General features: G+C 40.8%; 1 protein-coding gene across 1 annotated transcript; it reads right to left on the bottom strand.

Annotated features, from left to right (window-relative positions):
• Positions 1 to 554: 554 nt before the first annotated feature.
• Positions 555 to 33802, bottom strand: hs3st2 (heparan sulfate (glucosamine) 3-O-sulfotransferase 2; the record flags this gene model as incomplete). The annotated part of the gene is made up of 2 exons (XM_080904377.1): positions 555 to 1173; positions 33294 to 33802. 2 exons carry the CDS (start codon positions 33800 to 33802, stop codon positions 555 to 557), a joined length of 1128 nt encoding a protein of 375 aa, XP_080760503.1.
• Positions 33803 to 60377: the final 26575 nt, after the last annotated feature.

Genomic DNA, 60377 nt, shown 5'->3' with positions numbered 1-60377 from the left:
TGTCAACAGTAAGGCAATAAAATGCATTGCAGAATAACTGACAGGCTGGTTTTATTATCGGTTTGGCGGTTTGCTGCGACATCATGTTGAGTGCTTTTTGACAGTAAAGACAGTGGTTCAGTTCCAGCAGAAATACTGAATAAATAAGCAATCTTGTTAATGAATATTCAAGCAATGCAATCTTTTTATGTCTGGTGTGACTAAATGACTAAGCCTTCTAATTCATTAAGAAGGTGTTGGCTACTTCTTAATGAATTAGTTAATGGAGAACTATTTGCATGTTAATGAATTCCTAATGCCATGTATGACAAGAAAACCGTGTTTGTATATATTAAGTGTTTTCTTAAAGAAATTTTTGTCCCCAGAATGATCGGGAATGTTGTGAAATCATTTCTATATTTAAGCTTTGAAGTCAGAGTTCTATATCATTTCTTTTAGATCTTTTCTTTAATCTACATATCTCAATAAACTTTTCTTTCAAATATTTTGTTAAAGATACATTTCTCCAGTGGTACAGACATTTTAATAAACAACACTCTCTCAATAAGGTACATTCAATCCCACTTGAAGTCTTGTCCTACAGTTTCATAGAATTTGATGTTAAATGGTCTATAAAACTCCTGCAGCTGTTCTATGATCTCCTCCTCAATCTGTACATGAGTCCTACCCTTGGATTTACCGAGGCATCGTGGCTGGCTGCTGCTCTCTGGTTTCTTCAGGCAGGGGAAACCTTTGGTTCGATTAAAGTAGAAGTGTTTGTCCGTAATAATTCGTTTCAGTCCCAAAAAGTCCTGGACACGTCCCATTTCCCCTGCTGGATCTGTTATCAGTCGCTCACCGCTCACAAAGTGCATTTGCGACAAGCGAAAGTATTGCAGCCAGTTCTCCAGGTGCACAATATACATCCCAATCCGAATGGCATTCCAGGAAGTATCAACAAGACCTAAGCTTCTGTTCTTAAAGGCCAGCTCTTCAAACGTGGGAATGTCAGGCTTCTTGGAAAGCGTCTGTGTGTAGTCAGAAATGGCTCTTGTGACTGGGTTACGCACCACAACGATCAGCTTGGTCTCATGGGACATGCTGGAAATGCGTCTGGGAGCCTCTCTGGTAACAAAGTAGCTGGGAGTCTTCTCTAATGTGATCTGGCTGTCTAGTGTATGTGGCATTAGTCCCCTGGGAAGAAAGACAAAAAATAAAATTCACATGAATGAGTCACCAGGAGTTGTTATTTTCATGTCCAGGAATATTTCCACATGCTTTTATGTTTTATGACTGAACCCCCCCCTCCCCACACACACACACACACACACACACACACACACACACACACACACACACACACACACACACACACACACACACATCTATCTTAGGTGGAAGTTTAAAGGCTGTCAGTTGGATCACAGAGCTAAAAAAAAAGTGGGTGTTCAAATATTTTTAGGCAAGCAGCAATTCCACAATGAGGAAGATCCAAAATCTTTAGTTAAGCATATTGTCATTAATAACAACCAAAATCAAAAGCACAAATTATGCATAATGGCAAATTGAAATTTAAACTTAGTGTGTCTCTAATTCTTTTTATTATAGTTATAAAGTTATTACTCACAAATATGTCTATTTTGGTCTTGCATTGAAAATATTAATTAATAATATAAGGAAAGAAGAAACAAAAAAAGCATTAATTAAATGTCAATGTCAAATCTTACTGACTTTTGTATAACAGCAAGAGAAAAATACAAAATATTTAAGAGCTAACAAAGAAAGTTGTCCGTCTTTTGCACTGCATTGTTAAAACAAACACCCAAATAAACACGGTGTGGATGTATTTGTTAGGCATTCGGTGCTGACAGGACAGCTTGTACAACCAAAACATGCATCATAATTATCATCATCATGCTGCCAAGATAATGGCTTTGCACATCCACAGGCAAATGATTTTATTCGTCCTATTTGTCACAAGAGTTTCCCTTCGCAGTGTAATATGTCATTCTGCTTTGGCACTTTGGTTCAATAAAAGTTGATTAATAACCATCTGATGTTGGCTGTTGAGACAATGGATCCCCTGTTCACGATTCAGAGATCATCCATACTTCTCTATAGTTATGTCTTTGCTCTACATATTCAAGTGACTGCTGTAGCTTTGGCAAAATAACTCACCAATTTGATAGGAACAGCTCCGAGACAGTTCTTTTAAAATAGCCTTTTATGTTTATTATTACAGATTACAGAGTACCTGAAAACATAACATTAATATTTTGTGTCTGCAATATGTTTGATATTTGGTGGTTAGGACAAATGCTGGGTTGATGGCATGTTAAAAAGAATGCTTAAATGTCTGTACTGTAAATGTCTGTGAAGGGTCTCAGTCATCCAGGTCATCGTAGTCTAAGGAGCTTGGGGAAAAAAAGCGTTTGGGCTTATCTAAGTTTCTTGAAGACATTTCACCTCTCATCTGAGAAGCTTCTTCAGTTCTAAGAGCAATTGGTGGAGAGTCCCAGATGAAAGAAGCCATCTACGTCCACTGTGAACGACCCTGCTTGAACAGAGGGGGTGGCTCACGACACCAACTGTCTGCCATCTATGTGGAGATAAAGTATCGAATTTCAGGGGTGGGACCACGCCTCCAAACATGTTTCTTCCGGTTCTTATCTATATATGTTCCCCCAGTTCTACAAGCTGTTCATTCTCGTTTATGTGCCAATTCTTTAACTTCTTCGCTTCTATTTAGTACATGGGGATCTGCTAGGCCCGGGAGCCACCAGCAGTCCCCTTCGAGGCCTTCCCCAAACCGCTGCTCAATTCACGTCCAAGCCATTCACCTTCATCTACTAAAATGCTGTCTAACCTAAACGGAGGACGTGGGCCCAGCTAGTGAAAATCCAGCTTTGAGATCCCTTCCCAGACACCTTAACAGTCACTCACACATTGGGTCATTTGTTCTCAGTAATTCACATGATAGGGTGGGGCAAGGTCTCACAATCACCTGAAACCTTGGCTGATTGTGACCAACACCCGTTTTTACACCTTGGCTGTGATTAGGCAGAGGGACAACAGGGAGTCCAAGACCCTCTTAGTGACACTCCCAATAGGGCTTAAAATCTGGGACTCGGCACCAATTGCTCTTAGAACTGAAGAAGCTTCTCAGGTGAGAGGTGAAACTTCTTCAAGAAGCTTAAAGAAGTCCAGACACTTTTCTTTCCAGCTCCTTAGACTCTGTACTGTACATGAAATCTCAAAACAACATACACCCAGATATAGTGTATGCTGTAGTAGACTGCACCGGGACACCTAAACCTCCAGGAGCTGCTCGTCTATAGAAACCCATGCTGTGAAGTTCCTGGCATGCATTTTTTTTTTAATCACAGATGTTAATGCAAGAGGAGGTTTCAAACTCTGCAGTTGCTGGGCCAACAGAGTACTATGTAACTTTATGCTGTCTCTTACTTTGTTGCTGAGTTACTGTGCTTCCTTACACCTCCCAGTTTGCAATAATACCACTTACAGCTGATTGTGGAACAGCTAGGATGGAGAACATTTGATGGACTCACTGATCACAATGATGGCATCCTATTCCAGTATCACGGTCAAATTCAGTGAGCTCTTTAGAATGATCTATTCCTCCACAGGGCAGACTGCATGGTTACTGGCTTGATTTTTGTACACTTGCTGCAATAGGACTGAAAACACCTGAATTCAAAGATTAGGGATTCTGGCCCAGTACTCTTTTATCCACATAGTTTATCTAAAGTTGGGGTTGACACAAAGTTCACACTGAAACAATGCTGAAACATCAGTAAAAAGTTTAAAGATTGTAAAGTGTCAAACCCCAACTCCCTTGTGTAGCGCTAATTAAAACAAACGACAGGTAGTGAGAGATGTTCAAAAAACACTGACATTAACTTCGGATGTTGGCGTGTCAGATGAGCCTTGAAGCCTTGGAGAATGCTTTCTGTTTGCTAGTCTTCAACATTCATTTGCATGAGTACTTAGAACACACACATAACATACTGATATGCTTCATGACTGGATCATATGCATCTGTGGAAAAAATACTATCTATGGTATTGTGGTTAGTAATTAGCCACATTTAGTGTCCATATAACCTCAGTAATTAGGTTCTGGACATGGCAAAAATAAACATTATACTTTTGATCTGCAAGTCCAGCACAGTGCTGGGTGACTTTAAACCATGTTACATAGCTACATTCTCAGCATGTGAATTGGTTTCTGGATATCAGATACATTACTACACAGTTCTGATGAAATATCAAACTTTCTTTATTATTACCGGAGGAAGGCTTCGATTAAAACCTAACCTTTCTGAAAGCCTTTTCTTTCAAGGTAGGGGTAGCCATAGGTTACCTCTACAGTCTTGGAATTATTGATCCATTTAGTTTTATTTATGAATCCTTAGTTGTTGGCTCGGGTGCCTCGGGGCCACCAGGGAACTATTAATCTTTTATAAGAACAGCACCTTCCAAGCAAACAGCTTTGCTACACACTGGAAAAATAAATAAATAAAAATAAAAAAAAGGCGGTGCAGAACCTAAAGAGATCTTCAGTTGTCTTCTCGAATAAGTGTTTTTGTTATCTGATTTGTCAATTCCTTACGTTTTTACCACCCTCAGAGATGAAGATTGTGTAGTTGCAAAGTAAATTCAATATGCACTGGTTAAAAACTGCAATTTAATATTACACAAAGCTTAACATTAACACATACAGAGAAAGGGCACATAGTGTTTACTGTGCAAGCATATACAACTCTTTTTCTGTGGAGAACATGTTAACACCTTTGCAGTGCAGGGAGAAGAGGCTGGGACTGTGACATTTATGAAAACGATAAGGATGTCAAATTTAGAAGATATTTGACAGGGATTCCTAACTCCCACTGGTAGTGAGCCTGTCTTTTAAGCTTGTTTATTCCCAGTGAGGCGCAGGACTAGACATGGATATTGTATTGACAAGATCTCCTTAAAGAAAAAGAACAAAAAAACCCACGAATCTCAAATACATTTCTATTTTTAAGTTAAGGGAGGAAAGGATGTTATAAGCTACTGTGTTAATAAAGCCCAGTTGTGAAGCCATCATCATCATCAAAAACATCTTGGTGTTCTGAAGCCCGATGAGGCACGGCTGAGAAACTGAGGCGCACTGTGCTTTAATACCATAGCAACATGTCAATCACAGTCTAAAGCATACCTCCCGTATCTGCTGTTGAATCGTATGTGAGGCTGGACCAGGAAGTTGTTTTTTGTGAAACTGATCAAGTGTGGCTTGGCGTAATTGTCCTGTTTCCATCCTGATGGTATTCTACAAAGCACAATTAAATCATGTTATGTTGAACTTAAAGTTTTCAGTGTCACAAAGTTGGCTCCCTTTGTCCCTGATGCCAAACACATGAAGTCATCTGAAAATGTCACATTGTCTTTTATTTACAGTTTGCTTTGAGTTTCTTCTGAAGGAATACATTTATACACACAATTTTTAAACTGTCTTAAAAACACTACTTGTAATATTACCAAATGAAAACTAAGTTGCAGTATTTTATTTTAATAATTAGTCCTTATGTGCTGCACTAGTGTCTTTTACACAAGTGGAATGGCAGCTCAAAGCACAGAAAATTGATCAGTTATTTTAGTAGGCTATTTATCACTCAGAATACTCAATCAATAACAGTAATTTCACATTGATCTGCCATTTTCTTTATTAGTCAGGAGGGTGTCAGAACTCAATGGTCTAAAAATCTTGCTGTTTTAAAATTATCAGAAAAAAACAAAAAAACAAAAACTCTGATATGTTCTAAATGTTTTAGAGACAGGTGGGGGTTATATATGTGTGTGTGAGTGTGTGTGCTACAGCCTTGCCTTTTTTACGTGTCTGCTTACATCTTCAACACATTCATTGTTATGTGTTCATGGTGGAAAAAGAAACTGTGGCAACAGAACCAAAGCATAGCTATCTGCTGCCAAGGAGAGAGTGTAAATTAAGATTTTTTTAAAAGTGCTATATCATTTAAAGTTTTAAACTTAACACTGATCTATGACTCACTGTCACTAATATGTACGGAGGAGGTCAGGAGAGCAGTGCGTGTCTCCAGCCATGTGTAAAACATCAGAGGCTCTGTCATGGTTTGGGGCTGGATTTCATCCAGTGGAGCTGCGACTCTTGTAGAAATTGAGAGAATTATAAACACAAAAAAACCCTGTCAGATTTTGATCCACCATGCAGTACTTCCTGGATATCATCTGACTGCCAAATGCTTAATTTTTCAGAAGGGTGATGATCCCAAATACACTGTCAGTGGAAATAAAGCACACCTGGATACACACAATGAAACAATAAAAGGCAGCCAACATCCAAAAAAGAGCTTTGAATGTGCTTGAAGAAGCCTGGAGAACTATTCCTGGAGACTACGTAAAAAATTACAAGAAAGCTCGCCTAAGAGAGCTCAGGCTGTGTTGAAGAATAAAATTGGACAGAGCAAATATTGACTGTTAAGCTTGTTAGAATTATACAAACTCTGTTTTCACCTTATATGCCTTATGTCATTCTATTTTTGCAGATGTTTAAGTGTTTTCTGATATTTTTTCATATTTCTCAGACTTTAACAGTGTTGGAAATCAGCCATAGAGCTATACTTATCTACTTATAGCTTGTAGACCAGGTTGACTAAATCCACAAAGAGCGCAGAGTACTGGAGTACAGCATAGGCCAGCTGATCACAGTGTGCTCACAAAGAAAAATCTACTGGAGCTCACAAAACAAATTATCATGTGTCTTATAAGTCATTTTTTTCATATATGCACTGTTACACCCAATCTTAGATGCTCGATTCCACTTTAACCTCTCGTGATGCTCAAAAGAGTGAAATGGTATGTCACATTTTATGCGAACCTGAAGCAGGAAGACCAGGTAACGAGAGAAACATGCTAAATACTTTTTATACTGTCATTACCTCTAAATGGAGTTTGAGGTTTTTGCCAAGAACGCCCAACTACATTAAACCTGCTTTGTAGTACACCGCTATGCTTTTTGTTTCTAATAGGAGTAATCCACCAACCAGATTAAACCACATGGTCTACTGGCTTTTTTCATTTGTGACCTGCTTCTCCTGTTCTGGTCTTTTGTTCAAGACAAAAGGTTTTTACTTGAAAATGCACGTAGTTTTTTAAATAAACATGTCCACAGAGAAAACACTGCAGTCAGCCGCATGTTAAAATCACATTAACATTTGAAAGGTGCTAATGCATGCAGCATACATTTGAAATCAAATGCATCTAAAACACATCTGAAGGTGGTCTGATTCACAGTGATAGGAAGGTGTAAGTGTAATCAGTGTAGGTTTAATAGATTCTTCAGATATCACATCCAACATTATGAAAGAATTAAAGTAATGGATTATTTCCTTCCAGTATTAGAAAGTAATGACCAGTGAGCACAAAATAGCAATGTATGATTTCTTTACGTTACATACACTTGAACAAAATGCATTTTCTGCAAATGCAATCATTGGAAAACTTTGAAATAATGAATACATGTTTAGAATTTTAGGTTTTAATCTATTTAGTCCAGAAAGATTTATAAAATCTAGATTGAGTGGTAATAGTTCTATAAATTTTTCCCATCAATGTGTGCTGGGAGGTGTTCAGTTGGTTTAGTTAATCTCAGACATGGATGCTTTCTACCTCAGCTTTTGTGTACATGTTCTATGAGCCCAAAACCAGGAAAATGAGACGAGGCCATTTAAAATATATCTTCAGGGAACATCTAGAAATCTATTTCAGAATTGAATAGGGCTGATTTCCCAGCCTGTACAGGATATCTCCACCAACTTTTCTCAGGCCTGAGTGGAAAGCATTACACCAGCAGTGAGTGTGATTCCTACTAAAACTATTCAGGTGTTTACAGTAATTGTCATTAATGGATGAATAAATCTTATATGAGTTAATTATTGTTTTCTGAGGGAATTTCTTGAATGAAGCACAATTTGTTACCAATTATGAAACAAATTGTGTTTTTTCTTCATTATCTGTTTACACATAAATTATTTTTACATTTATCTTCGGCTTTGCATCCTCCGACTCTCACGTTCTTTTTATGATTCTTTAAATAATTACCTGATGTTTCATCATATTGTTTAACTAGCTATAACTTCAGCCAGGGAGCAAAAAGTAAAATCCAATAATCAAACAATGATGGTCCTCTTTTATATATTAAAATCATAACCATTTAACAGGGACACTTTTATATTAGTGAGATATTTAGAGAGATGTTAATCGTGAACACTGGAGCAAAGGTTTATGTCCAAGTTTATTTGTCTGGTTATCACACAATTCGGTCGGGTATGGCTGATTTTTAGCTGAAACAGACTGAATATTTTATTTTAATAAAGCATACACCTTTGCTCACTTAAACACACAGTAGTAGCAGCCTCATTTGTGTGTCTCTTCATTACCGAGATAGCAGGAATCAAGCCCGAAGGAGAATATGCAATACCTGAGGCAGGTGTCTGAACCCATCATCAAAAATTGTGCTTTTCAGCTTTTTTGATTTTCCCCCCCCCCTCACCATACCAAGAAACTATCAGCACTGCAGACGGCATCTGAAATAAAAAGATAAAACTGAGGGTTCCTGCAGCAGCAGGTACGCAAAAGCTGCTCACGAACTCTGTGGATAATAATTATTTGTTACAACAAAATATATAGATTTTAATTCCCCTAGACTTGTTTGGGGGGCAGTCACTGTTTCTGAAAGTTTGAATCAAAATGCTTCGAATTAAAATACACTCCCATTTGAACACTTTGCTTTTTGGACCTGCGAACACAAACACATGCACAAAAACCCAGACACACACCTTGATTAACTGACATTTGAGTGAAGTGCCTTGATTGATTACCACCTTCTCACTCAGAATAAGTAGTAAATTCTTTGGGGGTAATTTGCAATCTACTTCACAATTCTTGGTCAAACTTTAAGTCAGGATGCATTACAGTCTTGGCTCTGACATTTTAATCACTTCAAGAAAATGAACTCATGGGTGGAAGATCTGCTCAATACAGTAAATGAGGCCGGCTCCTGGAGAACATGGATGAAAGCTAATTTGTTCTGGATGCTTCAGCACTGCATTTGAATCTGCAATTGCACTTTTTTTTTTAATTAATTAAAACATTCAACAGCTGATTTAATGTAATAATGTCACAGTGACACGTTTTCACTTCTTACCAACACACTTATAATTTTAAAAACACTGACTTAAATGATTGAAGTGGTGACATTTAGAATTTGTGCTGGAGTTAGTCTTAGAATAACTACTCTGACCATTCTGGTAATAATTACAATGTCGGTATGAGCGTCATATAAAAATGAATTTTGAAAACATTACACTGTGGTAGAATATTAATGAGAAAAGGAAGAAAACACAGAAATGAACATCCTTTTGCATCTCTTATCTACAGCTTTGTTGGGGTCAACTGCAGAAAGCACGTCAGTCCTTGCCTCTCATTAATGAAGTGTAGTATGCTGAAAGATAGTCTAAATATTAAAGTGAACCTGAAAAAGCTTGCTGGCCAGTTTGCTCAATGATTTTCTCTGTTGGCAATGTGGAAGCAGGGGGTTTGGACTCCATGCTGAGTTCCCCCCAGATGCTGCTATATCATTACAAAATTAATAACCTACAAATATGAACATCTTCATTTGAAGTACCAAGGATTCCCTATTAAACCCGGGTACAGCATTTTGCTTGTTATTATCTGTTATATATATATATATATATATATATATATATTTTTTTTTTATTGGTCAACTGCAGTAGGCCGGTGGTGCAGTATAGGTAAGCACTGCCCTGTGCAATATGCAGCTTTGTTGTTAAAGTTTATTATGTTACAGTTATTAACGTATCTATTAAAAATGTTATTACCCTCAACCTTATGACTATACTATGCACTGATAACATAAAGATTTAAATTAGGTGATGGCGCCGGTGAGGTCGGCTGCCGTCACGACTGCTCCGACCACTTTTTCTTTGTCTTTGTTTTTTAAGTTAGTTTTCAGCGTTTCTAAATAGGCAAAATCACCACCATTGGGTACATTAGGTATGACAGTGACACTCTTGTTTCTATTGGTTTACAATGTACTCACAATTCGAAGTTTTTAACTCCGGATCCGAGCTGGCCGAGTGAGATCTTGAGGGAGAACAAAGGGAAGCGGCGGCGGCCTAGAGGGAAGCGAGCCGGCGTCAGGAACAGGCTGAGAGCTCGTGTACACCGCACACCTCTGCCTAGCATCCTGCTCGCCAACGTCCAGTCACTGGAGAACAAGCTTGACGATCTCAGGGCCAGGGTAAAGTTCCAGAGAGACATTCGGGACTGCAATCTCCTCTGCTTCACCGAGACATGGCTGAACCCAGCGGTGCCGGACCACGCCATCCAGCCGGCCGAGTTCTTCTCGGTTCACCGCATGGACAGGACACGGGACTCGGGGAAGTCAAGGGGAGGCGGCGTGTGTTTAATGGTGAACAACAACTGGTGCAACAGTGCGAACGTTGTTCCTCTCACACGCTCCTGCACACCAAATCTGGAACTACTGTCCATCATGTGTCGTCCTTTTTATCTACCTCGGGAATTTACATCGGTCATTATAAGTGCCGTTTATATTCCACCACAAGCGGACACGGTCACCGCCTTATGCGAGCTGCATGAGGCACTCACACAGCACCAGACACAACACCGGGACGCTGCGCTTATTGTGACGGGGGACTTTAATAGCACCAACCTCAAACGCGCAGCGCCGAACTTTTATCAACACATCTCCTGCCCCACCAGAGGTGAAAGGACACTGGACCACTGCTACACTACGGTCAAGGACGGCTACAAGGCACAATCCCGCCCTCCTTTTGGCAAATCTGATCACGCCGCCATCTTCCTCATCCCAAAATACAAACAAAGGCTGAAACAGGAAGTTCCGGTTCAGAGGAAGGTCGCGCGCTGGACGGATCAATCGGTGGCCGCGTTACAGGACGCACTCGATGACGCAGACTGGGGCATGTTCAGAAACAGCTCCGATGATGATGTCAACGTGTTTACGGAAGCGGTTGTGGGATTCATCGGGAAACTAGCGGATGATACCGTGGAGACAAAGACTATCACAACGTTTCCCAACCAGAAGCCGTGGGTGGATAAAACCATCCGCGACGCTCTGAGATCCCGCACCCCTGCCTACAACACGGGACTCATGACGGGGGACATGGACCCGTACAAAGCTGCGTCATATAACGTGCGGAGGGCGGTGAAAGAGGCGAATCAGCGCTACGGGAGGAAACTAGAGTCACAACTCCAACAGAGTGACTCTAGGAGCCTGTGGCGGGGACTAAGGACAATAACGGACTATAAAGCACCAAACACCGGTATGACGAACGCGGCCGTGACTCTGGCAGACGAGCTGAACACTTTCTATGCTCGCTTCGAGGCTGCAGCTAAGGACTCCAACAATGCTAGTGTTAGCGGCGCTAACGGCTGCAGACAGGAAGATACTGCCAGCACCGGAAACGTGCTCGTCATCTCCGAGCATGAAGTAAGGAGAGCCTTCAAGAGAGTGAACACCAGGAAAGCAGCAGGACCAGACGGCATCCCAGGTCGTATCCTAAGAGACTGCGCATACCAGCTAGCTCCTGTGTTCACTGAGATATTCAACATCTCTCTATCTCAGTCGGTGATCCCCACATGCTTCAAAGAGTCCATCATTGTTCCTGTCCCGAAGAAACCCCACCCTGCTTCTCTCAATGACTATCGCCCTGTAGCCCTCACCTCAGTAGTGATGAAGTGCTTTGAACGCCTGGTCAGAGACTTCATCATTTCCTCACTACCAGACACACTGGACCCACTACAGTTTGCTTACCGTCCAAATCGTTCCACAGACGATGCCATCTCTCATCTCCTCCACACATCACTCACTCACTTGGACACTAGAAGGGGGAATTATGTTAAAATGCTCTTCATAGACTACAGCTCTGCATTTAACACCATAATTCCCTCCACACTCACCACCAAGCTGGAGCATCTGGGACTCAGCTCATCTATGTGTCTGTGGATCTCCAACTTCCTAACTGGCAGACCACAGGCAGTAAGGATGGGCGGACATGTCTCAGCCTCCACCACTCTCGGCACTGGAGCCCCCCAGGGGTGTGTTCTGAGCCCCCTGCTGTACTCTTTGTACACATATGACTGTGTGGCCACTACCAGCTCCACCACCATCATCAAGTTTGCTGACGACACCGTTGTGGTGGGCCTGATCTCTGATAACAACGAGACGGCCTACCTGAAGGAGATTAGGAATCTGGAGAACTGGTGCCAGAGGAACAACCTCCTTCTAAACGTCAGTAAGACAAAGGAGCTGATAGTGGACTTCAGCACTAAGCAGGAGAGGAACTACCAGACCCCTGTCATCAACAAGTGCCCAGTGGAGAGAGTGGACAGCTTCAAATACCTCGGAGTTCACATCACACAGGACCTGTCATGGTCCTGTCACATCAACACCGTGGTGAAAAAGGCCCGTCAGTGTCTCTACCACCTCAGACGCTTGAGAGACTTCCAACTGCCCTCCAAGGTGCTCAGGAACTTTTACTCCTGCACCATAGAGAGCATCCTGACGGGAAACATCTTAACCTGGTTCGGGAACAGCACCATGCAGGACAGACGAGCTCTACAGAGGGTTGTGCGGTCAGCTGAGCGCACCATCCGCTCCGAGCTCCCTGACCTGCACTCAATCTACAGCAGGCGGTGCCGGACCAAGGCCAGGAAGATCGTGAAGGACCTCAGCCATCCCAACAACAGACTGTTCTCTCTGTTGAGGTCAGGAAAGCGATTCCGCTCCCTGAAGACCAACACAGAGAGACTGAGGAGGAGCTTCTTCCCGCAGGCGATACGGTCTCTCAATCACACCACCATACAGTACTGACCCACACATACAGTTCTTACACACACTGGACATTCTGGACATTGTTTTCACTTCATTACTTAAATCACGCTGCTGTTATTGTGTATATGCTGCTGTTATTGTGTATATATTTATTTGTATTTCTTCATACATTTTTATATAGTTCTATATTGTGTATTTTGTTGTACAGTTATTTTATTTTCAACTTTAATTTATATATTTTATCTTATTCTCCCAGTTAAATTTACCCTTCATTCTAATTTGTGTTGTACAGTTATTTCATTTTTAACCTTAATTTATATTTTATTCCTTCCTAGTTAAATTTACCCTTTTTAATTTTTCATATTTATTTCCTATCTTATTCATAGCCTTTTCCTTTTTTGTTTTCTTTAGGTCACGAGCAGTTGTCCAAGCATTTCACTACATATCGTACTGTGTATGACTGTGTACGTGACAAATAAAATTTGAATTTGAATTTGAATTTGAATTAGGTTATCCCAGACTGCTTTCTATCAATACTGCATAATTCGGCACCAAACGATTACAAACATAACCTCTCTGAAGTCTTTAATTGGAAGTTCAATTTTTCAACACTACCGTACTTGGATTTTGTCCCAGTATTGTAAGTTCTGAATTTTCTTAGTGTTTTTGGTTTCATTATTATTCATAATTTCTGATTAATATAAACATATATAAATATAAACATTTCGATTTCCTGTTGGTCCTCTTTCTCATCTAGTATTTTCAATTTCATTCTTGTTATTTTAGAAATATGTTAAATTGTTATTAAAATATTATATTTCTTTGCTCAGTTTCACTGTGATTCTATGTGCTTTTTTCCCAATTGTGAGCCTTTAGTTCTTGTTGTAGTTGAGTCCCAGTTACTGTTACATGGAGTTTGTTATTTGTGTTTAGTTTCCTCAGTATTCCTTCCTTCCTTCCATTAGTTTTTTCCTGTGTCATTGTCTTGATTGTCTACACCTGTGTTTAGTTTGCCACAGCTGTCACCACTTCCCTGATTGCCCTTGCGTGTAAACAGGCCTGCCTTTCCTGAGGCTTTGTCACAATATCTGTTGTTATTTCTGTGTGCCACCTGAGGGGTATATATTAAAGATGATTTCATTCTGTTAGCTGCTTTGAGAAAACCGAAGATCCCAGTGAGAGATAATGGGTATAACAACAGTGGTTATCAGCTTTCTCACTTAAACTGCGTTTTCTGTTTCAGGCCCTGAGCATGCTCACACAGAATAGGGGGTTTTCCACATTATTATATGACTCTGACGTTATATGACTCTGGTTTCTATGAGTGCCACCTACTTCAATCAGAGATATTATCACATGATGATAAAATGGTAATAAAATTCTTTAGAGGACACATAAAAAATAACAGTAAAATGCAAAAGTGTTGACAGGAAATTAATGCCGGAGGAAGTCTTTAATCTTGGGCTTTAAAACACAGTGCAATTTAAAAGAAAGGAAAAACAAAAACATGTTAATACTAGATAACCATTTTAATCCTGACTGTTTTCTCTGTGCTGCTGTTTCTTTCTAAAGTTATGCTTGCACATTCAAGCTCTGAAACTATAAACTAGATACTCTTAAACATTAAAGGTGATTGAGTGTGCTCAGCTCTGACTTTGTCCAATAGCATAATAAAGATATGGAAACTGCTTCACTTTTTTTTGACAGATCAAAGTACAATGAATGCTACTGACGGAATAGGAGTTCTTGGTGTGTTTTGTGTTCTAGCAGCTGCAATGTGAGACTTATCACAAGATTAGAATCAAGTATACAAACCTTTACACATTCCCTGCATCGTTGGCTAAATATGTACAAATCTCACTAATAATGTGACACAGTTTTTGCAGGTGTAACTTTACAGGTAGGCTTCATCCCTGATGTTGATGGTTCAGCTTAGCAAATTAACTATATATTAAATCTATATTTCGCTTTAAACACACTGTAAATTAAAAAATTAATGAGAACATGGCGCATCTAGCCACATGTAGTTTTAAACTGAAACCCTGAACACACAATCTCCTCTCGACCATATTATGTGTATAGTATAGGATACCCTAGTCATTTAGCTAGGAAATAAAGAACACATATGAGACAGAAAAGTCACACTAGCAAGCTATATCAAGCTTTAAGCCATTCAGTCTTCCATCTTAGTACCTCCCTCTGCCAAGTCATGTTTCTTTTTTGTATTGTTGTATGTTTTGTACTTTCACCAATACTATCACCAATAATACCTATTCAGATAGTAAAAATTAATTCCAATATTGTCTCCATTTTATCATCATCATCATCATGTAACCTCTCTGATTGGAGCAGGTGACATTAGGGATCATTTTGTGAAGAGTATGAGTCATGTAAAGAAAAACATCCCTTGTGAAGCAGAAAGCCTAGGTTAACAAATGGTTAGATAGCGCTGATAAAATTCAGCAGAATTTAATTTAAAACTGTTAATGAGGAAGCAGGCCTTTATGTGTGATCCTGCATGTGTGCTATACTGTTAATAGGCTACAAAGTGTATAGCTGCAAATTGCTGTGTCACTTCCAGCACAGAAAGACTGAGGCGAAGAAAGAACTGATCTTCTCCAGATGCGCTTTGCTGAACAACTTAAACTTCCAAAGAGCAATGCAGGTTCATCAGGGATGCAGACCATCAGAACAAGTAAAGGTCAGCTTTGAATCATCTCCTTGTGAACAATCAATTAACTCAGAATGTATTACTGTCATTTTACCGTGGCTTGGACTTAAAAAACACTACTGCATTTTGCCAGTTCAACATAAGTTCTCTGTTCATTCTCTCAGTGAAAATAAAAGTGCATCTGTAACTTGTGCATTTCTCATATATACCGTAGTCAGCATACCAGATGGGAAATTCAGAAAAATGAAGCCAATGCAGAAGTTTCTTTAGTTTATCTCCGACTTAATTAAGATAGCAATAGTTGTGCTGTACCTACTCAGTCCATATTTCTCTTCTGCTAATGGAGTTGACTTGGATTGTACTTAACAAGCCAACCTTCTTTTCTGGCTAAAAGCACACCCCTTTGAAGTGGGTGGAAGGAGCACTACAGCCACAAAAATCGCAACAATCAGTTGGGCATGACAACCTGGGAAATTGCTGCAATTGCTGCTGTCTTGGATGCAGTTTTCAGTAAAATACAGTTACTTTTGAACCGGTTTGGTTTGGTTGAACTATTCTGTATTCTAGAGTTGACCTTAAAGATTTTTTTTCTTCTTTAAAACTCATACCAAACTGTTGTTCCTGGCTGGCAGCTTCATTTTCAATCCTTTCAATCCCACTGAGTGTGGAGATCTTTGTCCAACATATCCACTATCCCTCCTCTGCACATTTCAAAACCATCTCACTCTTGCCTCTCTAACTCTGTCTCCAAAACACTCAACCCAAGCTATTCCTCTGAAACTCATTTATATTCAAATCTCGTCGCTCCCAGTGCTCCCAGTGAAAACTTTAACATCTTCAACTCTCTCAGCTCCAACTCTGCCTCTTGTCCTTTTGTCACTGACACCATCTCCAAACCACACATCACTTGTAAACCTTCCCTTTCACTCTTGCTGCTATTCTTCTGTAACAAATCACCCTGACACTTGTCTTCATCCAGTCCACCTTGCTTATATTCTCCTCTTCACCTCTCTTGTACACTGTCCATTGCTTTGGATGGTTGACTCAAGGTATTTAAACTCATCTGCCTTCACTGCCTCTACTCATTACAAATTCACTGTTACAGCTCTCTCCCTCACGTATTGCATTCACACATATATTCTGTCATGCTTCTACAGACTTTCATTCCTCTTCCCTCCAGAGCATGCCTCCACCTCTCCGGGTTCTCTTCTACCTGGTATCTTATTACTCTCACTACAGATCACAATATCATCTGTGAACATTATAGTTTGAGAACTTCTGTCTGACCTCAACTGTCAACCTGTTCATCAATATTCCAAATTAAAGGCTCAGAGCTTATCACTGTTGTAATCCAATCCTCACCTTGAGCCCACCTGTCACTCCTACCACACACTTCACCACAGTTTGGTTATTCTTATACAGTACTTGACATACTTCTGTCATTCTTGACTTCCTCATACAGTACCTGTTACGGCCCTGGGCCTTGGAGAAAGTGAGACCGCCTTTTCCCTTCAAGCAAAGCCAAGAGTGCCAGGACTCTCTGACGATTGGCTAGCTGGAGACTCATGCCAGCCCCTGTGCATGCAGATTGCACTATGGCAACCTACATAGACGATTGGCTGCCTGGGGATCCTGTGGCACTCCGTGAAGCAATCAGTGGCTGATCGTGCTCACCTGCCGCTACAAAACACTGGAAAACCTTCACTCGGGGCATCTGTTTTGGAGAGTGTGCAATTTGCCCTTCCTGCCTCCCTCTGTGAACTGTGCTCGCTCAACTCTATTCAAAGTGGTGAACTTTGTGGGTTAACCCCGGTGTATGGTTGAGCTTAGCCTGTTTAGACTTGTCATTTGTTATTCTCACCTGTGTTTGCCTTATGTGTTAATTGGTTGCCCAGTGGCGTGTTGAACACAGCCCTGTCAGTTTTCTGTTTAAAGTTTGCAATAAACCTTTTTTTTTTAAACTGATTCCCCTCAGGGTGGCCTTGTTTGTGTTCGTCTCCTTAGTTATGTTGCGGCTTTTTATGTTGTGGCAGTTCTTACTTGGCACCCTATCTTACACTTTGTCTAGATCCGCAAAGAAATGATGCTCCATCTGACCATCTGTAGTACTCTTTCTTGACAGGAACTGATCATCAGTTCTCTTCTTAACCTAACTTCAACTCTTTCTCATAGCTTGACATGGCTCATCAACTTTATCCCTCTGCAGTTACCACTGTTCTGCACATCACTCGTCTTCTTGAAAATTTGTACCAGTACACTTCTTCTCCATTTCTCGGGTATCCTCCCCTAGACCCCATCCCTAGACATCTCCATATATGCACAGGTATGTCATCTAGACCACTTCTCTTCCTCTTCGTAGCTACCAACACTGCCTCCTTAAAATCGAAGACTCAATGTGAGATCTTTGCTACATTTCTGTGCTTTGTAGTGTTGCCCTATTAATGTGAGATATGTGCCATGTTTGTGGGGTATTAATGGCTGCTCATTAATGATTTTTGTATCACAGTTGAGCTTATGGAGCGTGAACATTTTGCTTCACTATTTAGATGTACCCATTAAAACAATGATTCCAGTGGGGCTTTTTCTCCTTTTTAAAAAAAATTTAATCTAAATGATCATTATTATATTCCATTAACAACTATTGTTTTCGACCTTATTTTTTATAATTAGCAAGAAAACACATTTGACTGTGAGAGCTAAGGAACTAACCAGTGTTTTCTGCACACCATTCTTCCTATATCTTTTAATCAATCAAGTTGTTGCAACAGAGTATGACTAATAAATCAGTTTAATGAGTTGGCAAATCTGTTTGGGATTTAGCTTAGAAACCATTAATCACATTGTGAAGTGTTTCTGCAGGGGCAAAGAAATTTAGTGAATGTCTTTACCTCCCATCGGACAACCAGTGTTTGCCATTAGAAGGAGTAATAATGAACCCTGCCCATTAAACAATATGCAAGCTCACAGACTGACCGCAGAGACGCCCAAACTAAAGTATCCATTACATGCCGTGTTTATCCAGTCTCAGGAGTAATTTAACAATGAAACAGTTACCCAATAAATTACAAGAAAAAGTCACTTGGGCTCTCATTGCCAGTGTGTTATCAGAATAAGCAGCATGCAGAGTAATGATAGTCATACGCCTTAGCAATGAACAAAAAGTTGGGTGTAAAAGCAAAAACATGGCATTTTCTAGAATGAACTTAAACTTGTATGGCAGTAGTGCATGGAGAAAAATGTTTATTACTGAGTCGAATCATTTACCTAATGTTAAAATCTGTTTAGTGTAAACTCTTATATAATTATGGCTGAACAATGTACTGTTTCAGTGCCCTGTTATATAAGGATTGGTGTAATTTTTTTTAATGTCTTTGGATACAATGTTTTTAAACAGTCTTCATCTACATTACTGTTTAATTTAAGATCCAGCAAGTTAGATATGATGAATTTACTTGCATCATTTAATCACTTTTTAGATTGTGAAGTCCGAGCTAGTTCAGATAAGCAGCTCAAGATGCTGTGTGCCATACATACTTTAAATTCTTCACTTTCCTCATAATGGATTGTATTTATATAGCGCTTTTCGGGGCCCTCAAAGCACTTTACAATTCCACTATTCATTCACTCTCGCATTCACACACTGGTGGAGGCCCTGGGGCAGACTGACAGAAGCAAGGCTGCCATATCGTGCCATCAGCCCCTCTGGCCATCACCAGTAGGCGGTAGGTGAAGTGTCTTGCCCAAGGATACAGCGACCGAGACTGTCCGAGCCGGGGCTCGAACCGTCAACCTTCCGGTTACAAGACGAACTGCCAAGTCTTGAGCCACGATCGCCCTCATGTCATATATTGAATGCAAGTATCCAGTTTCGCAGATTGTTTAAGTTTCTTCTTCATACAACCCCTCCACCACCACGTCATCTACCCATAGGCTACTCTCTTCAGTTTTCTATGCAACATATTTATGGAACATGAACACCAAACTAACAATGTTCTGCTACTGATGTAAATTAATCAGTTCAAACTTGAGTTGTCCAATTGGAAATAATAAAAAAAACAGGTTCCAGTGTTTTCAGATGTTTTTGTTTGCATGATTTCTTTGAACTGTACAAACCATTTGTCCTGAAATGTCCTGAAAAGCCAATACCACAGATGCACAGACCTGCTCCATGGCGTCTAAATCCATTAGCACTTTGTATTATGCAGGTAGACTGTGCAGAGAAAATGTTCTTATGCTGCGTGATTCTCATAATGTCTGTGACAATGCGCTTCCTAAAAATGGCATCTTCCTTTTTCCTGATATGACAGCACAGATCCAGTCTCCACTGGTGAGGCGGCTCTATTATTAAACTATCACTCACTTCGATTACAGCTGTGATGACATCTGATCATTAATCACCAGCAACAGAAGCCTGCCACCTCAAAAGTCTATTAAGAGTTAACAAAGGGCAGTCAAGGCGATTACAGCAAACCTGCGGCCAGCTCCGGCTACGTGAGGCAAAGAGGTGAATAACAATTCAGTGTCCTGAGAATCAAGCATCTACTTCTCTAATTTAATTGGCTGAAAACAGCAGACTAACTGAGTCAGATGTGTTGCAGCAGGGGTTCATTGTGACACCAGGCATGTCGTCAGCTACATTATAAAATCAAAACATATCTAATGCTGTACAATGCAGTACTGCAGCACTGGAAAAAATGCATGAAATTTTTAGCCTTAAACAAAATCCCATTGAACTGCTGTCATTTCAACTCAAGACCCCTGTTTTCCTTGAAATAACAATTATTCATGGTTTGGCCTGCAGAGGGAAATGACTGACACTTGCTCTCCTTGAGCAATAACACGTTCAATTGAACTGAGTTACGAGCTGTCACATTAACATGTGGCAAGGCAAAGTATCCATGGACACTGAAAGACACTGAGACAGACAGGAAAGCCTCTGAAATCCTAAACTGCATATTCTCACCGGAGGATTACAGCTCATTCCATATATTTTTTAAACTCTTTAAAATGAATTTAAAGCAGTTGGGCTGTTGCTGAAGTTCCAGCTGATGAACTGCTATATTCATATTTTTGCGTTATTTGTATATCTGCATTTACATGAAACCCACATTATGACATTGTGAATGTCTTATTCACTGATAAGCAGATTACATTTGTCCCTTCACACTTCCCCTCAGCTTCTCACCCAGTTGTTCATCTTTACAGCACCATCTTAACTGACATGAATCAAGATGCCATGAATTTACATCAACACAGAAGCCCTTAGCAGTTCTCTCTGAGTTTACAGTATAGCCTCTAGCAATGTGACAGTCAAGGATATTTATAAATGATGAGAAGCACATTCCACACCTTTAGAGCTTTTCGATGTTTACTTAGATGATGGGAAACTACAAAAGGAGAGAGCAAAGGCAGAAGAGGAAGCTCAGACAGGATTTGATCCCTGCTCAGCAGGGACACGCTGGGTTAGCCAAGAGGAGAAAGTTAACAAGCTGACAATTACTAAAAGTGAGCTAAAGATTGCTGACAGCAAAATATTTCCACAATCATAATGTCAAATGATAGTAATTTGAATCTTACTATTTAGTAGAGGGATGACTGAAACAAAAAATTAGAATATATATGTATTGTTTTCTATGCATCTAACGGCACAGTCACTGTCAGACATGTGCTGCTTGACAAACAATATATTTACAATATCACTACTTGTTTCTTAGAACAATTAATGGTTTTGTTGAAGTTTATGTTCAAATTGTCTAAAAAAAAAGTAGTGTGTACCAGTAAACAACAAGCTTACCTGATTATTGATGGGTAAATGGTGGGTGCACAATATATAGGACGTTGACTCTGGTGACAAGGATTCACATCCAGGGTCATGCCTTCAGATTAAGCCTAAGAAAACTGCTTACATTATCGAAATGACAGCATGAACTATATGAACAACATTGTTCACCATGTTTAGCAAATTTTTTGGCTGGTTTGCTTGACCTGTGTTGAGTCTTCCCTTCCCCTACTGGTTTATCTGTTACTTATGATCATCCCACAGGTGTATCTGGTCTGATGAACTGCAAACCTATAAATGATGAGCAGGAAGTTGTCTTTGTCTCTCTCTCTCTCTCTGGATTAAATTAGAGCGGACACCAAATCCCGCAACAATTCTCAGGTTGTTTTGAGTCATTAATTTTGGTCATTTCTTTTGTTTCTTAACAAATGTGGTGATATTTCCAAGAAATCCTAGACTCTTTCTAGTTATGTTAAATTTCGTTTGTAGTGATACATTCTGGAAGCTTCTGCCACAAAGATAGCCAAAGGAAGTTATTAGAATTCTTCTTGAGGATCATGTGAATGAATTTCACAACAGTCTATCTTACAGGAAAGCCGGGGTTTAACTAAAGTTACAATACATTATCTGGGACTGAATCTGCAGAAAATGTCATGGTAACAGATATTTCTGTCTGGACCAAAAGCTAACCGGTCTGGGGCTTGATGTATGACTGAAGTATGTGCACAAAAAATATGCTTTTAATTCTTCCAGTTTCCTCATGAACTAGGAATATTGAAAAATGAAGAATGTGTGGACCTTGGATGTCTAAGACCATGCCCCCCCCCCATCATTTTCTTTACCTCTGCCAGCATCCTTCGCTCAAAACTTAGAGAACTGATATCCTCCATTATTTTTTTTTTATCCTTCAGTAGTTTTCGTCTGTCAGGGAAGCAGCCTGTTTTAATTGCAGTAACTGTGCAACAAATTATATAGTTATTTGCAAATAGTATAGGAGTTTCTGCAGGCATTTCCGACTAAAGACAGGAGTGAAAATCACCTTTGGGCACTTGTGTAAAATTTCACAACAGCTGATATTATAAAAATTATTATTATTTTATAAAACTGATGACACAAATAACACACATCTGATTCTAACTAGTGAATCTTCACATAGTTTTATGCATCTTGCTGCAGGTTGAACTGATTTACTCGTTACTAATCAATAATTAATAAAGTTGTGGTGGAAAATGTGATTTTTCAGCACAATACCTTGATCTATGCTGAGTTTATGCGTGATCAGATTATATCCTGAACTTTTCTATAAGGATAAAAGTGCACTCTCTTGGTTCAGGCTGTCTACGCAAAAAAAGTAGTTTGGTAATTAATGATAACCACTGCATGTCTCTGAGCTGCGCTACAATAAAGACAGCTTATTAATAATGCAGAGTTAGACTTGACCATCCCTCAGTCTATAATGCGTAGTTTTCTGTGTTAAATGAGAACCATCTAACTTTCTGTCCTCATCAACCTTTCTGATGATACTGTTCCAGAGTTCCCTGCCTCCCCGAGCCAATTAATGTGGACCAGGAGAATATTTGTAGATGCAGCCTCTTGTACAATTTCAACACTTTTCAGAGAAGCAACTGAAGTGCTTCTGACTCCTGTGAAATCAATAGAGCTGAGATGCCCTTTTAAGTCTTGATGGTGTATGGCAAGGTTTTTTTGTTTGATCTTTATGATTCTGCGAGAATGGAGAAAGTGGTGAGAAACGTGTGAGGAAATTGGTGGTAGAGAAATGTCTTTTTCATCAGGTCCTGTATGGTTATGCGAGTACCCTCACACAAAATAAATGAGGCCATGTGTGTGTTCTGTTCAGGAAGCACAGTAATGAACACTGAACCATTTTTCTTCTGAGCCTAAATGGTCTGTCACACGCTTAATGTAACAAGACAGACTGTGCAAAACAACTGGCCACTCTACTGAAACTTAGGGGAGTTAATTTCGTCTCACATGTTCTATGTTTTTGACTGTTTCTCAGTTATAAGCTGCTGAGAATGAATGTAAATAGAAGAAACAAAAGAAAACGAGCTATGATTTTCTTTTGAAGCATCTTCAAAAAAGGATGTTCCCAATTTTAAAGGCATTTTTACATATACATGTACTGGCTATTTTACTAGGTACACCTCTTTGCTAATTTGTACAACTGCTTATTAATGCAAATAGCTAATCATCCAATTAAAAGCAGCAACTCAACGTCTTTAGACATGTAGACATCGTCAAAATTACCAACTGAAATTCAAACCAAGAATCAGAATTTGGAAGAAAGGTTCAAGTGACTTTGAACATGGCAGAGTTGTTGATGCCAGATGGGCTGAGTATTTCAGAAAATGATCTACTGGGATTTTTCTCATACAACGATCTCTAGGGTTTACAGAGACTGGTCTGAAAAACAGAAAATATCTAGTAAGCAGCAGTTATCTGGGTGAAAATAACTTGTTGATGCCAAAGGTCAGAGCCTGGCCAGATTACTTTAGGCTGAGAGGATGGCGACAATAAATCAAATAGCCACTTGTTAGAACAATGTTATGAAGATGGGGATCACACCAAAAAACAGGAAACTGAGACTAAAATTTGCACTGGCTCACCAAAACTGGAAAATAAAAGGAAAAATGTTGCCCCGTCTGATTAGTGTCAATTTCTGCTGCAACCTTTGGAAGGAAGGATAACACTCAACACATAACAGCTGATCTGTACCAATATCAAACCAAGTTTTTTGTTTTTATTTGGTATTAAAAAAATAAGTGGTTTAAACGCCACAGCATACCTCAGTGTTGTTGCTGAGCATGTCCATCAGTTCATGATTACCGTGTATTTATCTTCTGATGACTGCTACCAGAAGCATCTTTGTCACAAAGCTCAAATCATCTCAAACCGGTTTCTTTAACATGGCAGTGAGTTCACAGCACTCCAGATCACCAGATCAATACTTGGTTGAGATCTTTTAGGATATGGCAGAACGGATTACTCACATCTAGGGCTGCCACGATTAGTCGACTAGTCACGATTACGTCGACTATCAAAATCGTCGACGACTGATTTAATAGTCGACGCGTCGTTTGAAGCTTTGTAAGATCACAAAAGATGCAGGAATGAGTAGTAGGATTTAAGAGTGTAATAACGGACTGAAACAGAAGATGGCAGCACTGCATGTACAAGGATGCCAGCTGCCGTTAAACCCCGAAGAAGAAGAAGCTGTGTCCCAGAATTCATAGCGCAGCCCAGCTCAGTTTCCAACAATGGCGGCAGCTAGTTAGTTTTAATGTTACTCTTATTATTCTTTCTGGGTCACACAATAAACGTTTAACATATTTTCAGGCGAGAATGTAGCTGTGTAAACCTCAAATATCTGCTCAGTTTATCAAGACACCACATATTTTCAAAAGCGCTCCGACGTTTTCGGAGACGTCTGTTACCCACTAGCTCGATAGCTAGCCGGGGGCAAGGTCACTAGCGCCGTGAGAGCACCGGACTCCCAGCAAATCGTTTTCAAACTCACCGCCGTCTTTCGCTACTCAGGTTAAACATGATATATGAGTCACTTAGATAACTTAAAAATGTTATTGTTTGGCTTTTTTCAGTATTTTATTTGTTCCTGAGTGAATCGGTTTGGCTGAGATTAAAGTTATAGTTTCTACACAACTGAATAAATGTCAAGCAGACAGCTGATTATCAGAAGTGTGAGATGCTCGAGAATTTACTCCGGTGTCCTGTTATATTTTAGATAGCAAGGAGTTTATTAAACTTCACTGAAACAATCTGCAAATTTCATTAAAATTTAATAAACTATCATCTTGTCTTTATTTTTAGTTAGCACAGACCTTAAACACTTAAAGCTGTAAGCTAATGATAGTTATATAAGATCAGATGCTGCTGGTGCAATAAGCTGTAGTTTTACGTCCAATGGATGATGATCTGATTAGTCGACTAATCGCAAAAATAATTGGTGACTAGTCGACTATCAAAATAATCGTTTGTGGCAGCCCTACTCACATCATAGATGAGTCCAACCGCAACTGTGTGATGCTATCATGTTACATTACGGTCAGGTACAGGTACAGGTACATTACGGTCCCTGACAGGACCATGATGGAAACCTGAAAACCTGACCATAATGGGAAACCTGACTGTAATGACGAGAACGACATGAGTAGTAACGCCCCTAAGCAGTATTCTGGAAAAACTGAGGCACATTCATTTACAGGCTTGCTACACGAGCACTACTTGCGCAATAATATGTAGCACATGTGTGTATTTCTGGCAGAAAGATGTGGGGCTTTGTTCTAAACATTTCGATAGATTAATAAGGTCAGTGAAATGCTGCTGTAGGAGAGAACCACAAAACTCTGGCACTCTGCTTACGAGTCCCACATTAGTGGTCACAGTCCTGCCTGCATAGTCAAGTTGTCTGTTTCTTAACATATCACTTTGGTGATTTAGTTTAATACTCTACTCCAAACATTTTGCGCTGTGAAAGAGACACTCCAAATGCGACAATGGGTACATGTCCTGCCAATAAGTGTCCAACCTGCAGTCATTAATTATTTTTTTAGCTAGTTAGTTTTAAGTGAAATCTTCATGTGCTGAAAGGTAGGAGAGCAATAACAGTTATTAGCGATCAACCTGGTCTTAATGAGCGACTAAGCAAACAGCGCTCTCTGCCCCCAGAGAATATTATTATATTATTAACAGTTTGTCTTAAAGAGTGGATTGTGTTATCTTAACCGCCTGTTTTTGTTTTTAACTCGCCTTCCAAGTTCTGCACATCTCTGATAAATCACTGAGTGAATTTTAAGGCCAAAACTAACTTTTACACACAGGTAAGAGAGCGCAGACTGTCATTAGCATCTCAGTGGATTCCTTCATCACACATTACATTCAAACAGCTCTCCAACCCCTGATTTTAACACATGTAAATGGTATTCCAGGAATCTTTGACAGAAAGTATTATGACTGTTATGAAAACAATGATCTTCTTTGTATTTTGAATTTGAATTTTATTACAAGCTCAAATGAGGGATGTTTGCGTTTCTCATTTCATCTGCTGAGCTTCATTTCACCTGTTAATGATGTGAATAAGAGCCTTCTGCAGACAAGCAAACAGGAATGCACCATGAGGTCGCTTCTGTTTGGTCAGTGTTGTCCCACAATTCCAAAGACAGCTCCCACAAAACCCCAAAGTCCAAACAGCTGACAAGAGTTACACACCCACACACATATGTCAAGTTAACACTGGTCTAATACACTTTCATTTTTGTGGTTGCAAGTAAAAGTAGAGCTTGGAAAGACACCACCCTCTAAGGTACAGGACTGAAAATGACTTATAAAGTAGGAACTGTCCAAAGAACAGCTTTGAAATACATTCATAAAGTCTGGAGAGCAAGTAAAAAAGAAACTAGGTGAAAGTCGCTCCTCTCTATATGCAAAATATAGAGAAATTATGGGTCACTGAAGACTTTTGTACAATTTAAGGTTTTAAGAAACCTTAAAAGAAAAAAGAAAGAATACATCAAAATAATCATTTGCAACCTAACAGAAAAAAATGCTCCTAATCATAACAGAGGTCTGAAGAAGTAATAACCCAGCAAACAATAAGCTAAATGGAAAATTAAGTTTACCAGTCTCAGAAATGACCTCCACATCTGGCTTGGGATCTACGAGGAAGCTTGTATGCAAGAATAATATTTTTCTGTATTTCATTTTCCAGGAAATAGTTTTAGTGGTTTGCAGTATAAAATGTATAAATAGGCAAACTGACTGGAAAGTTTTATTATTTAATAAAACTTATTATTTCAAAACATAACTTTTTGTATTATTGGGTGGGTTACAACGAAAGCTATCAAAATAATGTGAAATTCAATTTAGTTTTTTTATATACATCACCAAATCAGAACAGTGGCTTCAATGCACTTTCTTATAGAAGGTAAAAACCATACAATAATACTGAGAAAATCATCTATAGCGAACGATTCAAGTCAACGTTTAAGAAAGAGAAATGACATATAGTGAAATGTAGATCCCTCCCAAGGGAAGGAGGGGTGACTCCTAGCTGCCAGCTGACCTCTGGCTATTTTGAATGGCTGTATCTGTATTTCTTAATCTTTAAATTCAGGTGTTTTTCAGTCCTATTTGCCACAGATAAAAACATTCAACAAGTTCTGCAGTCTGCCTTTGTAAACATTTGTAAAAATAAATACATAAATAAGTAAATACAACAAAAAATAGAGTGGTGGTTCTAAGGAGATCAGTGAATTTGAGTACCATAATAGGGAGTCATGATTACAAGTCACTTTGTCTTCCCTTTTTAGCTAGTCTACAATCAACTGTAAGCAGCGTTACTGCAAAGTGGAAGTGTTTAGGAACCACAGCAACTCATTGGCAGACCATGTACAGTGTGTGGGTGTAACCAACGGCACATCTTTCACGTTAGAAAAATCACACAGCACACCACCAAACAAAAAGCATAATTTTTCCCTGCATATCTGGTATAGTGGAACTGGTTCAGCTTGTCCCCAGTATACCCTTTTTTCCTTTCTTCTGACCACTACTCATGCTAGGGCCTTCATCTGGGTCGGAATTTTCTCCAGGACCCAGGTCAGATTGACTACTTTTTCTTTTCAAATACTAATCTATTGCCTGTTGCATCTCACAGCGTGTAATTTCTTCTTCATCTTCTTCTGTTTTACTGGCAGTTGGTAACCCATTTAATTAGAGCAGGTAGTTGTACTGCCCTCCAGTGGAAGAGAAAGTAATCATTCTGCCCGTTACTCACGCCAATTGCTTAGAGTACTAATCAGGTGGAAGCAGATAATCTTCCACGGCACACCTGATCATTTCTTGCAGCACACAGTGATTGGGAAACACTGGTGTAACGTATACGTGGCTCAGTACTCTTGCCCAAATAGAGAACATTTGTAAGGCAAGGCAAGGCAAGTTTATTTGTATAGCACAATTCAACAACAAGGTGATTCAAAGTGCTTTACAGAGACATTAGAAACAAGAACAAATAAAAAGCATGATTTAAAATTGATTAAAACAAGCAAATAAACTAACTAACTAATTAACAAACAAACAAACAACAGTATATAAAATCAAAACAGATAAAATCAGAACAGTAGATAAAATCAGTAGTTAAATGTAAGTTTTGAAATTTAAGCTTAAAGTGTGGATTTGGTGCTTTATTCAAATGCAGCTGAGAACAGGTGAGTCTTCAACCTGGATTTAAATAAACTGAGTGTTTCAGCTGATCTGAGGCTTTCTGGGAGTTTGTTCCAGATATAAGGAGCATAAAAGCTGAATGCAGCTTCTCCGTGTCTGGTTCTGACTCTGGGAACTGATAAAAGACCGGATCCAGATGACCTGAGGGATCTGGATGGTTCATACTGGGTCAGGAGGTCATTGATGTATTTTGGTCCTAAACCATTCAGAGCTTTATAGGCCAGCATCAGAACTTTAAAGTCTATCCTCTGACGGACAGGCAGCCAGTGTAAAGACCTCAGAGCTGGACTGATGTGGTCCACTTTTTTGGTCTTAGTGAGGACTCGAGCAGCAGAGTTCTGAATGAGCTGTAGTTGTCTGACTGATTTTTTAGGTAGACCTGTAAAGATGCTGTTACAGTAATCAAGCCTACTAAAGATGAATGCATGGACTAGTTTTTCCAGGTCCTGTTGAGACATCAGATCTTTTATCCTTGATATATTCTTGAGGTGATAGTAAGCTGACTTTGTTATTGTCTTAATGTGTTTCTCTAAGTTTAGGTCTGCATCCATCACTACACCCAAATTTCTCGCCTGGTTTGTGGTTTTTAGATGTATAGATTGAAGTTCTCTGGTGACCTGTAATCGTTTTTCTTTGGCGCCAAAGACTATTACCTCAGTTTTGTTTTTGTTTAGCTGGAGAAAATTGTGGCACAACCAGTCATTGATTTCCTCAATGCATTTACCAAGAGCCTGTACAGGGCCTCGGTCTCCTGGTGACATTGTGATATATATTTGTGTGTCATCTGCATAGCTGTGATAGTTTATTTTGTTGTTGTAATGGAAAGTCAAGCAATAGCTTTCAAAATCCTTTACTTTAAATTAGCAATGGAGAGCCACATGACTAATGTGGGTAAAATATGTTCATTTACAACTTCTCAAATATTAATGATGGTTTATTTTCGCTTTTCATTTCAAACATGTCTGACACTTAAATTTTTTTCATCAAAATTTAATATTTTTTGAGTGAATCATTTGATTTCTAAGCAAACAGTGAAAATGGCTGTGAAATGTCCTAATGCCAAGAATGACATCATAAAATGTATTTTTAAAATAATTTTCACCAAAGTGCAAAATCCCAAACTAATTCATGACTATAAGAATTGAGCTACTTATTAAAGCAACTGATTATTATTATTATATATATTTTTATTATAAAAAAATCAAATGAGGTATGATCTATTCAATAAAACTGTCCAATATATTAATATATATTTAAATTAAACTGCAATGACTTATTAATATTCACTTGGATAGGCTAGAGTGGGCAGCTTGCTCTTGAATAAAGGGGATACCACAAGCTGTGGCATTTTCAGTTTGTCTCATTGTCTACTCTGAATTTGAGTGCTTTTATTATTACTGTGGATTTATAAACACTACTCTTAAAATTTTATTTTATGGATATTTAATTACATCTCACCTCAGTTTTTTTATTATTGCAAATTAGTTTGCTTGTTGAATTAATCATTGCAGGTATTAAACACGCAGATGTTTTGTATTGTATTTATTGCTTAACGAACAAAAGTCAGTTTAAACTTGTGCAGAGTTTATTTTGTTTAACGTCCTGGCTAAAGCCGGAGATACGATGACTCAGTACAACCTGTGATCGCTTGCAAAATTTTGCTAGATGTTGTGAACGTCTGGTGTAACATTTTGATTAGTTGGGACCAGATTGTTTTATTGTTTATGATAATTACAAATTAATTATAATGTATTGTTTACTATAATTAAAAAAAACAGCTGTTTTTGACACACAGTGATAAACAAATATGCCAGTTGATACGTTGTGTTACTGGAGAGCGCTCTGTTCTTTTCAAGGAAAATGCATACAGCCTATATAAATGCATTATCTTCTTTGCCTTTGGAGAGAAATGACACAATTAAATGAAATTTGATGTGCTGCCAAAAACCTAAACATTGTGACACATAATCACCGAGGGCCAGTCTTACACAATGAACATCCCTCAGTAACTCAGTAAAATCCAGTTGAATAATAGTTGTTTTAGCCTTAAACAGTACCTTGGACACAAAGTTTCAATTAATTAAGTTGTTATCTCGTGTATATGAACTGTCAGTTTGCCACAAGTGTGCAACATTTTAGCTTTGTAATTTTTCTACAAGTGCTTCATATCACTGAGAGACCTCGGTTTATTTATGTGTAAATTTGGAGTGACTCAGTGACTCAGAAGCAGAACTTCTAGTATGGCAGTTTGCGTACTAATGATGTGAACAGTTACTGTTGTGTATCATTAAGCTGTATTAAATGCCATATTTAGACAATGGGAGGTTGCTGTAGTAAGCAATGGACTAGCAGAGGGTCAGAAGCGTCATTGTTTTGTATTGAAATTCAGATGTTTGGTTCTTCTGTAATTGTATTGTTGTTGTTGCTGTGTGGATGCTCGTTATTGTAAGGTCTGTGTATGAATATACTATGTGCGACTGGCTCAGTTGCATTATGTCTACACTGTGTTGTGTGCAAGTGTTTTCATAAATTAGCCACCAGTTTCAGCAATGAAAAGATGCAATCCTCTGGGCCTTTCTGAAAGTTTACTGGGTGCTTGCTGAAGTGTTTTGCCATCTTATCACCTCATGCTGTTTAACTGCTTCCAAGATTTTGCTCCTTTGTTTGTGAATGCATTGTTTCTAAATCAATTTGATTTGCAAAACACATAACAATAAAGACTCCATGTCCATAAAGAAACTGGTTAGAAAGTTCGACCCCACTGTTTCAAAATTAAGTTCCTTATTGAGCATGCAAACACAATTAAGTCACAATATAAGGTTCATAACAAATGAAAGCAAAAATAAGATCAATCTCAAAAAGTGGTAAAGTCTTTAGTAACGTGAAAATATTGTTAAAAATTAAAGTTTTACTATTTTAACATTGCTGGGGGTTTCTGTGTTACCTTTTATGTCTTTCTGTGATAAGTTTTTTAATATTAGCCTCTGGTTCACTAGATTGGGATGAAAAGGATTTTCAGTTCTCTTTGCATCAGTAGGAATCTGCTTTTGTGATAATTCCATTGTATTAGAAGTCTTTAGGCCATCATTGTGCGCGCGCGTGTGTGTGTGTAGGTGTGTGTGTTGGCGGTTCTCTTATGTTTGCATCAGTACAATTTGTTCATACAGTATTCAAGAAAAACACATGTATTATAAATATGGAGTTCCAACATATTCTATGTGGAATCCACAGATGATGAATATTTTCATCAAAAATCATTTTTGGTAAGGGCTATATTTTTTTATTTTGCAACTTTATACACAACTTTAATTTTAGGAAGGGAAAAAAATCTGGTGTGAAATGATGACCTAATAGTAAATTGGATGTACTGTAAAAAATAAAAAATAAAAATGTTGGTGTAGTAGTAATAGTAGTTGTAGTAGCATTAAAATTACAAGTTAATTCCAGAGATGTGAAAATTTCAAGTTAAAAGATGTTAACATGAGTTATTTTAAGAATTAGCTGCCAATCAATCAATCTTACAGCTTTTAGCAGCTCAAATTCAAGTTAAACAAGAGATTTTATTGTCCAAAACTTTAGCATGCAGATTTTCTGAATGTGCTTTAATCTTGCTGCTAAAAGCCAAAAAATGTCTCAAACTGCATGTCTGAAGACATCTGAGAAAACATGAACTGAGCCGTGATGGACAGATACTCATATACATGATAATTTGCTGCAGTCCGTGGTGTTCATTCCTGCAGTGCAGCCTGAGAACAGACTTCCTCCCTGTTTTGCAAGCAATGGCATGCACAGTGCTGATGCCATAGTAGGTACGTTTTTGGGAAGATGAGCTTCAACAGTGTGATGTGATGTGAGACAACAACCATCAAGCTGTTTTGGGGAAACACTTGCAGACTTCACGCTTTCATGGCAATTAGTGTGCTTTTGGTTTTGAGGATACTTTTTACTTTCTGCTATATAATCAATTTGTTTCTTAGAGTTTAAGATTTGGAAATGCTCTGTGGGTTAAAAACAAGTCAGAAAGGTGTTGTGTCAGACTTATAAAAGGCCATGCAGATGGGAATCTAGTGAACACAACACACCTGTAGGCAGAGATGAGCCCTGGGCTTGTTGCGCTTGTGGGTCCTTTCACCTGCCAATGCAAGAACATTCTGTGCTCTGGTGCAGCCTGTTTGAAAGGAGCTGCGGGCTGCCTTTGTCAACTGTGGTGTTGACTGGGATGTGTGTGTATGTGTGTGAACTGCATCAGTCTACATCAGCCTCATGGCGCTGTCTGCTCAGCACCATGGAGCTGTGACAGCTAACATGTGCATGGCTGAAAAAACACAACATTACACCTTGTAAAAAAGTAGAGCCAGTGTATGTCCTTAGAAGCTGTGTTTGTAATACCCAACATGTGTATGTGTTTGTGTGTGTTGTAGTCCCATCAACTAAGCTCATTCAAATAAATTTTAGCTTATTTAACAGAGAGTAAATGATAAGTGCTTTAATTACGCAATTTTGCTTTCCAGAAATCCACTTTAATGGACCTGGAAGAGCTCCCGTATCATAAACCAAGTCATAAAGACAAAATGAAAGATGTGCGATATTTAGCCATATCGATGACAACAATGTAAACGTGCTTATCTTAGTGAAAGAACAATTAGTTTTCAGTGTTTGCTTTGTTTTTCTCACCTGTACCAATCTAATCCTCTGTCATAGTTTCTGTCGAAAAAGTGCGGCTCTGTTCCAAGTGCGCGCACATCTGGATGTATCCGGATGAACTCCAACACCGCCCTGGTTCCTCCTTTCTTTACACCGACTATTAGCGCGTTGGGCAGCTTCTTGTTCCCATATTTTTGCGCAACACTCATGTTTTTCAACTTCGCGTCAGTCCAGTGACTGTCAGAAGAGGGGGCTTTACTTTGTTCGCGGAGATCGCTTGCTCCTCGCTGGGCAGCAGACTCATCCAGTGTGGACCTGGCTTTCAGCAAAGCGCAGTGGTCCAATTTTCCAAGAAGTTTCTTCCCTCCTGCGTTCTTGCCTGGCGGACACCGTTTCCCCTCGTAGCCCTGATTTGTCATGATTGTGCCGCGACAAAAAATGATATTATAGCATAAATAGGTGCAAGACAGTGACACGGTGAATATGAAGGCGAATCTGGCGCTGAATCTGTTCGCAGATGAAAGGAACCTATGTGCCATGTCTCCATGGGTTCAAAGTCCTGCATGATTTTCCATGGAGCTTGCCTCCTCTGTTGGTCTGCGGTCGGAGTCCGGTAGTAATGTGGGTTCCAAAGTCAGACAGGCTGGCATATGAGGATAGGGGTGGTTTCTTGGAGGCATCAGCTGCGCACAAGTCGTGTTATTTCTTTTCATAGGCTGCTCAGCCGAATATGATCACAGCAGAGAGAGAAAAAATGGGTCACTCCTTTAAACAACTTGTTCTTAAGTAGTTTGAAGAGAGTCATTTGGATCAATTACTGATGGCACTGTCTCGAAACGTATACCGAAGGAATTCGACGCCCATCATTACCCTCCTTCTCTTTTTCTCTTGTGTCAATTGTGTGAGAGAAGAAAAAGTCCAAGGCGTCCTCGGTGTCTCTGAAACTCTTTGTAGCGCGAGCGTTCTGCTTGCCTTCGTGGGGATTGTGATGCCTCTCCCTTTCATAATGAAGTTGTGAAGATATATGCACTTAGACTACCAGGTATAAATATTTAATCAACCCTCTGACGTCATGCACAAGATCATAATTCTATATACGTTTATCTTTTAAAGGAACATCCCAAATATTTCAGGCAGGGGAACATTTCAACGTGGGTTTCATTATAAGTGCGTGCAAAAGGTAAACTGTGGTTGAGCCTATTGAAACTTGAGCCCATGATGACGTGTAGCTTCATAATATCTTGCAAATCTGCCCTAAAAGTTTGACACTAAGCAATTTGCGAAAAATATTTTATATAATATGTGGAACATTTAGGCGAGGAAAAAAGAGTTAGAGGAAATTAAAAAGTGATGAAGATGGGTGGGAAAGACTTGTTGCAGCCATGGTGACTCACAAAGTTAATTTCATGAAATTATTTTGTGTGCTGCTTAAATCTGGGTTATATTTTTGTGCTCTTTCTTTTCACCACCCCATCCTAGGCAGCACACACCACATACTGTGTGGAATAATGCAGCCATAGCCCCCTTCCATTTGCCAGATCTGGATGACAAACAAGCTGTAGCAATTTTCTTGTTACCCAAAAATGAACCAAATAAACTGAAACTTAATCTATTCTGGGCCCGAATTAATGTGTATGGTGGCTCAGATCTCTTAGAGCCAGCACTTTGACTTTAAAGCTGTTCTCAGCTGCTTCTAAAGCCATAAAGTAAGTTTCCTGTTGTGCGTTACAAATTTAACTTCTACTTTAAGCAAAATGACTAATCAAGGTTGAGTGGAATTCTCTACATGTCGAGTGTTTTTTGTACGCACACCTGAACATTAGATCACGTTTCCTCAGTGTCGCTACAATAAAAAACTGGATGTGGGGTGGAATGCAAAGATATTTGTCTCTTTCAGTGTCATGGTCAAAGTTTGTTTAAATATGTAGGAGTGGATAGATTTCTAAAGCAAAAATATCAATGTAATATATTACTATTCTGTTTGCGTCTCCAGCCTTGTGCAGATGCATCCCTGCCTTTTTCATGAAGTTTGGGATCCATTTGTAGCAGCTGTGTGTTGTATCGGTGTCCTCTGAAGCACAGTCTAAGCAACAGAAAGGGTGTGAAATGGTTGGAAGGGGAGATATTCAGAGCTGAGTTATGTAGCAACATAGAGCTGCTGCTTCAAGGCACAGAGTCTACAAAAGAGTGAAGCACGAAAGTGAAAAAGTTAGTTTTATAAAGGATTTTAATGATAAAAGTGTACTCAAACCGTAATACATAAAACTAAATAGCAGCTAGGTGCATGGAGGTGAAGGTGAAATTCCTCATAAACAGAATGAGGCAGAAGCTTAATATTGAGTATATGCATTTTCTAACTCTTAAACTGCACACAGAACTAAAAGGTCACATTTAGTATCTATATGTGCATATAGTATATTTTCCCTTACTTAATCATTAACTTGCTGCTTTAATTTAAAATAAATATGTAAATAGGGATCATGTTGCACAGAAAAACAGCCAGTTTTTATTAATTAAAACACAAAGTGGTTGAATATACCTCCTGCTCACATTGCTTACAGCTAATAGATTTAGTCAATGTGGGATTGCCATTGGGTTTATATTGTTTGTTGCTACCTTTGACCTATGCAGAAAAAAGGCTATGTGTATTTATGATTAGCATTGTTAAACTGATGTTTTCGTCTGATTAATGGTGTATAAATGTATTAATCAACCAGTATGGCTTGATTGGGTGTGTGTGAATATATGGACACGGTCTTTGTACGGTACCTTTTTAAATACACGTATCAGCAGTAAGTGAGAGAGTGTGTTGGAATTATATTTGTTCTTTGGAGCTTTTCTTCCAGTGCACCTGTTGCCCATTCAGAGATTTTTGCAGAGATTTTGAACAACTTGCTTATTAATTAATTCAGAAAACATCCACAGGTTTCAAGATGGCGCCGAGTATGGCAGCCTCGTCGCGAGCTCCCCCAAGCAACGGCTTTCTTCTGTGTTTAATTTTACTTTTCCTTTATTTTTTCACGAGCAGCACTTGTCTCCTTGTGTACGACCGACAAACCTTACTGGACATAAAAGACGGTCTTTCTTATAACTTTCCGGAGTTCAAGTTTTGCAACACGGACGCTCCGTTTGCAGACCCCCCATTCATCTCACCTGAGACGCCTTTGTTCTCTGGCCCTGGAGGCCGCAAACGCCGACGCAGAGGGAGAAGATCTGGCGTTCTGGTTCGACTGAGACGGCGCACTTACAGACCACCGTTACCCAGTTTATTACTGGCTAATATGCAGTCTCTGGAGAACAAGCTGTGCGAGCTTCGGGCACGGATCTCATTCCAGCGAGAGATGCGGGACTGCTGCGTGATCTGCCTCACAGAAACCTGGCTATCGGACAAAGTACCGGACTCCGCAATACAACTGCCGGGGTTCTCTGTGCACCGCGCGGACAGGTCACAGGATCTTACTGGGAAAAGCAGAGGCGGTGGTGTGTGTTTCATGATCAACAACAGCTGGTGTGATTATGCGAACGTGCACCCGGTCAAATCCTTCTGCTCACCGGACCTGGAGTACCTGATGATTAAGTGCCGGCCATTCTGGCTACCGAGGGAATTTACAGCAGTGATTATTACGGCTGTTTACATTCCCCCACAAGCCGACACTGACCGTGCACTCAGGGAACTGTACAGCGCGATCAGCAGCGAGGAAACCGCACACCCAGAGGCAGCGTTTATCACAGCCAGAGACTTTAATAAGGGAAACCTGAAGAAAGTCTCACCAAAACTCCATCAACACATCCTTTTCAACACACGTGGAAACCGGCTACTCGACCACTGTTACACCTCTTTCCGGGATGCGTACAAAGCCCTCCCCCGCGCCCCATTCGGCCAATCAGATCACTGCTCCATCCTGCTCCTGCCCGCCTACAGGCAGAAGCTGAAACAGGAAGCTCCAACCCGGAGGGCGGTGCACTGTTGGACGGACCAATCGGAGTCTGCGCTGCGGGACTGTTTTGATCACGCGGACTGGGAAATGTTTCACGTGGCCGCCAGAGACATTGATGAATACACAGACTCAGTCTGTGGATTTATCAGGAAATGCGTGGAAGATGTCGTCCCATCCAGAACAGTCAAATCCTTCCCAAATCAAAAACCCTGGATTAACGGAGATGTTCGCGCGGCACGGAACACCGCCTTTGCCTCCGCGAACACATCGGACTACAAACACGCACATTACCAACTCCGGAAGACGATCAAAGCAGCCAAACGTGAGTACAGGGACAGGGTGGAGCAACAGTTTGACAACCCTCGGAGTATGTGGCAGGGACTAAACACGATCACAGACTTTAGAGGGAAAACCAGCACACCGCAGACCACGGCCTCTCTGTGTGAGGATCTAAACGTATTCTACGCTAGATTCGACACAGCGAACACCATGAGACCGGACAGTGTGCGCACCGCGGATGACGTCAGTGCGCACACTGTGTCTGAGGAGGATGTGCGGAAGTGCTTCAGGAAGGTGAACGCACGCAAAGCTACTGGTCCGGACGGGATTCCCGGCCGCGTCCTCAGGTCATGCGCGGCTCAGCTGGCTGGAGTGTTCACGCACATCTTCAACCTTTCCCTTTCTCTGTCTGTAGTCCCAGCCTGCTTCAAAATGGCCACCATCGTCCCTGTACCCAAATCCTCCACCATCTCCTCATTGAACGACTGGCGACCTGTAGCCCTGACCCCCATCGTAAGCAAATGCTTCGAGAAGCTGGTCAGGGACTTCATCTGCTCTGCACTACCCGACTCACTGGACCCTCTACAGTTTGCATACCGCCACAACAGGTCCACTGATGATGCCATAGCCCTGACACTACACACTGCCCTGTCACACCTGGAGAAGAGAGACACGTATGTGAGGATGCTGTTTGTAGATTACAGCTCAGCATTCAATACCATTGTTCCCTCGAAGCTGGACAGGAAACTGCAGGATCTAGGACTGAGCAGCTCCCTCTGCAGCTGGATCCTTAGCTTCCTGTCTGACAGACGCCAGGTGGTCAGACTGGGCAGCATCACCTCATCCCCCATCACACTGAACACTGGTGCTCCACAGGGGTGTGTACTGAGCCCTCTCCTGTACTCACTCTACACCTACGACTGCACAGCCACTAACAGCTCCAACATCATTGTGAAGTTTGCGGACGACACTACAGTGGTGGGTCTTATCACCAACGGTGATGAGACGGCTTACAGGGAGGAGGTCAGCGCCCTGACCCACTGGTGTCAAGACAACCATCTCACCCTCAACGTCGCAAAGACAAAGGAGTTGATAGTGGACTTCCGGAGGTGCAGAGAAGTACACACCCCCATCACCATCAACGGCGCTGCTGTGGAGAGAGTGAGCAGCTTCCGGTTCCTTGGTGTACATCTGGCTGAGGATCTTACGTGGTCAGTACACACAAACAAAACAGTGAAGAAGGCGCAGCAGCGCCTCTTCTTTCTCAGGAGACTGAAAAGATTCGGCATGAGCCCCCGCATCCTCAGGACCTTCTATCACTGTGCCATTGAGAGCATCCTCACTGGATGCATCACCACCTGGTATGGCAACAGCACCGCCTACAACTGCAAAGCTCTCCAGCGAGTAGTGCGGTGCTCTGAACGGATAATTGGAGGTGAGCTTCCCTCCCTCCAAGACATCTACAGGAAGCGCTGCCTGAGGAAAGCGGGGAGGATCATCAAGGACTCCAGTCACCCCAGCCATAAACTGTTCAGACTGCTTCCATCAGGAAGGAGGTTCTGCAGCATCCGGTCCCGTACCAGCAGACTGAGAGACAGCTTTTTCCATCAGGCCATCAGACTGCTGAACACGTCATAGACACCTCAGCTTCACTACTGGAACTTCAACATTATGCACTCCACACTGTATATAAATGCCACTTGTTTTGCACATATTCAACTCTGTATATTTTATATATTTTATTATTATTATTATTTTTTTTTTTTACTATTTAATTTGTAAAAATGTGTATACACACACACACACACACACACACACACACACACACACACACACACACACACACACGTAGGAAAATATTTAGTATACACATCCAGAAATGCATACACTATTATATATTGTACATATATTTATTAGTTTCAGGTTGGCCATTCTTGTATTTTGCTCGTTTGTGTTGTTGTGTTTGCACATCTCTGTTGCTTGTGGGGCTCGCACACAAGAATTTCACTCGCATGTGCTGTGCCAGTGTGCCTGCACATGTGATGTGACAATAAAAGTGATTTGATTTGATTTGACATACATTTTGGAAATATTGACACACAGCAGACTCAGTGCTGTTTTATAAACAGACTGCATTCAGGGCTCCTTGGGGTTTTCCACCATGCTGCTTTGCTGTGTTTTTGGAAACAAACAAGTGGCAAGTTTTTACTTCTACTGCAGCTGAACAGTTTTAATGAAATAATCTGTCAGCCCCCCTGTGCTGCTTACCAGACAGAATCAGTTCACCTGAAGCTGATGTTGGATGGTGTCCAGGGATGTAACCAGCTCCAAAACATTTGCAACTCAGAAATGCATTTGCTTTTGCCTTTTTTCCACATTTGTCTTTCTGATTTCAGCTCAAATACGGAAAAATAGTTAATGTTTAAAGTTTAAATTTTTTTCCCCCTGTAAATTCCTAACTCCTGACACATACCTGAATGTTTGACCGGACCAGTCTTTCATGTTTGTCTTCACCAAACATATGCATCACTTCTATAGAGACACCAATAACTAAAGAACAAAATTGACAGACTGAGTCAAAAACAGTTCAGTTACTGTCACTCAAAAATAAAACATGAAAGAATGGCTCTAGTATGCAAGGACATTCATACTTGTAGCTGCTTTGAATGTGTACTTGGAATTAAAATTCAAGAGCAAAAGGAGGAAAAAATTTAAATATATTCATGCTTCAATTTTGAAACACTATTGACTTTTTACTCAATGCAGGTAAAGCTTCAACTTCACTCCACAAACGCAAATAAATACACACCTTCTTTAGGAAACCTCCTTCTCACACTTACACAGACATAAGGTATTAAAAGGATCTTTATATAACACTTGAGCTCCTGTTTATCTCCGACAGTGGAGTATAAACTGATATAATAGAGTTTTCCAATAATGCTCATGATATATAACCATACACAGATCCATAACAGGAAATAAAAACAGACACAAACACATTTATTTACAGGGCTATGTAAAACAACACAACACTTTAGGAATCATGATGGTTATTTTTTTGTTTTCTGATCACATAACTGCAATCCCATTGAGTAATGAAGCAGAATATTATAAAGCTGTTGCCTGATATGTGCTCGTATCCCACAGATTGCTTCTAAATACAAGTTTCTACAATATCTGATACTTTGTTACACAGATTTCAGAAAATGACATTTGCAGGGCAGCATGCTGACTTTCATGCTGTGCCTAGTTTTGCTCATACTGATCCTGCAGCAGAGCAAAAGTAACACACTATTTCCCTGTTGAATTAATCTGAGTTGACCACTTGCCACTATGGCCCAATTAACCTCAAATAGTATCTCTTTGCTGCTATACCATTTCTGCTAAACTGCCAGCTGGATCCTGGGTGAAACTTCTGTTTCAAACAGAGAATACTATTCCAGGGGATTCAAATAATCTTCTTTTTTAAAAGTTGATATAAACCACTGAGAATAAGCAACCTTGCCAAGAGCACCCTGTGGTAATGAAACACCTTCCCTTTCTTCTTTCCATCATTCTATAATGCCAGGGATATCAGGATATCTCACTTCTTCATTTAGTTTCTTGCTTTTCAGAGATTATAGGATCAGAAGTATCTGTGTGATATCAGGACTTGACAGCATTAAGTTATTCCACCCACTCTATGTGAAAACCTGACATTATGTGGCAAATTATGTGGCTTCCTGTAGACTGCAGGTTTGTAGATAAACTGAAAAAACAAAACAAAACAGTGGTGTAAGGACAATAGCTGTTGTTCCCTTAGGGGTGGGGGTGACAATGACAGTGATGATGGATTTCAGACCTCAGGTTATACAGCAAAATATGCCATGTTTATTTCTGGTTAACTCTCACCCAGCAGTCCCCACTCCAGATCAAGAGTCTTTACTTAATATCTTCACAAAAAAAAAAAAAAAAGAAAAAGAAAAGTTTGTGACTCCATGGTGTAGTGGTTAACACATTCTCCTTATACATAAAAAATCTGTTTGAGAGTGGGAGGAGACAGATCCAGACTCAGGGGGCCACAAGCTAGCGCACTTCTCGGGCTAGTCCCAATCTCAGAGAAATAGGAAGGTTGCATCAGGAAGGGTATCCAGTGTAAAAAAAATTCAAACATACTGATCCATCTACTGTAGTTACCCCTTGGGGAAATAAGGGAGCAGCCAAAAGTATTAAGAGAAGATATTTTGACAAATAAAGAAGAGTTTGCAGAACCCGAGCAGTTACAGCAATGTCTTGTGTCACTTCGACTGCGCTAATGTTTCAAACATTAAAAACAAAGATGCATTTCTCTCTGTCTTCTTTTTTTCCCTCTCACTGAATCCATAACATGTTATTATATAACTACCGAACAACCCTCATCATAATGTTCTGGCAGTGATGCAAGTGCGAGCTGCTGTAAATCATTGGTGTGATAAGACTGGAAGAAGCGACAGTTTGCTTCTTCCTTCTATTTTAGCTAAGACCTTTCTTTTTCTGCCGCCTGCACAATTTAACTAAGGCATTTCTACCCCAATTAGCCTTTTCTACCACCATTATGGTGCCATCAAAATTCATTTAAAGATGCTTAATAAATTTAGTGGCACTCTATGGGGTTTTTTTGTGGTCCTTTCGGAGGATTGTATATGTAGTTTAATTATCTACATGTTGGTGTTTTAAGGTCAGAGAATTACGCTTGAATTACCAACTGGTGGTCATTTAATGGTCTATTGAATGTATTAATAGTTTTATATTCATTACTTAATTAACAAATGTGCTGGAGCTCTTTCTGTGCTGGGCAAAAAGGGAGGTGTGTGTGTGTGTGTGTGTGTGTGTGTGTGTGTGTGTGTGTGTGTGTGTGTGTGTGTGTGTGTGTGTGTGTGTGTGTGTGTGTGATTAACAACATAAAATTTCCTGACTGACTTGAACCTCTAAAGACATGTAATTAAATTGTGTCACTTCTACTAGACTGCTGGGTGTACAAGTGCAGACCATGTTATCTCGTGCATGAGTCTGAGCACTATGCACATGCACTGCCTAATAAACATATTGTATTAAAATGCAGAGGGTAGAAGAAGCTATGTGTTTTGTTTAATAATTAGGGGGGGAAAGTCTTCTTTTTTTCTCCAATAGCCACCCAAAAGCTTTTGCAATAAAGACGCCTTGACTATGAAACCTGTTATGTGCTGAACTTCTGGAAGCAAAATCATCACTTTTCAGCTTTCTCATAATTGAGTTTTGGTAACTTGTTTTTAAACGTGTATTCCTTGTATCTGCAGTTCAAACCAGTTTCTATTGCCACTATAACCATGATTATAACAACTCCTGTTTTTTTTTCCTAAAAGTTCTTCTTCCTCTGAATTTGCCATGGATTTATCAAGAAAAGACAACAAGAACAAAAGCCAAGCATCGACTAAAGGCCGTTGAACAGCAGGTTACCTCTCTCTTTGTCAGCTGCGGTGTCTGTTAATTGCTGCTGACATTTTGCCCACGTTGTTTAAATCCAAACTATTCTGATGCACCGCTTTCTTTTGTTTCTTCCCGAACGGGGGACATAGTTTAGAAATGCCACCTTCTCCGCTGTCTGCTGAGAATCTCAATATTTGACAAAATCTTCTAATTATCACACCGTTCGTTTTGACAGTACTCAGCAATTTTCCTAGATGCAGCAAACATTTTTGATCCTCTTGCATGCAGAGTGAAGTTAACACCCACAGATTTTACCCCCTAGCAGGTGAAAAAGACTCTTAACTGTCGAGAGGAATCCTGAAATTCCAATTAGTTACAAATTTAGCAACAAAAAAAAAAAGAAAAATCAGATTTCTTTTATCTTTAACACTGCAGAAATCTGATACACATTTATTTGATAAAGTAAGAGACACTGATTCTAAGCAGTCGATGCTCTTTTTAATTGCACTGGGGAATAGTTTCCAACACTGACTTTTTTAGAAATGGAAATCTTGCCATCGCTTCTTTTCTTAACCATTTGTCAGTTCATAAAGTTGTTTGGGTTATGGAGAAGCTACTCAGTCATGCTTTTGATCAAGTGTATCTGCATCATTTTCTAGCACCGACCACTCCAGTTTGATGTAGCAGCTGTCTGACGGACAGCTGCCTCCAAAGAAGGACATCGGTGTGGTTAAATATGAAGCAGTCGCTTTGCTGCAAGCACTTCTGAACACAGTTGCTTATTGATTTAGACAGACCACATGGCTGATGGATTTTGTGCACTTTGTGTCTCAATGACAGAGACAAAGGGTAGCTTTGCTGAATGATTGATCACTGTGCAGAGGAGGCTACACTCCTGTTTCTGTTACCTAAATGCGACAAGAGTCAATTGATGGCTGTGAAGAGGATTTCGATGTCCTTTCAGTATCTCTCAGATTTGTATTCTCTGATTGCATCACAACCTCTTTATTCTGGATGACCAGCATCCTGTGAAAAACACACAAATGGGGAGTACCTAATCCCCTCTGTTATTCTGGGGCTCAGCAATTCTGAATCCAGACAAAATGAGAACTGTCTTTCACTGGGCCATTGTATCACAGAACAGAATCAAACTGGGGGAACAGTGAGAAAGTCCGATAATGACACAGACCACCACGAGTCTTTCTGTGAAAATTAACTGGCTGCTATTGCTTGGTTAAGAGAAGTTTTTGTTGCACAACTTTACTATCCAGTAAAGTCATTGTACCTTTTTTTTAAAATTAAAACATTGGTTCTGCAAAGTTAAGAATGAATGCTTTAGATGTTATTTCTTAAGACCCTACATTTCGGTTTTAGCTGTTCCACCTGAGGAGAGAATTAACAATGACAAATATTGGTTGGGAAGTCCAGCAGAATTTCATGTCCAGCGGAGATGAGAATGTTTAATTGGCTCATATTGTGCTCCGAGCAAAACTGTAGATTGTTTAATTTACACACACGCTGAAATGGCTGCATGATTAGAATATTATATGAAGCGTTTCTACATTTCCCACTCAAACAGTCTCTACATGAACATGAAGAGCAAAAATTAGGAATATGATCACATGCTACATGCATATTTAACAGCAAAAAACCCACACATACACACATACAGATGGATAGATCAGTTGATATGTAGGCCTGAACCCCCTCAGTGAGATCATTAACAAGACTGGCTACAGATACCGACTACTACAGGATGAAGCAATTTTCAGCCACCTCTGCTACATGGATGACATCAAGCTGTATGCCAAGAGTAAACAAGACTCTGAATCACTGATCCAAGCCACCAGGATCTACAGCAAGGACACTGGAATGTCATTCCTGTTCGAGAAGTGTAGTCAGACGGTAACAACGAGAGGGAAGGTAGTCAGAGCTGAGGGGATCCATCTACCAGAAGGCAACATTGCAGACATCAAGAACAGCTTCAAGTATCTGGGAATCCCTTAGGCAAATGGGAACCATGAGGCCACTAGGAAAGCTGCAACCACCAATAACCTGCAAAGGGTCAGGCAAGTCCTGAGAAGTCAGATGAACAGTAAGAACAAGATCCAGGCTGTTAACACCTACGCCCTGCCCGTGATCAGGTACCCTGTTGGGATAATAAGTTGGCTAAAGGAGGAGATAGAAGCCACTGACATCAAGATGAGGAAGCTCCTGGCCATGCATGGAGGGTTTCACCCCAAATCCAGCACCCTGAGACTGTGGTACTGACACTCACTAGTCCCCGCCCTCTTTCCTTCTGTTTAGTATACAGTCCAGGATGAGACAACGAACATCCATGATGTCATGGTTGGCTGTGTGGCAGGCGGGCAAGCAGGAGTGGTGGATCCAAAATGCAGGACTCAGACACAGAAATTCAACTTAAAGCGCAGCTTTAATGCTGGAAAACCTCTTACTAACTGAACTCACCAAAAGACAAACAAAAACGCTGGTGGACTAAAACACTGAAGCACAAAACACTGAACTGGAACTGGAAACAAAACACTGGCAACACGGAGGCAAAACACACACAGCTTGTTGAGGGTACGACGCAACACTGACTCAGAGAAACACAGGGACTAAATACACTGGGAAGTAACGAGGAGAATGAGACACAGAAGGAGAGCACAGCTGGGGGAAATTAGAACTGACGAGACAAGCAAAGCAGGACACATTCACATAAGACACGGACCTTCAAAGTAAAACAGGAAGGATCACACAGAGACGCGAACTTGACACAGTGGAGACAGCAACTAAGAAACACAGAGACATAAACCATAAGGCAGAGGACTCTAAGAACCGAGAGACACAGAGGGGAAATCAAACATGCAGACACAGACTTACACAGAACAGAGGGGACATAGAGAAACATGAAGGGCAAGGGATCGAAACTAGAAACTCACACCAAGTACAATAATACAAAAATCACAAAGAACTAAAACGCTGGGTCAGGAGACCCAGGACCCTGACAGTACCCTCCCCCCAAGGGCTGGCTCCCGACAGCCCAACACAAGAAAACGAAAAAAAAACCCCAAAAACCGCCCAAAACAGAAAACAACCCGACCAGGGCGGGCGGCGGGGGCCCAGGAAGGAGGGCACGAAACAAAAACACCAAAGCACAAGAAAGCCCCAAAACAAAACACGAGCCCAGAAAAAAGAACAATGCAGGGGGCTGGCCAGGGGGCCGACAGCACAGGAGTCCAAACAGGTCAGGGGGCCGGCCGTGCGGAAGGCAGCGGCGGCGACGAAGGAGACGACGGAGCAGTTCAGGGGGCCGGCCGCGCGGAAGGCAGCGGCGGCGCCCCAGTGTCAAGCGTACTGGCTGAGGCCCGGTGGGCACAGGACCAGGCGGGGCAGGACCAGGCGAAGCACAGGCAGAAGCTGGACCAGGCGTGGATGAAGACACGGAGGCTGGGCCTGGCGAGGCTGAAGACACGGAGGCTGGACCAGACGAGGCCGAAGGCTCTGATGAGGCTGGACCAGACGAGGCTGAAGGCTCTGATGGAGCTGGACCAGGCGAAGCACAGGCTGAAGCCGGACCAGGCGAGGACGAAGACTCGGATGAAGCTGGACCAGACGAGGACGAAGACGAAGACTCGGATGAAGCTGGACCAGACGAGGACGAAGACGAAGACTCTGATGAAGCTGGACCAGACGAGGACGAGGCGGCCGCAGGTGGCGGCTGGACAGGCTCCTCGGGCCCTCCAGCTGACGCGGCGTGAGGCTGAACGGGCCCCTCGGACCCTCCAGCGGAGACAGAAGGCTGAATGGGCCCCTCGGACACCCTCCAGCCGACGAGGCATGAGGCTGGTGTGGTTCTCCGGAACCACCAGCTGACGAGGAGGGCTGCTGGACGGGCTCCTCGGGCCCCCCAGCTGAAACAGGAGACAAAGGCCGGAGCGGTCCGTCGGACCCTCCAGCGGAGACAAGAGACGAAGGCCGGAGCGGTCCCTCGGACCCTCCAGCGGAGACACGAGACGAAGGCTGGACGGGCCCCTTGGACCCTCCAGCAGAAGCCATCACAAAGCCAGCAGGCATGGAGTCCACTGGCAGACATGAAGGAAATGGGTGCTGTGCTGAGCACTGGCCCTGCTCAGACAGCACTGACACGGGGCACTTCCCAGGTGGCTGCTTAAACTCCAGGGGTCCAGCATCAGCTGAGGACTGGGACCTAGCCTCTGGGGAAGCCCTGGAGCGGCAAACAGTGCCAATGGCGGCTGACCCATGAAAAGCACCTTGAGTAGGACTTAGGCTTTCTCCCTGCATGGAGTGAACGAGTGGAACCGGTAATGCTGGAGCCAGAGCTACTGGGGCCTGCGCTACAGGCGGCACTGGAGCTACTGGGGCCTGCGCTACAGGCGGCACTGGAGCTACTGGGGCCTGCGCTACAGGCGGCACTGGAGCTACTGGGGCCTGCGCTACAGGCGGCACTGGAGCTACTGGGGCCTGCGCTACAGGCGGCACTGGAGCTACTGGGGCCTGCGCTACAGGCGGCACTGGAGCTACTGGGGCCTGCGCTACAGGCGGCACTGGAGACTGAGCTGAGGGTGGCACTGGAGACTGAGCTGAGGGTGGCACTGGAGACTGAGCTGAGGGTGGCACTGGAGACTGGGCTGAGAGTGGCTGCGGGGGAGCTAACTGGGCTGAGAGTGGCTGCGGGGGAGCTAACTGGGCTGAGAGTGGCTGCGGGGGAGCTAACTGGGCTGAGAGTGGCTGTGGGGGAGCTAACTGGGCTGAGAGTGGCTGCTGAGCAGGCGACACTGGGAGCTGAGCTGCTGGAGACACAGGTGACACTGGTGTACTGGGGTGAAGGCAACGAGGATGCAGTCCCTCTCTTAAGGGAGGATGGAATGATTTAGTGATAAAGCTTGATGGGAACAGATGCTGATGCTGAGAATACCAGGCAGCGAGGGCTTCCAGGAGGGTAGCTGACTCTACCTTGCCTGGACCGCCCATGCCAAACAGTTCGAAGCAAATCCTGGCTCTCAAAGCTGTTATTAATTGTTTTAATCCGTTAATGTCCAAAAAACCAGCTGTGCAGAGGGTGGAAGACAAAAAGTTGTCGAAAAAGACCACCTGAAGGAGTCTCTTGGGGGTGTCCTCAGCGTGGATTACCTCCCGGCAGTAATTCCACAACTGCGCGAGATACTGAGACCGTGAGTCCGCAGGATCCATTTGATGGTTGCGTCGTTCTGTCATGGTTGGCTGTGTGGCAGGCGGGCAAGCAGGAGTGGTGGATCCAAAATGCAGGACTCAGACACAGAAATTCAACTTAAAGCGCAGCTTTAATGCTGGAAAACCTCTTACTAACTAAACTCACCAAAAGACAAACAAAAACGCTGGTGGACTAAAACACTGAAGCACAAAACACTGAACTGGAACTGGAAACAAAACACTGGCAACACGGAGGCAAAACACACACAGCTTGTTGAGGGTACGACACAACACTGACTCAGAGAAACACAGGGACTAAATACACTGGGAAGTAACGAGGAGAATGAGACACAGAAGGAGAGCACAGCTGGGGGAAATTAGAACTGACGAGACAAGCAAAGCAGGACACATTCACATAAGACACGGACCTTCAAAGTAAAACAGGAAGGATCACACAGAAACGCGAACTTGACACAGTGGAGACAGCAACTAAGAAACACAGAGACATAAACCATAAGGCAGAGGACTCTAAGAACCGAGAGACACAGAGGGGAAATCAAACATGCAGACACAGACTTACACAGAACAGAGGGGACATAGAGAAACATGAAGGGCAAGGGATCGAAACTAGAAACTCACATCAAGTACAATAATACAAAAATCACAAAGAACTAAAACGCTGGGTCAGGAGACCCAGGACCCTGACACATGAGTAGATTAGAAAGATGGCCACAACCTACCGTGTGCTCAGTGAATACCTCAGGCAGCAGAGACCCAAGAAAGCGGAGCAAGAGGAGGAACCGTTATGGAAGGACAGGCCCCTGTGTGGTATGTACCACTGGCAGATAGAGGAGGTGGCTGACATCCAGAAATTCTACTAGTAGTTGGACAAAGATGGACTGAAAGCACATGTGCATGACTATCAAGAATTTTTGCAGGGCTTTCATCATTAAATGTGGTAAAAACTCTCTGACTTCAATGTCCCTGCTGACCTTTTTGATTTTCCTGTAATAAGCAGACTGTTACATGACAGTAATAACACTTGGGGGAATATTCCTCCAACTCTAAACTTCTCCCTCTCTGCTGAAAGACTGAGCAGACTATTTTTTTTAATCATTCACTCATTATTATTTTCATTCCCCATCCTCAGTCACGGAAGCCCTTTCCATATTGCTGCCCATTCCTCAAGTTTGTGTTTTGCTAAAACCTTTTACATGTTTAATGTTTTCTTTCTTGCTATGGCCCACAAGCTATTTTTCAAACCTTCAATTTGGCCATAAGAAAGAAAATTGCTACTTTTTAATGGCATGAAAGAAACCCATACTTTGTAGAAACTCAAAGGGGTTTGGCTACGTTGCAGAGAAGTTGTTTGATATGTAGGCCTGTGAAGAGCAGAGATGAGATAATTCCTAAATTGGTGATTGACCAGAAACAATTTGAAAACCCTTCCATCTAAAAAAAACAGAAGAGGAAAAAAAAACATAAAGTTGGTCTTGTGGTCCCTTTTTTTCCTTCAGCCTTATTTGAGGTCCACTTTGTCAGCTGATGTTTTCTGTAGATGGTGGATCATTGCTGTTTTTCTGCAATTGTATTCCACATTATTTTTTCCTACCTGGTATCTTGTTAGAATGCACAGCTTATTGGGCCCTCAGCTCCTTAATTATCTGGGGTGATCGTGGCTCAAGAGTTGGGAGTTTGCCTTGTAATTGGAAGGTTGCCGGTTCGAGCCCCGGCTTGGACAGTCTCGGTCGTTGTGTCCTTGGGCAAGACACTTCACCCGTTGCCTACTGGTGGTGGTCAGAGGGCCCGGTGGCGCCAGTGTCCGGCAACCTCGCCACTGTCAGTGCGCCCCAGGGTGGCTGTGGCTACAATGTAGCTTGCCATCACCAGTGTGTGAGTCCTTAGGGACTAGCAAAGCGCTATACAAATACAGGCCATTTACCATCTCCCAGTGGGCCTGAACATGAAATAAACATGTATATACCTTGCAGTTTGCCTGAAATTATCCTGGTAAGATGCCTCAAGAAGTAGTTTTTGCTTTTCTGCACAGGCATACCAATATCCTCCCATCCAAAATGCAGGTCACATTATGTGTTATGACTGAGGTGACTGAGATGGGCAGAGAACCTATCTGCCTCTATCCATGCATACATTTTTAAAGATACCTGGTACTGACTCCCCTAAAGCATGCTATTCCTTGAACAGAATTTTTTGATTTTCCCAAGAAGTCTTGCAGTTCATCAGACATCTCCGCATATGAAAGGTGTCAGTGCAGGAAAGAGCAGATCTGCTCTTACAGAGCATCCCGCTGTGAAAACAGAAGTGAGAACAGAAGGTGTTTGTAAAAAGTATCTTTTTATGATAGTGTATATGAAAAATGTGTAAATCTAGCACAAGTAACATGCAGCGCAGTGCAAAGATCTGGGACTTGGTATAAGAATGTTAAAATTTAAAAACAGCTCATTTGTCTCAGGTAAGACACCTCTTTTTTTCCTCTCCAATAATGTGAAAGTTAAGAGCTTAAAGCTTATTTCATTTCTTCACAAAGAAAAACAAACAAGCCTGAAGTAAATGCAATAATTCAAATTTATAATATCGAATCCGATAAGTAAGGCTGTGCCTGAAAAGAACACACTGATTTCTGAGTTCATGTTTACTAAACAGGAAATGTCTAAACAATACTGGAAATCTCAGTCATCTAACGTAAAAAGGAACAACTGCTGTCATCAGTCCTGCAAACACTGGTGTATAAAACAGGATTGGCAAAGCACTAAACCATATCTATTATTAAAGTGCGAAGGAGAATTTTTAGAGCACTCTGAAATTCTGCTGTATTCATAATTTATTTTTAAATCCTTCTTGGTCCCCACTACATATTCAGATCTCATTTACTGTCATCCGTGCAGACTCACCTCTTTTATCCTGCAGGAATCTAGTCTCAATTAATGTTCTTATTGGGATTTCAGGGAGGATTTGAAAGGAAAGGTGCTCAGCAGTGACCATGGAAACAGGTAGCAGAAACAATCTGTGTGTTCAGACACAGACGGTGGAATAATGGAATTATTTTTGCCTTTTTTCTTCTTCACCAAGTTCCTGGAAAATCCTTGTAAGTTTATCATAAGTTGGTAGATATAACCCTACACAATCTGAAGAGGGACTTTTAGAATCGCTACATAAATATTTTATCAACTTTTATATAAATTGGTTGTTGCAAATAGTGATGGAGGTGTTCAATTTTCTGCCTAGTTTGTCTTTTCACAGAGGGCTGACTCTGTATCCATACCATTCCTGCACTGCTCAGGGGAAACTCCACTCACAGACGGTGTCTGTCAAAGGAGATAGTGTAGCCACCACGCAGAAGAATGTGGAAAAAATGGTTGGGTGAGGGGGTAGGGGAATTCAATCATTTATCACCTTTTGCTGCACCAGTGTCATAGGGGTGGAGATTCAGAAAACAAAGAACAAGGGTGAGGGATGATAAAACTGCAGAAACAGAAGGTGGTTTAGTGATTTGTCATGTTTTGCATGGTAGACAGAAATGAAATGCTACATATTTAACTCTGAGGAAGAACTTGCAAGGCCACACGATCACAAGGGTCACATTTGTTTGCTTCTCTTCAGAATTATTTTTCCAGCTTTAAAGCCATAAGAATATGTGGAAATGTAACAGATAATCAAAACACAAACAACCAATTTTATGAGCCAAACATAAAAGCTCATAAAAATGATTAAAGTTTTTTTTTCTTCCTTTGTAGCTGTAGTTGGTTGTGGAAATGAGTTTTCTATTCACTTGCTTGCCATTTGCTACTTGTTAGCTGATGGAGAACACATCAGTGAGTGATTTGAATTATTTATCACGGGCAAATGTTAAACACTAAATTTAATTATGAATAAAAAGGCCCCACATTTCACTTAAAATTTTTTTTTTGCACCTTTAGGTTCTTAGGACGTGAAAGCTGTGCTGCAGGAAGTGATTTGTCGTGATAAAAGTTTCCTGTCATACACCAAATTGTTGTGACATGCACAGCCTAAATATTATTTTTCCCCTAAAAGTGACACCTTTCAAAGGTGAGGCTACCTGCTGAAACATATGTGTTACAGCTGCAGCCAATGTGCAACAACACAGCTTCCCAAAGTGTGGGGCCCGCCCCCTGGGGGGGGGGGGGGGGGGGGGGGGGCAGAGCCATTGCAGGGGGGGGGGGGGGGGGTATGAAAAGGGAAAAAAAAAAAAGAACACTTGGACACTGCTAACAGAATGGACAGGTCTTTGACGGGGCTCCCACACAAACGCAAAGCAGGAGATGAAGCATCACTGAATATGTTTCCAAATAAGCCAAAGACTAGAAAATATGGTTGAAGCATGTCTTCCCTTTGGCTTCACCTGCACAAGTGCCAAGGTAGGTCTCCCCTGCAGAATTAGTTTTCCTAGCACATGCTGGGCTCTCCAAATCACGGGCAAACAGTATCCCACATTCTTGATTTTTATTTCACAAACACTTGTTGTAATGACTAACTACTCCTGACATTTTGGAGATGTTAGCTCTTTATACAGTAAAGTTACAGCAGGATACAAATAATCCTGCCACGATTTGTTCCCTCGGTTCAGATCACGGACAAACAGTATCCCGCAGCTATTTATGTTTTTAAACCCATTTTGCACAGAGAGGCATTTTTTGAAAAATGTATTGATAGCAATGTTGAATATCATTACACGGGAAAAAAAAACAACTACACGTAACATAATTGCACCGTGACGCCTCTGCCTTTCTAAATGGAGGGACAGTAACTGCGTGTGTATATGTAAGCGTGTACATTTTTTGTGTAAAACAAAGGGGGGCCTAGCAAAAAAAGTTTGGGAACCACTGTGTTATGCTGTCTATTGATAGACAATATAAATGATGCAGCTTCTGGGTTTAAAAAGTAAAGATGAGGCAGGGGTTCTTTCCTGATGAGTTTATGAGCTTTGCTGCTAGTTTGAGGTTTTTCCAAATAGAACATAAAGTCCATTATGTGAAAATATGGTCAGATAGGAGGAAAGGAGGTCTATTACAAATCCCCCCTAAAAACAAAACAAAAACAAAAAATAACATGTTGGCAATGGAGAAAACACTCAGCATGAGGCTTTATAATGAGACTTCATAAAACAGTGGGTGAAGTCCCCATGGCTACGTCCATCTTTAAATCTGTTGATATGTTGATAGTTGATAATCTACAATACTTTCCTCAATATGTTGAACACTTGCATGCAACAGCAAAATGCTATGCAAACACACAAGTGTAACATTTTAAAGATGTAAACTCAGGTCAGAGGCATAGCACTGACTAGTTTTCATTAACACGCTATAAATTGGCAACTAAAGTTAAGGTTAACCCATTAAGAGTCTGCAGGGATATCCTCTGAGAGAGATGTATGAGAGCTTTGCATACACTGTACGCTAAAAAAAGGTTAACTTGAGGATATTTATCAGCAGAAGGTTAATGTGATTTGCGACTACTGAAATTACCATATGTGCTCTGGAGGCACTGAAATAATTCGTATAGCCGGCGGTATGGTGATATTTACTTTGAAATGTGCACAATTAATTACTTATACCTGTTCAGGATTCAACAGCTGAGGATGCTAAGAATAATCTTCTATTTTCCATTTAAACTTTCACTTGAGGTTTCAGAGATAAAAGCAGGCAGAGTAGGGATTATTGCTAAGTGGATTCATCATTTCAACCCATAGTTTATAGTTTAATATGAAGAGATTGTGAATCACACTGTAGATATAAAGGCTTACATATGTTCTTTCAGCCTGGCTTCAAAAGAATCAGAGCCATTACCATCAAGAAGTGATGAGTGCACTGCTGTTCCATAAAGCCCCCATAATCAGTATTTTTATAATGACAAAATGAAATCACAGCATGAAAGGGGTTGCTTTTATTGATTGCCATCATGTGAATATGCACTAATATTCAGTGCTTTGTATAGCTTTAATTTCAGTGCTTTGGTACATTCATTGCTCTAAACAACCTGGTGCTGAATGCCCAGAAGACAGTGGAGATTTTTGTGGACTTCAGGAAGCACACAGCCCCACTCCCCCCCATCATCCTGACAGACACCCCCATCACCTCTGTGGACTCATTCCGCTTCCTGGGTACCACCATCACCCAGGACCTGAAGTGGGAGCCCACCATCACCTCCGTCATAAAGAAAGCCCAGCAGAAGATGTACTTCCTGAGGCAGCTGAAGAAATTCAACCTGCCAACACGGACGATGATGCAATTCTACACTGCAATCATCGAGTCCATCCTCACCTCCTCCATCACCGTGTGGTACGCTGGAGCCACTATCAGGGACAAACAGAGACTGCAGCGTGTTGTGCGCTCTGCTGAGAAGGTGATTGGCTGCAGACTCCCATCTCTGCAGGACCTGTACACCTCCAGGACACTGGGGCGTGCAGCTCGGATCACAGCTGACCCTTCTCACCCTGGACACAGTCTGTTTGACCTGCTCCCCTCAGGCAGGAGGCTCCGGTCCACTCGCACCAGAACCTCTCGCCATAAGAACAGTTTCTTCCCCTCTGCTGTTGGACACATGAACAATAACCATATGACTGTTCCACCACTAACACATGACCCTACGCTGTGTTCACTGCATCATTCCATGTTTGGCACTGATCACCACCTGCACTCATGTATATATCTATCTACCTAGCACTTTTAATTCTTATTTTAATGTCTATTTAAGCGTTATATGACACTAAGTACCGAAGCAATTTCCTAATGTTGCAAACCTGCTCAACATTTGGCAATAAAACCCTTTCTGATTCTGATTCTGATTCTTTTAGGGTACAGCAGACAAAAAAGTTGTAAAATCCAACTGTACACATCTTGCTCATCACCAAATAGCTGGCAGACGCAAGAAGAAAGAGAAAAATAATTCCCAGCTCAAAATGATTTCCTGTTAATTTTAGTGCAGCATGCTTAAATAACTAAGCCTTTGGTTACAGGTCAAGTATATAAACTTAAAGTGTTAAGACTTGTCAGTGTTGTGTTTGTAGTTTGTTTAAAATCCCAGAACTATATCAATCAAATGCCCAAATTACACCACCGAACTATTAAATATGCTATATTGTATTAGTTTATTAACTTTATTTTGCCCTACATTATAGTGTTTTAAATTCTGGAACAAATGCTGCTCACCTTGATACACATTTAACTGTTCATACTTCTATATGCTGTTGTTTTCTCTTTAAAAGAGAAAGAGCACTAGTGAAGTGCACAAGTGAAGTTCCATGATCCCCAGGCTGAACAAACTTGATGTCCTAATGCATAGACTGAAATATAGTTCCCTAGTCCCTATCTCAGTCAAGCTGAATGCATCCTTTTTGAAGAAGATGGCAACTAAGAGGATCCAGATGATGGAGCTGACACATCCAGAGTGCAGGCTGTGATGTGACTGTACTGAAGCTTGAATTTTTGCCACACTATCAGCGTAAGACTGCTTTTGAAGTGAGTTGAAAGAACTTAAATCCAATGACGACCGGGTGCACTTTCGCTGCGGAGTGTGAGCGTAGGTACACAGCAAACCTAATGAGGATGCTAACGTATCACTTTTCCTCCAAAACAACCTTCAGAAATATTGATTATGTTTTCATCATATGTTTAGTATTTCAATATTATTCAGTTGCAAAGGGTTCTATTAAAATGCAACTCTCACTGAAACAAAAAACAGAGAAAATACTGAATATAAACTGGTCCAATAATCTAAGAGGTTATTTTTGTTCATCACCCTTGGTTAAGTTTCTTTGTTTGGATCACAGATTTTATTCACGCTTCTTCTTTTAGAGGAGATTTTTTTTTTTTTTGTGCAAATTTCCATGCATCATTCATGCATGATTTAGGAAAAGAAGTTATAATTAAAGACACAAAGTATAGTACGTAGATGAAGGATGATCACTTTCCAAGTATCTGAGACAAAGGGGCATATAGTCAACTATGAGTCAGTGAACAAAGATGGAAGAAGGTGGTCGAGTTCAAAGTGAACAACAGAGCAATTACTCTGGCCCGAGGAGACAAAGAAAGCTAATCACACACTTGTTATAGTCTTCTAATGAGGAAATGAAAGTTAGCTTGACATTCATCAAAGCACACCATCTTGATATTTTAAGGTTCTTCAGGATATTTGCGCATTATCCTTAAGAGGCTTTTAATTTTTACATTCAAACAATATTTTAACTAATAAGAATGCAACGGGCCTTCTAGCTTTTGTTCTTCCTTGACTCTTATCTTACATTCCTGCACCTCTTTCTGTGACCTCCTTTTTTTTTTTTTTTTTTTTTTTTTTTTTTAAATGACATCAGAAACAGCAGTATGCGACATTACGTGATGGCAGAGCTTCAGTTCATCCTTTGTCATTTTTTTTTTTTTTTTTTTTTTTTTTAATAAATAGGACAGGGGGAATGAATGAGAGAGAGAGGGGGAGAGAAAGAAAGAAAACCAAAGGGGAGAAGAGACGGTGAGAAGGGGGGGGAAGAGAGAGAGAAAAAAAAAAAAGAACTCCTGGGTCACCTGTATGGAGAAAAAAAAAAAACAAACAAACAAAAAAAAACAAACAGAGGAGACAGCAAACAACAAAGAGTAACATAATAATAGAGAAAACAAAGCACCATCACAATAAACTAGCTAGTCATAGATATCAATATTTACTAAATAATAAACGATATTGTGCAGCACGCAAGATAGACAGCGCACAGTGTGCTTTGAGGCAGCAGCCAAGAAAGCTTTCTTTTTTATTCTTTTTATTTATTTTTGAAAGTGCTTCCACTAATATTAACCAGTCTGTCTATGACTTGAGGAAGGCCAGAAAGCCTGTTTCATATTTAAACAGTCTGGTTTCAGCAAACAAAGATGGACAAACACTCATGCCATAGTTTTTGTTTAACCTTAACTTTTAAAGAATGATATTTTGGATGGATTTATTTTGGATGGCTAGACACACACTGACTGATTGCTTAACTCCAGAGGTCTTTGTTTTAAACAGAAAAAAACTGGCATTGCAATTTCATGGTTTTACATTAAATATTGAAAATGAATTGTGTGGAAAAAAGGTGCTCCTTGTCTGTTCAGTTTCACTGTTGACAGAACCCTGAAATTAAACCTGCCAGTCTACATGTTTCCCTCCTATTTTGCAATTTCATATTTGCACTAACGCATCTTATATGACTTAGATATTTAGGACATTGAAACCACGAATGCCTAATTTTTCCAAATTTCTCTCAAGTAAATGACATGTTGCTTTAGATTTTTGAATGCTGAGGATGGGAGCAGATGAAGGGCAAAGGTGCAAAGAAGAATTTCGGAAGGCGGAGTGCAGGAGCACAACCACAGACAGCTGAGAGTCAGTGGTGCTAATGTTGGGTCTGAATGTGTAACCTCACTCTCAGCGTGCTCTGATTAAAGAATGATTTATAGGCCTGCTGGAGAGCCCCTCAGCAATCCGTCTCCTCAATGAGATTTTTTTCCCCTTTCAAGGGGTTTGGTAAATCAAGCCATCTTTGAGAGGATCTCGGGTAGACAATGTCAATGTGTTACTGAGAGGGAGCCATTAAATGCTATAATCACGAAAGCATGGAGGGGGTTCACAGGTGCATATAGACACTTGTCGCATACAGTGTTAGATCTGACACCTTCACTGGAATACATCAACCCATAGAGACAGCCGCACATTTATCATTTCCACAGACAGATTATCAGACTAATTTTAGTGTCTCGGCTTTAGGGTTCATTTGCATCTGAAGATTTAAGATATTCTGTAACGAGAGGGTGGAAATATAATATAATTCACCCTCCTTCATACTCATGCTACACTGAGTTTTTAATATTGATTGTTCAGATGTAAATATATGACCCGTGAGTCGACAGCTGCGCAACAGGACTAAACCTCACTGAACTCCATTGTGTAATGTGAGTGTCCCCCCTGACATTAGTGAACCCTAAATGTCATGTGTATCTATAATAGCTGACGGCCATGCAAGCGGCTAAATGCTAGATGTCGATTCCACTCAAAAACAAAAAAAGGAAAATCTTGGTAACAACAAGAAAGTAGTATCACCTTTTGGTGATTGAGGGATTATTCAGGGACCCTGAATGTTCCCTAATTACCACGAGCCAAATGTCACAGAATTCCAACCAATGCAAAATAGCAATTTACATTGAAATCAAGTTCAGACCCTTTCAATGCTCTGCTCACAGACATAAGGGACAAGGACACAATAATCATCAAAAATAGAGCATAAGATTGAAATGTCCCTTCTGGTATAAAGACTTTGCACAGTTAAAAAAAAAAAAGATGACAAGAGTCACCATGTGAAGTCAGTGAGTCCTCTGACATTCCCATCAGTCATTAAGATATCATCCACAGGCTGAATGCTATCTATCAGATGTTGTCATGATGCCATTTGTTCAGTGTGTCCAGTAGGAAACTGGTCTGCATTAGAAATGCAACAGTTATTGCAACAATGAATAGCTTTTCATTTCCATATCATCTCCAAAGAATACAGTATGTCTGAACCGGGTCACAATATTAAATTTCACGTAGTTCGCTTATGATTATGTTGCATTAAAGTTTGTATTCAATGACCGTGACTCTTTTATTAACTAAAGCACACAACAGCTCTGTGTGATGCTTCCCAATTATCTCTTCCTGTTTACCCCATTACATTAATTAGAATGCATAGTATTTACATAACCCAGAACAAACAAGCCATTGAGCTAAACCTATTTAGCTTGAGTGAAAATAATTACTCCACCTACTGTTGCCATTGTCATACTGTAGCTACATTTGGAAACTACATTCGGAAACTGTTACCGCATTATTTACCAAGATGTAAAATCAGTCTATTCAGTGATGACAGGATGTTGATGATGGGGATCATAGCCTGTGATTTTGCCATTTTGAGCTCTTAGTTACTTTTACTTTTTATATTAGAGTTTATTAGTCCTTTCAGTTATTTCCCCTGCTTTTATTCTTTTCTCTGTATCAAGTATATTTTCATGTTTGAGTTTTCCAGTTTAGTTATTGTTACTTACTTCCTGTTTTACTTTGCTAATTAGTTGTCTTTAGTATTACTTCCACCCTTGTGATTGTGTTGATTGTGTGCACCTGTGTCTCATTCCTTCAGCATGCGAGTATAGTGGTGCTGTCTTCCCTTTGCACTTGGATATAACGTCTTGAGGTGAACACTACAAACTTTGGACTTCCTTACTGAACTTTTCTCCAACTTTTTTGTTTGTTCCACCTGCTTCTTGAGTTTGCAAACCATCACAGGGTGTGTGTTCTTTAATTCTCCAATACAACAATGTACCTGTGCATAAAAAGTTGGACTTATTGCGCTGGTAATCACAGTGAAACTACATTTTTCATGTAACGAATTGTGGCTAAATATGTTAGGATACTATGACATGAAGTGCTGTGAGCTCGTGCACCAAAATGATCCTACATCAGGCATCAGAATACCAAAACATTCCCATATTCAGGTCAAATATATTCACTGGAATTTTATTAATGCAAAACCATTTGTCCTCTGACTTCCCAGTGTGACAATGTCTTTTATCTACTCAATAACAATGTAAACAAAACCAGCACAGGGACAATTGTATCTCCACTGTGCTTCACTCTATATTTTCAGATTTGGCCTTTAACAATGTAGCCCACGTACAAAACTAACCTGCCTGAATAACAGTGATTAAACTGGCCAAACGGCTTGCTCATCATTATAGCACAAGGAGAGGGCAGTCAGAGAGTGCTTGAAGGTGCTTAACAGTCACAGAACACAATATTTTTCTCTGCTGATTAGCTTGCAGAGAGCAGAGGAGCATGGGCGATGATTATCCCTGAAGATGACAGAAGCAACATTTTGAAATGCGATGGAACTGTGCTAGTTCAACAAATGTTGAGGTAAGCATCGTAATTCAGTGTTTTCAGCACAAATCTCCTTTCTGTTTATACCCGCAAAAGCAAATGCACATTTCAGGTGAAAATATGCCATAGTTTACAATTACTCAGAGTAGCCTCAGTAAAGACTTGAGGGCAGGGCCAATTGCCAGCTGACAAAAAGTGGAAAAAAACTGTCACTACATTTGCAGTATATTTATTGTGTTATACATATTACAGCAGTGCTTTTGTGTGATTAACCAGGTAGCCCAACTTGTGTGCATATGGCAAAGCCTGCAAACATAATGCCCTTAATCTCTAAGAGATATTTCTGCAAAAAGTGTCTGTAACACCCTGAAAC

This window comes from Rhamphochromis sp. 'chilingali', assembly GCF_963969265.1.
Source record: "Rhamphochromis sp. 'chilingali' genome assembly, chromosome: 15".
NCBI classification, from domain to species: domain Eukaryota; kingdom Metazoa; phylum Chordata; class Actinopteri; order Cichliformes; family Cichlidae; genus Rhamphochromis; species Rhamphochromis sp. 'chilingali'.
The sequence above is the reverse complement of the archived record's forward strand: the minus strand, read 5'-3'. Positions and strand labels throughout refer to the sequence as shown.